This window comes from Hemibagrus wyckioides, linkage group LG20, assembly GCF_019097595.1.
Source record: "Hemibagrus wyckioides isolate EC202008001 linkage group LG20, SWU_Hwy_1.0, whole genome shotgun sequence".
Taxonomy (NCBI): Eukaryota; Metazoa; Chordata; class Actinopteri; order Siluriformes; family Bagridae; genus Hemibagrus; species Hemibagrus wyckioides.
The window spans coordinates 16,102,023-16,158,933 of NC_080729.1; the positions used below are offsets into that span (position 1 = coordinate 16,102,023).

General features: G+C 40.0%; 3 protein-coding genes and 1 long non-coding RNA gene across 13 annotated transcripts in view; 3 read left to right on the top strand and 1 right to left on the bottom strand.

The window, feature by feature from the left end:
• Positions 1–482: 482 nt before the first annotated feature.
• Positions 483–6,584, top strand: LOC131370796 (BTB/POZ domain-containing protein 2; the record flags this gene model as incomplete). The annotated part of the gene is made up of 9 exons (XM_058418308.1): positions 483–1,078; positions 1,916–2,035; positions 2,121–2,277; positions 2,521–2,626; positions 4,212–4,409; positions 4,542–4,734; positions 5,162–5,249; positions 5,336–5,482; positions 5,645–6,584. Coding segments are annotated over 9 exons (1,767 nt in total), but the record flags the coding sequence as incomplete, so codon positions are not given.
• Positions 6,585–9,061: 2,477 nt separating this feature from the next.
• Positions 9,062–14,983, top strand: armc6 (armadillo repeat containing 6). Of its 3 annotated transcripts, none has more exons than XM_058372733.1 (8): positions 9,062–9,167; positions 9,466–9,606; positions 9,694–9,779; positions 10,507–11,074; positions 11,849–11,994; positions 12,204–12,335; positions 12,507–12,644; positions 12,781–14,983. In XM_058372733.1, exons 2-8 carry the CDS (start codon positions 9,486–9,488, stop codon positions 12,991–12,993), a joined length of 1,404 nt encoding a protein of 467 aa, XP_058228716.1. In that variant the 5' UTR covers positions 9,062–9,167; positions 9,466–9,485; the 3' UTR covers positions 12,994–14,983. The 3 variants fall into 3 exon arrangements, with proteins under 3 accessions (XP_058228716.1, XP_058228719.1, XP_058228718.1); XM_058372736.1 differs by having other exon boundaries at positions 9,066–9,174; XM_058372735.1 differs by having other exon boundaries at positions 9,141–9,277.
• Positions 14,984–15,792: 809 nt separating this feature from the next.
• Positions 15,793–29,267, top strand: slc25a42 (solute carrier family 25 member 42). 2 transcript variants are annotated; one of them, XM_058418682.1, is made up of 8 exons: positions 15,793–15,949; positions 19,986–20,143; positions 21,999–22,110; positions 22,736–22,761; positions 23,093–23,259; positions 23,941–24,057; positions 24,174–24,325; positions 24,762–29,267. In XM_058418682.1, exons 2-8 carry the CDS (start codon positions 20,063–20,065, stop codon positions 25,070–25,072), a joined length of 966 nt encoding a protein of 321 aa, XP_058274665.1. In that variant the 5' UTR covers positions 15,793–15,949; positions 19,986–20,062; the 3' UTR covers positions 25,073–29,267. The 2 variants fall into 2 exon arrangements, with proteins under 2 accessions (XP_058274665.1, XP_058274664.1); XM_058418681.1 differs by having other exon boundaries at positions 15,874–16,242.
• A 5,439-nt stretch (positions 29,268–34,706) lies between these two features.
• Positions 34,707–56,911, bottom strand: part of LOC131370588 (uncharacterized) — a 34,965-nt gene continuing 12,760 nt past the window's right edge. For 6 of the 7 annotated variants that reach the window (XR_009207439.1, XR_009207435.1, XR_009207436.1 and 3 more), the window contains exons 2-4: positions 55,629–55,692; positions 46,415–47,313; positions 34,767–35,107 (exon numbers count right to left, since the gene is read on the bottom strand). This is a non-coding gene — a long non-coding RNA (uncharacterized LOC131370588). Of the gene's footprint in view, positions 35,108–46,414; positions 47,314–55,628; positions 55,693–56,911 lie in introns of all 7 variants that reach the window. The other variant, XR_009207440.1, reaches the window with a different exon arrangement.

The window sequence follows — 56,911 nt, forward strand, 5'->3', positions numbered from 1 at the left end:
CCTACAACATTTTGCAGTGATATCTCAGATGTTGGAATGAAAATTAGTTTGGGATGGGGATATTATAAGTTTTGGTATTGGGTGGCTTTTTGCACTTGATTGTGTTTGTTCATTGTGCTGCTGCTGATGGTGGTGATTATTGGTGGTGATGATAATGATGATTGTTGTTGATATTATAGGCGGCATTATAAAGAAATTACATTATCATAACAATTATTTTCTACATAAAAAAATTGATAAACTATATGTAAACTAGTGTTTCATTTTTAACTACATTAATAAAGGATGCTTTGTGTGACCTCACATAGTTTCCGCAACTGTATTCCGACTAGTCCCGCCTCATGCGCTAGGATTGGCTCACGACATCCCGCCTCCTGCTCTGCGATTGGTCGATAATATATTAGTCAACTGTCCATTCGGTGGCCCGCTTGTCAATATAAACATTAACCAATCGTCGCCTTGTCACAATGCGGGTGGTGTGAAAACAACTTGTTTACCTTATCGGACCTCGAAGGGAGAAGTTGAAGTCCAAGATGGCTGCTGGAGACAACGGCGGTCGGGCCCCGTGTTTAAATTTCCCCTCTCCCGGTCCGCTGGGTAACAGTCAACCGAGCAATAGTACCTACACTTTGGCAGCAAGTAACGGAGGATCTATCGGGGCGACCGGAAGCTCACAGAGCGCGACGAGACGCTCGAACCCTCAGCCAGGGCCTAACGCCTCCGAAAGCAGCGGTGTTGCGTCTGGGCTTCCGCCGAATATGCGCAACTCTCTCCCGCAGTCCATGGCTCAGGGCTCGGTGGTTGCTGGGGCGGTCGGGGGGTCAATGGCTGCCGGAGTGGCGTCGAACATGACTGGACCAGCGTCAAATTCAGGGCCGATCCCAGCGACCCATTCCTCACTTTCTGCCCCTCCGGCTGCTGCAGCGGTTCTAGTTTACCGAGAGCCCGTGTATAACTGGCAAGCGACAAAAAGTACTGTGAAGGAAAGGTTTGCGTTTCTCTTCAATAACGAGGTGCTCAGCGACGTCCACTTTCTGGTGGGTAAAGGAATGGGAGTCCAGCGCATACCTGCTCACAGGTAACTAGCTCATTACTACATTGTCTGTATGGTGACATTACCTAAAAGTTTTAAAGCGTTTGTTAACTAAACGTTTTAAAGCAGGTGGATATGTATCAGTAATTGGTTGTACGATATATCGCGATATTCAGCGCAAAAAATCATTGTCCAGGACACAAACATACTTGGAGGTACCTTCCTAGAATCATATACAGATCTTTAATATCAGTAACGCTAACAAATACACCATGTCTCTGTTCTGGTGCAATATCTGCTTAATAACAGCCCTTCCTAAAGTGTTTTTATTCCTCATCAACTCACTGTAAAGGACAGCACAGTTTTTATCCAGTTATCGTTACATCTCTTGTGGAATGTACATGAAATAAAGTTGTCACTAGTTCCTGTTACAGCTGGTATATAAACAGTAAAAAAATCACTTTTTTTGGTATCTCAAGTCATTAACATGTGAGTCCCAGTGAGTGTTATTATTCATCGAAACGTCTTATTTCTCCAATGTTATTAGAACAATTACAGTACATTCACACTTCACGTCCATTACAGCTGGTTCTGAATAGAATATTTATCAACACTTTTTAACCAGTCAGAATCAAGAATTCAGCAACAAAGATTAAAGACTAAATTAGCCTTGGTATTACTTTTCGAACCAATACAATAAACGAAACCCAAATGTTGTGTTGTATATCATGATGTCTTGTGCAACAGTGTCATTATCTTGTGAGTTCTCTCCCATTACACACCCAAGACTAGTCAGATGATCATATGAATGTGTACCAGAATCGTGTGTATATATTAGTGATCTAGTCATGTACTTGTTATATGTTGTCATTTTTTGTGCAGGTTTGTTTTGGCCGTGGGCAGTGCTGTATTCGATGCCATGTTTAACGGTGGCATGGCCACCACCTCCACAGAGATCGAGCTGCCAGACGTAGAGCCGGCTGCTTTTCTGGCTTTGCTCAAGTAAGATGCCTGATATTAGAAATGTTTCATATAGCTCACATCATGCTTGAATGTTCTCTAATCTATAAACTTTGTCCCGACCCAGGTTCCTGTACTCGGATGAGGTTCAAATCGGACCCGAGACGGTAATGACCACGCTGTACACGGCGAAGAAGTACGCTGTCCCGGCGCTGGAGGCTCACTGTGTGGAGTTCCTGAAGAAGAACCTGCGGGCTGACAACGCCTTCATGCTCCTCACGCAGGCACGGCTCGGCAAACCTTTACAGAAATCTCTAGATCCACTCAGTTGAATTTGATGCATATTTGAATATGTAAAAGGTATTTTTTCGTAGTATGCTTTTAAGGAGCAGATATAATTTTTAAGACTTTTAATTCTAGTTTTGTTTTGTTTTTTTTAAATAGAAAGTGGGGCAGAATAAATCATTTCACAAACGGTGTTGTGTGTATATAACATTATCTTGTTTTCTGTTGTTTTGTTTTTCTAGGCCAGGCTTTTTGATGAACCTCAGCTGGCCAGTCTGTGCCTGGAGAACATTGACAAGAACACAGGTGATGCTCTGGCTGCTGAGGGCTTCACAGATATAGACCTGGGTATGTATGTGAGAAGCGGCACCCGCTTTCAGTTGATGAGTGACTTTGTTTATGTTTAGTTACTTCGAAACTGTCAAAGAGACAAAGTACCTGATCCTCCATTATTGAGGCTGTGAAGAGACGAACCGCTCAGTGTTATGTGATAGGATTGATCCTGTAGATATGACAAATCAGAGTTGCGAGAGTAGCTATCAGTTCCTAGTTCAGCAAGCGTGAAGATGAAGATCTGCTGATTTACACTGTCAGAGGCTTGAGAAGAATGAGGACTAGCAGAAAAGTAGTATGAACAGTAGTATGGGGGGAAAAAAATGATGTTTATTGTAGTGTCTGAAACAGGAGCCTCATGTATTTTTACAGTTATTTATGTGAGCTGTTTATAATTAGGCGGCTACAAGTTCAGTAACACAGTGTGTCCTAGATTCTTGTTGGCTTGAGATTCGCAAGAACAACGATTGAACGTAGATTTATCATTGTAACCAGACGAACTGATCCAAACGGGGTCAAGGTCAAGTGAAATGGTTTTTTGCTTGTTCAGTAGTCTTTCCTGTCATACAAAGATTTGGCTTACATTTTCATGGTCAGGAACTCAAGTAACTAATTTTCATTGCTAGCTCAGATTTATTAAACCTTTTAACAAGAATCTTTGACACACGGATGGATGGATGGATGGATGGGTTGATGGACAGATGGATGTTGTTAGTATCTCAAGACTGAGAGTTTGATTGTTTATAGGATTTATATGGAATTATTATCATAAGCCTCATTTGAACTGATTTGATTTTGGAGTTGTTCCAAAATAGGCTCGAGGCCAGAGTACGGTCAAAAGGCTTTTCTTCAGTACTTTTCTTTCCACGTAAAGTGTGTTTCAGGTGTAGTTTTGGTGTCTACATTTATAACACAGGCTAGACTTTGTGGTGGTGGAGGAGGCATCTCTGTCGATGCTGTCACCTCTTCGGGTTTTACTTGTAAGCGGTTCAGTTTCTTTTTAAGGTTACCTTGTATCCGGATCGATTGCTGCTATCCATTATTATTATTTAGAAGGTGTATATAAACACCTTTGATTGGAAGCAGGTCAGCATCTCTAAAACTTCAGATCTTGTGGGGTGTTCCCGGTCTGCAGTGGTCAGTATCTTATCAAAAGTGGTCCAAGAAAGGAACAGTGGTGAACTGGCGACAGGGTCATGGGTGGCCAAGGCTCACTGATCCGTTCCAGCAGACAAGCGACTGTTGCTCAAATTGCTGAAGACGTTCTGATAGAAAGGTGTCAGTGCATGATGGGTCAGGGCTGTTTTGGCAGCAAAAGGGGGACGAATGCAATATTAGGCAGGTGGTCATAATGTTATGCCTGGTTGATGTAAGTATCTTTGTATCGTCCATTCCTAGTAGGAAACAGTACCTTGTCTTGTGAAAAGGGAGCATTCAGCAGTTCAAAGATTGTTAGGTCATGACTTTCTCAAGACATGATAAAGTCGGCAGAATTCTATAATATGGTGCAGTTCACATTTATGCCAAGGTATTGTTGTCATAATGTTTTGTACTATTCGTAGATATTTGATTTTCGGTTTGTCATGTTGTTGTTTTTCAGACACGCTTGTCGCTGTGCTGGAGCGGGACACGCTCGGGGTGCGGGAGGTTCGGTTGTTTGGAGCGGCGGTGCGTTGGGCCGAGGCAGAGGCTCACCGGCAGCAGCTGCAGCCCACACCTGAGAACAAGAGGCGCGTTCTGGGGAAAGCCCTCACCCTCATCCGCTTTCCTCTAATGACCATAGAGGAATTTGCTGCAGGTATGAGACAGCATCTCCTCTACATCCAGCTTATCCTGCTTTAGGCATGAATGGATTAGAGATGAGCTAAATAGGATTGAATTAAACCTGATGTTGTCCTGCAGTGGTGTTTGTTAATGTCACTGTTTTCAGGTCCTGCTCAGTCAGGAATTCTGACAGACAGGGAGGTGGTCAGTCTGTTCCTCCACTTCACAGTGAACCCCAAACCGCGAGTGGAGTTCATCGACCGGCCCCGCTGCTGTCTGCGCGGGAAAGAGTGCAGCATCACGAGATTCGCCCAGGTGGAGAGCCGCTGGGGATACAGCGGGACAAGCGACCGTATACGGTCAGAACAACCCCAATCACTCACTCAGTCAAATCACAACTTTTCAAGAAAGTTAATCTGTTAGATTTCGCTTATCGTACCATGATTTAGGGTAAGAGGGATCACTACAGGTTAAATAAACCCTCAGTAAACAGGATACATGATTTTATAACCAATCAGTTTAGGCCCAAAAACTGATGACTTCACCCAACCGTGAATGTACTGTTACACCTGCTATAGATTTACATTAAATTGATAACACAGAGTTTATAAATGTATACTGCAGTACTGTTTGGTCTGTGATGAGAGATCATGCACCACTCTGATGAGCTGATGGACAACCTTACCACAGCATCTGAGACCTGCACAGACATGCTGCTGAAACATCAACCCAGTATTTTTCTTATCTTATTTACAAATTCTGTCATTCCTCTCTCGTCTATGGCAGGTTCTGTGTAAACCGCAGGATATTTGTCGTCGGCTTTGGACTGTACGGGTCTATACACGGACCCACAGACTATCAGGTCAACATACAGGTAGATGAAGAATTTGCTCATTTCGAAGTGGGATTTTTTTTTATCGATAATGTGGATTTAAAGCAGTGTGTTTATTGTGTTGTCAGATCATTCACACAGACAGCAATACAGTCCTCGGTCAGAACGACACGGGTTTCAGTTGTGACGGCTCATCGAGTACCTTCAGGGTCATGTTCAAAGAGCCGGTGGAGGTGTTGCCCAATGTAAACTACACAGCCTGCACCACTCTCAAGGTACGATTCGCCGTGCACGACAACTTCTCCACATGCATAAAGCAGACCTCATGTATTTTAAAAGAAGTTCCATATTTTATCACTAGATCATGCCACCAAAAAAAAAGATGATTGACAGTTATTCAGGTGTTCTGATCTGTATCGCCTTCTTGGTTCTTCCAGGGTCCAGACTCGCACTATGGCACTAAAGGCATGCGGAAGGTCACTCACGAGTCCTCAGGATCCGGCACCAAAACCTGCTTCACCTTCTGCTACGCCGCCGGGAACAACAACGGCACTTCCGTCGAGGACGGACAGATCCCAGAGGTCATCTTCTACACATAATGACCATCTCGTTCTTCCATATTCCAGGAGTTTTTTGGGTTGGGTTACAAATAGCTCACCGACGTATTCCAGTCTTGTAAACTAGTCTATAACTGGAAGAGCCGAACTCGGTGAATAACGTAGTGGACGGCGGAGATGTTTAGAGCCCTACACCTTCACCTACACTTTCTGGGGAAAAAATAAATAAATAAAAGAAGAAGCTGCACAGTGTAAATCTGCGTGCTTACCGATTGAGAAGGAGCCTACTTTGTCCATGTCGATTATAATAGAACCCATAGGCTGTGAACTGTTCACCAGCAGACTGACCTTGAGGCTGTTTAACTGGATTTGGAGAACTGTTATCGCCTTTCGTGTCTTTAACAGCTCGCTCAGCATCTCATAAGTAGGGACAAAACGTTTTCTGTATGAGAACAGGATTAATCACAACTTCGTTTATGCCAGCAGGGGAAGTGAGATCGGGATCCGAAGCCTTTATAGGATGCAGGGGAATTCTGCATGCTCAGGTTCCCCTCTATTCTGTGCCAAAATCGTCGTGCTTAGAAATACCTCCTTCACAGCCATTTAACTAGTGCTCAGTGATGTTCAGCTGTAACACTTTAAGCCAAGCATCCAGCTCTGTAGATCACCGTAGGCTGTTGTGTAAATTAGCACAAGCAGGAGTACTTCAAGGGCGGAACATCGGCCCTCTGCTTTTGTCGGGTGTAACGTATAAATCCTCATCTCCGTGATCACTCACTTATGTAGTAATACAGTGAGTTCTCACAGGCCATGGTAAAAACAGACTGTCGCATAATCGGCTGGTAAACTGTCTGTGTGTGTGTGCGCGTGTGTGTTGCAGTTCACCTATGACAAGTGAAATATTACATACATAAAGGATACACACAAAAAAAACATTTGTCCGTCGGTGTCGGAAAAATCGATCACTCAATTTCTTTCCTACTTTATAATCTAAACAGCAGACTGTATTAATACTGCATCTGTGTAGTTTTGGTCATTCTTTATTCAGTCCAGGACAGATTTTAAACGGAACCACGAATGGTTCCCGCTTCAGTTCATTTCTGTTCACCGAATATAAAACGACCAAATGCCGGATTCTAGTCCACCACCCACTCTCACCACCCTCCTAGGCCAAGCCTCTCTCTCTCGATCATCTTTAGCGCATCTGTAAGATAACGCGTCTCTTCCATAGCCCACGTTAGCGTATTAAAAAGAAACAGACGGGTACCTGAGCACCACGCAGCACAGGCGGCGTGTAAGGGACTGTTCCAGCACTAATCGTTAATGTAGCTCGACAGGTTCTTTTCTTTTGCCTTGTTCATTTGAGATTTAAATCAGGGTTTTCATTTCTATATAACCAGCATCCAACTGTAAAGTACTGATATCGCCTCATATGTGTGTACAATGCTATTAAATAAAAAGGTTGTTAAATGCAAGTGTTCATCATTTTCTCTGACGGCTAACGTGTTCACGATGACCTGCTCGCGAATGTAGGGACACAGTGAACCTAAACTGCACAGAAAAAGGGGGTGCTTTTTTTTCTTTGTGTGAAATGTTTCATTTTCTGGGTGAAGATAAATGGAAGCTGGAATGAAGGCAGCATCATAAATAAAGCTGGTCTGTATTTCAAAAGACCTGTGTGTGTGTGTGTTGTTTGCATGCTTTATGTGTAACTCTCGACTGGAACGTCACCCAGAGGGACTTCTCTAAAAATCTCTAAAAATTTTATCGTTTGTTTATATTTTATTTAACCAAAAAGATGTAGTAGTGAGAAATTGCTTTATAACTTGCCACATCTCTGCAATTATGTGGAGATTTTAAGATTTGTGCCGCCTCCTCCTCCTCCTCTGTCTCTTCCTCATCTTCAACCTCCACCTCCTCCCCCTCAACAAATCATTGTTCATTCTTCTGCAGCGACTGTGCAACAACTGGCTGCAAATACCAAGCATAAGGCAACAAGTGTAGCTTTCTGCATTCATTGCAAGCTTCATCATCCTCCTCCTCTTCTGCACAGAACATTATTTGCGTACATTATTTGTTCTCTTCTGTCTGTATATTATGTTAACCACAGCAATGCAAGGTGTGAAGCTGAAATCCACCTTTGTAGCTATTCCTCAAGTAAGATTCAAAGCCTTTATCATCATGTGCACAGTGAAGAAATAAGCTTCCCTGTACAATGAAATTCTTTCTTTGCTGTCCACAGTGAATGCCAGAAACTATGTAGAAAAAAAGTAAAATAAAGATAAAATAAAACGCACATAAATACACACACAAACAGTGTGCAGCAGAATTAGAGATATAGACTAGGCCTAGTGAAATTTTATTTCATATTATAATAAAGAAGTGAATAAATCGAACCATTTTGTAGTGTCCATTGCAGTCCAAATGTAAAAGCAAAGTTTTTGTTTGGAAAACCATGCTGATTTTTTTTTAAACCAATTTACGTTGAGGAAATTCAGGTTAGGAAGAATTGAGTAAATAGCCTAATTACGTATTCAGTGCCCAGTTACTGTATATGCAAAATCTGCTTAGCTGAATATGAATAAATATTCTTTCTATTAATTTAAATTTTTTCCCAGTTTGGACATTAAAACGTGGCTTTGTTGGTCTCAGAGACTGTGGTAGGGTTATACATCAGCTCATCAGAGTGGTGCATGATTTCTCCTCATGGACCTGCCCACGTGACCAAGAAACTCAAGCGGGGTTTGAACCCATGTTGTTCCGGTCGTTTCAGTTCAAAAACCAGCGCATTAACGCAGTGAGCCATTTAAACAGCACGAACCAGCCTTTCCATAAACCTATATAGAGCTAATCATGCGGAACGATTTTGATGTAATCGCTTTCAGCTCTCTTTAAATCCAGAATATGAGACGATTAAAAACTTTCAAAATCACTCTCATATATTTTTTTTATATATATTTTGAGTTTTGAGACTGTTTTTAAGATCACTATCCGCGAGATGGCGCTGTATTGCACATGCTATTAGTTTGGGTTTCATACACAAATCTATTTTATACAAAAAAAAGTATAATTTATAAGGTTCACGTTAAATACTAGATAGGATTATAGTGTTGTATTATTCAAATTATTGATTACTTATTGATTCATTTGATGGCGAGAATATATATATATATTTTTTTAAAAAATATATATATATATATATTAATTGCACATCGGAACTATTTTTACACGTTCAACCCGAGTCTTATTAACGAACGGACCGTACGCTATTCACAGACGCGTGCGTAACTCTAAACCATCGTGTTAAACCTAGCAGTCTTTACGTTTCCAGCGTAGCGCTAGGCTCTTCCTAGTTGGGGTGGGATTTTATCGTAGCGTTGCAGGCTGGGTGGAGGTGGTGGTGGTGAGTGGTGAGATTATCAGTGATGTATTTAAATGATCTGTCGTGTAACCTTTGGAAATTCTTTGGCTTAAAGGAGGGATTGCTATTCGAATAGATAAAATCATAGAGAGGTAAAAAAAAATGTTTCAATTTTAACTGGAAGTAACTGACATGGCCATTCATTGTTGTCTTACCGAATGAGCCTGAGAGGTGGCTGTAACTAATAGCAACGTCGAGGTCCATATGGGATATGGGGGATGTAAATTAATTTGATTAATAGTATTATTAGTATTGATTAATATTCTTGTCCCTTGTTTAGTTATTGGTCACTCTGTAAACATGGCGAAACGCAGAATAACGCAGGAGACGTTTGACTCGGCGGTGAGAGAGAACATTGAGGAGTTCGACATGGAGGAGAGTGAAGCTCTGAAGGAAGCAATCGAGCAGTTTGAGTCTCAGGGTACATTTTTCTCAGCTTGTCTTTAAACCCTTACTAAATGATTTATATAGAGGTTTTGCTTTTCTAAACCCTCTTATTTCTGTAAAGGTGTGGACTTGAGTAATATTGTGAAGGCAGTACCGAAAGCATCATCTGAAGAGACCACAGATGATCAAACGCATGAAATCCTCCAGGTACAATGTTTCTTAATGTTGTGCTCGATCTGTGTTTTTTCTAGAGGCTATTTCATGAAACATTTCAGCAAAGCATCTCTGTAATGATTGATTAATGATCAGTAGGATTTATTGTCATCTCAAGAAATTGGTCCTGGTACCTTTTCACTTGTGTGCTCCCTGCTGTAACACACACCTCATTTAGCTCTCCAGCTTATTAACCACTCTCTCTGGGTGTGTTCTAGAAGGTATATCACTAAACAGCACCAGGGTTGGGAATCTGATTTAAGCGAAGGTGCTTTAAGCTCCGCCTCCTTTTCCTTCTAATGGCGTCCCATGCTTAACCCTTTGCTCTGATTGGCTGCTGGTAGGCAGTGAGAGACCGTCAAAGCAGCTGTATTTAACAACAATTCTTTATTCATTCACTGATTCATTTGTTCATCTTCAGTACGCACTTTATCCCGGTCAGGATCATGAATCTATCCCAGGGAAACTGGGTTTGATCTGGGAATACACTTCGGAGGCGATTACAGAGCAGCATACATGCACATTTAAACCTGTGGGCATGTTACTGTAGGGATTTCACACACAAATAGGTCTTTGGTCATGTGAAGAAACCAGAAAACATGCAGAACATTAAATTTAAATGAACCTGAATATGCCGAATTATATTCTGTTGTCAGTAACAATAAATCAGTTACTGTTCTGTCACATGCACATGAAATGATTCCCACTGATTTTCCCCCAGGCTCTGCAGTCTCTCCAAAGTGCGTTAGAGTCCTCGTCCACTTCTGTACTGGAGAGCTTAAAGCTCTTCACCGAGCAGTGCTCCCTCGGCTTTGCTCAGCGATACCTGGCGGCCCAGAAAGACGCCTATCCCTCACTCCTGTCCTGCTGCCGTTCTGCTGGTGAAGACAATGAAGTGCTCTCTGCTACTCTCGCTGCTCTTTCTGCTCTCACTGACGGACAGCCGGATCTTCTGGACGCTGAGGGTCAGTGCTTTTTGATAGATACCTTACGCAGCCACCAGGAGGATCCGGCGCTGACCTGCTTGTGTATTCGGACGGTGCGTCACTGCTGTCTGAAACACGAGCAGAACAGGCAGGACCTGGTGAAGGCCGGGGCGCTTAACTTACTCGCCAGCACCATAATACGGCATGTCAAACGGCCTGAGGTGGTCAAAGAGGCCTGCGCCGCTCTCAGAGTCATGACCTTTGACGATGACGTGCGGGTTCCTTTCGGCCACGCACACGAGCACGCCAAAATGATCGTATTGGAGCACAATGGACTGAAGGTCATTGTAGAAGCAGCTAAAGGTGAGATTTGTTCCTTGCATTGGATTCGTTGAATGTTAGTGACGTGGCAAAAGAATTATTACATTCATCTAGTGTAGAAGAGTTGGTTTATTTTACAGCACCGTTGAATTCTCAAATCTGATTGGTCAGAAGGTGTTGATTACTTTTGCATTTTTACAATATTGTGTTTCTACACCAGTCAGACATTACATTATGACCACCTGTCTAATATTGTGTTGGTCCCCCTTTTGCTGCCAAAACAGCCCTGACCTGTCGAGGCATGAACTCCACTAGATCCCTGAAGGTGTGCTGTAGTATCTGGCACCAAGATGTCAGCAGCAGATCCTTTACGTCATGTAAGTTGCCCACCTCGCAACTTGCAGGACTTGAAGGATACTTTTGATAGATACTGACCACTGCAGACCGGGAACACTCCACAAGAGCTGCAGTTTTGGACATGCTCTGATCCAGTCATCTAGCCATCACAGTTTGGCCCTTCGTCAAACTCGCTCAAATCCTTATGCTTGTCCATTTTTCCTGCTTCTAACACATCAGCTTTGAGGACAAAATGTTCACTTGCTGCCTAATATATCCCACCCACTAACAGGAGATCATCGGTGTCATTCACGGCACCTCTTAGTGGTCATAATGTTATGCTTTGTAAAAGGAATACAATACTTCAGGGTGTGCTGTTTTTGCTTCACACCACATCATCATGGATTGTTTTCTTACAACATCATGATCCGTCCTTACTTAAACGTGAAATTGAATTGAATGTTAATCTTCTTCCCAAAGCCCATCCTGATAACGTGCCAGTCCTCAGTGAGCTGTGTGCCACTCTGTCCCGCCTCGCCGTGAGGAACGAGTTCTGCCAAGACATTGTAGATTTGGGAGGACTGAAGTTTATGATGACGCTGCTAGCGGAGAGCTTGGACTGTCAGGTGAGAGGCTGGTTTGTTGCATCTGTCTGAGCTGGACATCTTTGGACTGTCTTCGGTTATGAGCTTATTTATAGGAATTCTTTCACTTGATTAAAGCGGCAATCAGTAATTTCCCTTGGGGAATTTCCTAATCAGGAGCCACATACTGTCATTATTATAATGCGATATTTGTGCTGATTTGATTTTCTTTTATTGTTTTGGTCGTCTAGGATCTCGTAAAGCAGGTGTTGAGTGCGTTACGGGCGATCGCCGGCAATGATGATGTCAAAGACGCCGTCGTGAATGCAGGAGGAACAGAGCTTATTGTCTTGGCGATAAACCGGCACCTGAGTAACGCACAGGTGATCCCTTTTCTCTTATCCTTTGAAAAACGCTGTCTTTGATTGGGGATAAAATTACAGCTGTGGCGATTGGGAGATAATACAAGCTATTGCATGTTAGTCAGAAAGCATCAGCAATTTGAATGATGACGATTGCATCACTTCTGTATATGGATGTCTCCGTTGTCTCAGGTGTGTGAACAGGGCTGTGCAGCTCTCTGCGTGCTCGCTCTGCGCAAACCCAATAACTGCAAAGTCATCATGGAGAGCGGAGGAGCTTTGGCCGCGCTGCAGGCCATGAAGGCGCATCCGGAGGAAGTGAACGTCCAGGTAAACACATCATCATGAAATGACATAAGCATAACATGGGTCACAGATTTTATAAAAGAGCACACTCCGGCACCTCGGAGTGTGCACCAGGTGAATAAAGTGTGTGTTAAGTGAAAGTGTGTGTACTCTGTTGCAGAAACAGTCATGCATGCTGCTCAGAAACTTGGTGTCACGATCACGCGATTTCAGCCAGCCCATTTTGGAGATGGGGGCCGAGGCCCTGATTGGTCAGGCCCTGGCCTCTCACAGGGACTGCAGCGACGTAGCGAGAGCCGCTCTCAGAGACCTGGGCTGTCAGGTGGAGCTGAGAGAACTATGGACTGGCAAAAAAAAGGGCTTGAGTAACTAAAAATGTCAGAAATTGTAGAAAAGCAGGACTGCTCCAGCTAAATATAAACATGTTCTTCTAGATGTATAGAATTCAGGCTCCACGGTTCCATTTTTCATATATCTGGATTAATGGAATTGATTGGATTGAATTGGATTGTTGGTGATTTGACATAATACTGGATTTTTCTAAGGCAAGACTAAAGCCGATGAAATTGTTCATGCACAAATTTGTTCAGAAATAAAGTCAATCGCGCACAATATCGTTTCATTTCATCCGGACACTCGATTGTCTTTGACGTGCCTGTCGTTGTTTCTCAAGACTTGACGTTGTTTCTCAGCATGAAGTTATCTCTGATATCTAAATCCAGCTAAGCTTATCCTGTTCCCATTTAAAATAATTACAAATAGCAAGTCCAATAACCAGACATTGTGTATTCATTATTAAATAACAGTCCTCAGTCCTTTGCTTATGTGCTGTTCATAGATTACTCTAAATGTTGTTAGGGTGTAAATATCTCAGTTTTAGTTTTGTGTTTTATTGGTTTTTTAGTACATTTCCGTTGATCAGTTTCATCGATCAGTATTTAACAGTAGATCTCCATCGACTGCATATGTAGTGTGTGTGTGACTGATTACCAAAAAAGGAAAAAGTTTAAACAGGGACTGGCTTTAGTCTTTGTTTCACTATATACACTATATTGACAGACGTTTTGGGACACCCCTCCAAATCATTGAATTCAGAGGTTGGGCTCGGCCCCTTAGTTCCAGTGAAAGGAACTCTTAATGCTTCAGCATACCAAGACATTTTGGACAATTTCATGCTTCCAGCTTTGTGGGAACAGTTTGGGGATGGCCCCTATCTGTTCCAACATGAAGGTCCATAAAGACATGGATGAGCAAGTTTGGTGTGGAGGAACTTGACTGGCCTGCACCACAACCTGATGGAACACCTTTAGGATGAATCCTCTCATCCATGTCTGTATGGGCCTTGCTTTGTGCACTGGTGCACAGTCATGTTGGAACAGGAAGGGGTTGGGAGCATTAAATTGTCCAAAATGTCTTGGTATGCTAAACTATTCAGAGTTCCTTTCACTGGAACTAAGGGGCCAAACCCAACCCCTGAAAAACAACACCTGAATTCAATGATTTGGAGGGGTGTCCCAAAACTTTTGGCAATATAGTGTATGTGATATTTATAAAACTCCAGTTTCAATCGTACGAGAGCTCCTGAATTTAACTCGAGTTCAATTCGCTTGTTATTGCATTAATTAATGACCATTTTGTGATACTGATTTGGTTTTTTTTTTTCTACTGGTGTGTTTCATCTTAGTAACTTATATTCTTTCTCTGTTTAGTTGTCGTTTTGTTGTTTTCAGCTCTTTGAGCCTTTTGCCTTTTATGTAGTGTTGTGGGTGTGATTTATACTAAAGTTGAGTCGGCTCTGTAAACGTGATTAGTCTTTTGCTGGTGATTGCATCCCTGAGTTAAACGGGGTTAATGGAAATTCATTCATAGCTAAGGCAATATAACAACAGAAACCTTTTTTTCATTTAAGATTTGGAAATTTTGGTTATTTGTGCACATACACAACATATGCAGTAGATACAGATTATAGTAAAAAAAGTAGTTCTACTTTTTAAATCTTTAAAGCACAGTGTTTTCTGTGTTTGAGCAGCATGTCTTCCTGGACAAATCTCTGATTTACTGGAATACTGGTCATAATTGTATGCGGCTAAGGAAAGGGCTGTGTCTTGTGTGTCAGTGTACAACAGTATCTGAAATTTGTCACATGATCTGAAACCTCATTTACGCACGCCTCATTAAAAAAAACGACTGTCATTTCCCACTGTTAACATGGTTACTGTGCATGAGAAGACGTACACTGTAATATTTCCTACGGTTGTCCATGTTTATGAGCTGGACCGTAGAACACACGACATAAAATGATGTACCAACATGTGTAACAACAGCCAAGCTCAGCTGACAATGTGAATAAATATACCTCTGAATCAACTGTCCTGCTTTTTTTATTGTCCTGCAATTAATATTTTATTGATTTCAACTTACTCCATATTTTTATTTTCTAATATAGATAGATAGATAGATAGATAGATAGATAGATAGATAGATAGATAGATAGATAGATAGATAATGAGTACAGAACTGAATAAAAAACTATCCTGTGTTCAAGTTTATTGGAATATATACACCACATCGCTGTTGATTTCTGGATTTCTCTAAATTCAATAACAGAAAGTAGAAAAAATAGTTCCTGTTTTAAAACCGGTTTATCACTTGGATCGTCCATGATGAGCTGTTACCATAGCAACAATAACGCATTAGAACTAGCGCATTAATACTAAATCCATTGTGTTTATTACAACTACTTGTACTGTTCTAGGAAAATAATGCGCACCTTCTGACCAATCAGATTCAAGCGTGGTATAAACCGAAGGAGATTATTGTGTGTTAAAGTTCCCAGAACCTTCTGGAAAGGTTTTTATTTGTTATGTGAACTACACAATTTAATATCGGATAAAACAAACAAGCAAATCCTAACTACATGGAAATGTTCTGTGTTTTTGCTGGACATTAACAGTGCCGCGGGTTATTTTTAATAACAGCACGCCCTGTTTTATTCCTTGCTTCATAGTTAGGCATGTCCTGACCTGTGGTTTGCTGTCACGCCCCTCAAACTAACCTATCAAGGCTTGCGTCTCTGTTCGCGGACTTCATTTCCCACAATTCACTCCGATTCGCCCTTGCGTGCCAGTAGGAACGAGGGGTTACGTTCAAAAGAATGTCGCACACTTACACTGTGCACTACATAGGGCACGAGCTGATAGCAATCTGCGCTCTTCTCAGTGCGCTATGTAATCTAAATGTTTGGAATTGAGACAGGAGCCTAGATAGCCGCAGACGAAAACAGCATGGACGGTGCACAGTAACGTAACTCAGTTACAGCCAGCCTCAAAGTAAGCGACCTTGTTTTTTGCGTGTTTTAGAAAGCGGCTGCTTTTGCGGTTTTGGTTCAACTCAAGATGCGTAGTTTGCGTGACCGGACGTTAGTTGCGTGAAGCGGCGCTCGTGACTCTGTAGCTAACCTGCTATAGTGTTTGTGTTGGGTTAACGTTAGCTGGCTAACCTCAAGGGGAGTGGTTGTCAAAGTGTCACCAGTTTGTTTTAAAAAAAAGGGAAGAAAAGTCCTCCTGCTTGAAAAAGAACAGGTGCAGAAACTGAGAAAAAGACTGTTTATTTAATCAGAAAGGTAAGTCCAGGTATTTTATAAGTAATAAAATGGCGCGAGAGCTAACGTTAAGTCAGAATATTGAGATTACTCATTAGCTACCTGGCTAATGTGAACTTTCCGTGGTATTCATTTAGTCATGTGTCACGTGTTTCAAAGGTTGTTCTTATTTCTCTGGGACTTTATCATCACTGAATCGTGATCCTATGACTATATGGTGTTTTAAAGCTGGTCATATTTATTTATTTATCTGCTCACAGAAACACTTGTCAGTGTTGACTCTTGCCCCAATACTTTTGACCCTCCCTTCAGTCAATCTCCCTCACAAAAACAACAAAACACAACCATAATGTACTTGCCCTGTACATTAAGTGTGTTTTGCTTCTATTATAGTCTATTACTATATGATTATGGTTATGACTTTGCTTTCTTTGCTTTGACGTGTTAATCAGTAGCCACGAGTTAGTTTGTGGGGATTTAATGTAAACATCTTGACCTTAAGTGTTGTCCCTTGGCCTCAGTGTATTCATTTGAGGTAACATTTTATTTAAAAATAACCACAAAGTCACCTTTAGTGCCTCCGTATTTAAGACCAGGGTTTTATCTGTACAATAAATTCTTGCAGTTGAGGTTGTGTAAGTTTTTTTTAATGAAATTTTGAAGAAAAGAAAGGAAGAAAACTGAAATAGTTTATTTATTTCGGATCGTTTTAATTAGTAATAATAACAATTACTATTGCGCTGTTATTGTTTACTTCCATCATGAATCCATCGCGGTTCTTAATACTGATTTGTTAAAGCGTGTCTAAACTAGCTAGTTCAGCCTGTTTAATTTCATTTAAGTTGGTGTACTCCACCCTTGTAGCTCCTTATACTGAAGGACAAACTCTGGATTCGGTTTAATCATCTGCTTGGTTTATTTAAAGCCTTAAACATGCTTCTTCTTTGATAATCTTGTGTATGGTGATCACATGCTTTCTTTAGAAACAGCAGTCTGTTTGTGTTGGAAAGTTTCTCGTAGAGATCTCACCTAATCCATTTTGTAACCAGACTCTTTTCAAAAAGCAGACTAAAGACTAAAAGCTTGGCAGTATTTGCTGTAAGTTGATCCACGGAGAGAGAAATGGGAGGGAAGAGAGAAGGACATGGAGTGAAAGATATGACTGACAGAGAGAGAGAGAGAGAGAGAGAGATAGGACAAAGGAGTGGAAAAGGGACAGAGAGAGAGAGAGGTGATATGTTTACACATGCTAACAGCATTTAAATGCCATCTGACACATGTTCTGTTGTATAAGCTGTTAATTACAGTTAATACTTAACAATTTTCCATGTTGTGTTCAGTTTCTTGTATGAACTACGAAAGCAAAGTGCACCAGATTGCTCTGAACAGATCTTAGACTTGCACTAGGACGTAAAGGGTGTGTGTTTTGGGTTCGGTCGTAAAGCCTTTGTTATCATGTTTTACAGTTAGATCTGCTCCAATTCCTATAGACAACCTTTCACCCAGAAAGCTGGATGCTCGCACTGATATCCGAACACTATGCAAGCCTTCGTGCTTGGTGACTGAGAATAGCGCGTAAATGCGGGCCAGCTGGGTGAAGTCAGGTTTCCCTCAGCAACACCGTGAACTCTGCATAAAGCCGTGTGACTCTTCCTGGCATGGCCTTCCACGACAGACTGTTTTGAAGAAGAAGGGGAAAAAATTCGGTTTGTATTGCAAAAAGGCATAGATAATGCATTCTGACTCAAACTGATTAAGTCATTCTGATGAATGAGTGCATGGGACCCAGTGACCATGTGTCTGTCCTCAGTGCCCTGATTATATCATCTGTGAGTGACGTTTTATGGTGACGTGCAAGTCTAAAGTCTGTTATTGTATATATTATATATAATATGTTCTTCCTACCTACGGTTTTATATGAGAACTGTAGCAGTGTTCACTCTCTGCTCTCTCAGAATTTAGTCAAAAATAATTTCACATACTGCCAGTTGATTATATCACACCATAATGTGTATCTCAAGACTGCCAAGATCAGCTTGCAAAGAAAAGAGAATTCCTGTGTGATTTTTCCTGTGTGTGTGCTTTTCTACAAAACTTTCCATACACCTTATTTTAGTCACATAATCAAATTGCTGTGCTCAGGGTCTTGCAAGAGGGTCAAAAGAAGACAAATAAGCCTTGAAACTGCACTGTGAAATTCTTTTCTTGTTAGGAAGCTGTGGTCAGAGTCCTGGATACGGTGCCTCTGGAGCAGGGTCTTTGTCAAGGGCCCAACAGGGCAGATTGGCAGTGCTGGGGCTTCACCCTCTGACCTTCTTACCTATTACCCAGAGCTTTAACGGTTGAGCCTCACTGCACTGCACAAGGTGTAATTTCTCTGTGGAGAAAGCAGAGTTAATTTTTTTCTTAGCTGACTTTGGAATTTGACAACATAATCTCTCCTGGACTAATCTGTCTGATGGAGATGCATTGTTCAAAGTCCAAATAACTTCTTCAGCATTTCTTTCATTTTCAGTGTATGAGATGTAATTAACCACAAACATTGTTCCTAAGCTATTTTTTTTGTGCCAAGGGAAATCAGCGAATGCCATGTGATTTTTGACGTCACTTGTCTGACATCAAATTAGCTATGTGACGTTGTAGCAGTGAACATTTCCAACAGACACTTATTGGTGTCATTCATTTTAAATGGGTGGATTTTAAATAGCATTTTATCAAGGCAGAAAGTGCATGATGGAGGTTTAATGTCATATCTATATTGTACCTGATGTACAATTCCTATATAGTGAATAAAAGGCGTTATGTTATGATTTGAGATCCAGGATGGCGGCGTGGCAGTAGCATGCAGTGGATCCACTCCGGTTCCAAAATAGTGCTTGCACTTGTAGGAAAACATATTTTGAGGTCAGACTAAAATCTATTGTAACATACAATGCTCTTTGAAAAATTATATACATATCCCAGCTCTCACCACCAAATGGTGATCAAATCAGACAGTGATCAGGAACTGTGAACTAACTGACTGTTGGGGTTGGGGGTCAACTCTGGAGATCTTTCGCCCTTTCAATGCTTTGTTTAAGAGTATCACCTTTAGGCTTTTGCAGTGTCATACCAGGGAGTTGGTCTACCTGCCCTTGGGGGTTTTTGTTTAAGAGTATCACTTCTAGGCTTTTGTATTGTCACACCTTCGAGGCCTGCCCACTCAGTGCCTTTTCACTGGACTCAATGACTGTAGTACCACTGCAGTGTGTTCTGCTCTCCAATTAAACATTCCTGCTGAACACTACTTCCGAGTCCCCTGGTCTGCTACAGTGAATTCACAACACACCGTTTGCACCTGGTTGCACTTTATGTAGCTAGGACAAACTTTCTCTCCCTAGCTCTGTTGTTGTTGTTTGTGTTCTGTAATTATATGTTTTATGTTGTCTATGTAGCACCAGGGTCCTGGAGAAACTCCATCAGCTATATGTGCTTGAAATGACAATAAAGCTTCTTGACTTGACTTGGTGTTAAGTGGTGAGGAGTTAATTAAACAAACAAAAAGCAGTGTGACGGAGTAGATTTATTATTTTTTTAAAAACATGGATTAACCCAAGGAATGCATCCACGTTCACTGGGTTATGTAATATAAATGTTTAATATAGCAGTGCTGCTAATTGTTATTCTATAATTAGGCATGCAAAATAGCTAGAAAACAGATGTTTCACAGCTCATGATGATCTTATAATGGCTAAAATTGTGCCACTTTGGTTCTCGTCCTCCAGGCAGCTGTTCAACAAGTGTATGTGTGCAGCCTGCAAACCCCCCTGAGAGCTGGCAGGTGTGTGTACAGTGAGCTGGCATGGGGAATGGAGTACAGGAACATCGGGGGGCGCTCACACAGGGTGAGGTGCTGCCACGGCCCTCCTCCAGCCAATCAGAGGTAATTAATGAACAGCTGATAGCTAAAGAGGTTATCAGAGGTTGATAAATGTCTGGAAAAAGCCACAAGGTCTTTGGGATAAGTGATTTTTTTTTTTTTTTTCTCACTTTCCAGCAAATCTATGGGGCCTTGGAGGTTAAACTGAATAGTCAGTGTTTGATATTATCTCTTGGTTAAAACAAAAAACTAGAAGCAACTCGAATAGAAATCTGCATGTTTTGAACAAAAGTGCTGAATGTGTGTTATAAAGCTTGAACAGCTGCTATCGTTTCTGTTCTTTGTTATTAACACCAGAGAATGGATGCCAACAAGTGACTACATTAGCAGTCATGACACACACCTTATAACAATCTTTAGAATCTCAATGTCAATCGTAAGCCTTCTGTATGAGTCACAGTACACTAGCCTTACCTGATTTTAATACAGTCTGTGAATTGTGTGTGTGTGTAAACAGGTAACAAGATGTGTGTACATCCATACACAGTGTGAAAATAGCCTGAGGTATCTGTGCAGGCAGGGACGGCTGGTGTAAATGTGCAGACACTGGACTTGTTTCTGTGTTTTGTTTAACCCAGCGCACATGTGGTGATAGGAAAATACACAGAAGTGAAGCTGGGGCTGATTTCTTTGTAGCCCAGACTATAGATTCATGCAAACTATGTTACAGTCCTATTAAGTCATTACACACAGCTTGGGCTGATATTTCTCAGACACATCCATAACACATCCTTAGCAGTGATTGAGAAGCTTAATATGAAATACAGTCTCAGGTGTAAAGAACGTAAATGAAGTGAATTAGATACCAAATCATGATTTTAGCCTCAAGATGTGTTTGAAGGAAACAGATTCAACTAAACACACGTACAGATGACCGAAATATAGTTTCATGTTATGATCTGTCTCCCATGATCCCCTGAATCTCTTTGTCTCTATAGTTCCAGTCACCTTGTCATTCTTAAGCATCATCTCTCAGCTGGACGCACAGTGTCCTAGTTCAGGATCTAAACATCAGGAGCAGGAACTATATTTAGTTACCTTACCAGATGATTCCCTTCCTAACAGTTTCCGTGCACAGACTTGTCTGCACTTTGTCACCCACACAAACATATCATCATTACCATGTTGCAACACTGGGTTCAAAACATTGCAGCCTAATGTATAATTCTCAACTGGGATTAATCCAAGGTCATCAGGGTGAGACACCTAAAATAGCTGCCAATTTAGTGCCAAGCTTTAAATAAAATCAAACTGTATTTTCTTTGGCCCCAGGCATATAAATATAGTAGTGTAAAGCTTCCTATTTCTATACATGATGATGATTATTATTATCATGTGGGTCTTATGATAACCTCTAGGATTAACCACCACCTTAACGGTTTAGTCTTTCACCTGGGATGTTTGTTTCTTGCACAAGTTTAGCTTAATAATCTACAGGATCTCAAGCACACAACTGCATGTTTTACAAACACACACACACACACAAGCTACTGGCCCGTACATGTCATAACATGATTACATGCTGGTACTGACACCACATTACAAGTGTTACAGAAAAAAATAAGAAAAGAAAAAGTCAGCCTTCCTTCTTACCACTGCGAGGTCTAAAGTGTTAGGGGTGTGTAATGGACAATTTTGGCATATCTGTCATATTTCTCCTGCTTTTCCCATTCTAAGGATAAAAAATGTTTACTTAACTAAACTTAGCAACACTTCCTGTATGTAAACAATCAGTTATCTACTTAAAATTACATTGGTTGAAGTAGCCTAGAGAATTTTCTACCCTGCAGATTTTGCAACATAATTGTTTTGGTCTGTCTGTGTGTGCGTCTGTGTGTGTGTGTGCGCGTGTGCACAGGGTTTTAAGCAGGGCCGATCTGTGTTGAACTCATTGCTCTCTGGAGCCTTCGCAGGAGCTGTGGCTAAAACAGCTGTAGCTCCACTGGACAGGACCAAGATCATTTTCCAAGGCAAGAAAAAAGTTTATACAAACACGCATGATCAGTATGAAATGTTCTTTCAAGCTGTGCACTGTAAGTGGATCAGCTTTGGCAGGTGAAAGCTGACTAATTGTTTGTAAAATAAAATCGGGCCTTAGAGAGGATATGAAAGTGAAGCTGTTACTGATTCAGCGTGATTCATTATTCGTCTTAAAATGTATATATTATAGTAATCATTTATTCCCTTCTCATACCCACTGTTTCAGACAAAACACACAGAATACACTGCTTACACATCGATTTTTTTTGTGCTTCGAATCATTGTAGGAGTGTCTCAGTGTAGTGTCCTGCTTGAAAAGGCAGAATTAATGACCAACGTGAATAAACAACAATACAAAAGGGCGTGTCGTCCCTGCAGTGAAACCGTTTCCCATCTGTCTCTCTTTTGTTGGTTTCTATGCATTTTACATGACTGTACACATAGTTCATTATCTTACTCTGTAAAATAATCTACTAAATTGTCTTTTACTAGCCATGTTAAGATTCTATTAAAAAAGAATATTGCCAAGTCCAGTAATCAGTCTATACAGGCATAACCATCTTAAGAAAAATATTATTCCTTCTAACATTTCTTTTTGTCCCCTTCTCTTTTTAGTGTCTTCAAACAGATTTTCTGCCAAGGTAAGCATTTCTGGTGTTGAGAATCAGTTCTAGGGTTGAGGTTAACTCTTTCAGGTGCAAATAGATGAATACTAAAAACACTGCACATCTAATACAGCAGTACTGTTATGAGTAATGCATTAGAGGTGTGCATTGATACGGAAAGTTTAAGAGGAAGGTAGAGACATAAAACATGTCCAATAAATGTCAGTGATACGACCTTAAGCATTCCTTCTTTGATTGTTATGGCGCAAAGCTTTTGAGGAGCAAGCACAGTGTTCAAAGTACTTTTCTCCTTCAACAGTAAAGCCAAATAAACCCATGCAGATGATTCTGTCTTTGTGGTGAACAGGAAGCGTACCGGTTGATTTATCGCACTTATCTGAAGGAAGGCTTCCTGAGCTTATGGAGGGGCAACTCAGCCACCATGGTGAGGGTCATCCCTTACGCAGCCATCCAGTTTTGCGCCCACGAACAATACAAGAGGCTTCTGGGAGGCTATTATGGCTTTCAGGGCAAGTAAGTACTTTTAAACAATCTAAGACATTTGTCTTGAGCTTGTGTAAGATCTGATCATTTTGACAAAAATTTTCAGTGTTAGGATTATAGATCTAGGCTTTTTAGAGCAGGCAGAAGTCTCTATGGGACTTTATACATCCAGACAGGTAAAGTGCACAGGTCAGGAGCTACATCTCTACACCGTGTCCTATTTCTGTCTATTTCAGGAGCTTTTAATGCTGGCTCATGTATAAAAAGATTTAGTGGGAAAATTAGTAACAGCATTAGGATGTACACAACGCTGGCAGGTTTATGGTTTGTGTGCATTAGAGAGGTAACTGAATACATTATTCATAACAAACAGCCAGATTGAGACATGGTATATTTGTAATTAAGCTTGCAAAGAGCACTTAGTGAAGACTATTGGTGCACACTGGGACTGGGATCCAGCAGGATGTGACAAAAGATGAGGTTTTTGCCTTCATGTGGGTGTGAGCGAGCTATCAGGTATGAAGCTCACAGGGAAAAAATGAAGACTATGTTCATTAACATAAACCCGGAATAGAGTGAGTGATGTTATAATAGGAGAGCAATGTATATTAAAGTAGAAACAGAAACCACAGCACTCCTGCTTGCTGCATAATGTGAATTTTATTAAATAAATAAAAAGTGTATTTTATATCCCTCTCCTCTCTGTTGCAGGGCTCTGCCTCCTGTCCCTAGACTCGTGGCTGGCTCACTGGCTGGCATCACAGCCGCCATGCTCACATACCCGCTCGACATGGTGCGCGCCCGCATGGCAGTCACGCCGAAAGAAATGTAAGAGAGTCTGCTCTTTAAAGGACGTCATCTCCCGAAGGAAATTTAGAGATTTTTGTAAACGCAATGGAGCAAATGTTTCACGTCTGTGTACGTCTTTGGTGTGCGTTTCCCAGGTACAGTAACATAATGCACGTGTTCGTGCGGATCTCTCGCGAGGAAGGACTGAAGACCCTCTACAGGGGATTCACTCCAACTATACTGGGAGTGGTTCCTTACGCAGGCCTCAGCTTCTTCACCTACGAGACGCTTAAGAAACTCCATGCAGGTGCTGTGTGAATGCGTGTGTATGTGGGAAAGAAAGAGAGGAAATGTTCGATATTTGTCAGCTACATTCGCAGTCCTAATTTTGTTTTGTTTGGTTCTTGAAATGGCTCCAATGCTTCTAAATTTGAAGAATCTCAAAACGTTTGAAATACCAATCATATCAGCGTCTGACTAGCTGACCTACTCCTACCCGCTTTTCTTGTTTTCCCCTTCTTGTGAAATTTCCTAGCAGCAATCATTAGGTTAAGTTTGCACCATTTTTGCAAAATCATTCCACACTCAGATGTTTTCAGCTTTGAAGTTTTGATTGTTGAAATGTTAAAAATCCTCCATGGTTTTCTGTAAATGTCTGTTATGTATTTGTGCTTGATTTTATATATACAAACTACAAAATGAAAGTGTTTATTCACCTAAAAATTTCTCCCTGTGTGTTTCAGAGAAGACAGGAAGACCTCATCCCTACTCATATGAACGGCTGGCGTTTGGCGCATGCGCCGGCCTCATCGGTCAGTCAGCATCTTACCCGCTAGACGTGGTGCGACGGCGCATGCAGACGGCAGGAGTGACCGGACACACGTACAGCACCATCACAGGTACCATGAGAGAGATCGTGTCAGAGGAGGGCGTCATCCGCGGCCTGTACAAAGGCCTGAGCATGAACTGGGTCAAAGGGCCTATTGCTGTTGGCATCAGCTTCATGACCTTTGACCTCACCCAGATCTTGCTGCGCAAGGTGGGTGCACGATAGCCCATCCTGTGTTGGGAAGACTTTTTAGAGGCAGCACCGTAACCCATATCCCTGTATCTGAGGCAGCCTGGAAAGGAATAAACAGGGTCTTCTTGCTGCTTGTGTCAGACCCAGGAAGGAGGAAGAGTAGAAACCAGCGCACATGCTGCCAGCGAAAACAGGAAGTTTATCAACTGATGCACAAGCACAGAGACAGGAATTCTGTGGAAGTACGAGTTTCCCCATTTTACAGGAATGTGAAATGACATTTTAGTGATTTTTGTTTTCTGAGTTCTGGAGAATCTCTTTGTACACACTGTGTGTGTGAGTTTGTGTGTGAAATTGAGAAACAGAGACAGATTGAATGTATTTCCTGTATGATCTCTCTCTCTATACTGCCATCTCACAAGTGTCCAAGTCCGGCAACTTCCAGAAAAGGTGTAGTAGTAAGCTAGAGCTGGGCGATATTCACATCAATGTTCTGTGTATGACATACGAACATACCTGTTTATGAAAAACAAATTCATATTCAGTATCATTCAATTAAACCGTCCTGGTTGCCAGCAGCCAATCAGGAGACAGACGTGACAGGGGGAAGATTGTGATTTGGTTTAGTTAATTATGGAGACCATTGTGACCAAGTGTGGCTTAGGGTTTAGGTTTTAAATAAAAAGAATTTAAATGAATTGAACAAGACTGAGAGTTGAAAATGCCTGAATCTGTGTGCATTTTTAAAAAAATTGACCTGTAAACACTTACAGGAGAAGAAAACTCCCCTATGTTCACATATCGCTCAGCTCTGCTTCATGCTTGAGCATGAAACACTTTATTCTATATACTTATAGATACTTCCTGTATCTATACGTTCTCTCTCCTGTATTTCTGCGTCTCTGTGTCTGTGTTTGTTTTCCTCCTGCCTTGTGATGTCTGATGAGTCCGAGCTGCCTTGATCTCTAATTAGCACATTTTATTTTATTTTTTATATAAATCCGAAATGATTTGATTTCCTTTCAGCCATATGAACTTGAGACGATCGCTTAGTAGAGAACCTATAAATGTTTCTAGAGAAACAGCAATAAGGATGTAATGGAGCAGAACGGAGAGGTGTAACAGGGAAGTGTGGAGTGTCTTGCTACTCTGGCTCACTGTTGATGAATGAATGGTGTCCACTGCTTCTATCTTTATCCTGTGTGGTATGTGGAGCCGGTCATACCACAGAGGGATGAAAGCAGGTGTGTGTGTGTGTGTTGGAGAGATCTGACCAGCCAGCTGTGGGCAGTAAAATACATTTTGGCCCTTATTGGGAGCTGTGTGTGTGTGGTGTTGGTTCTCTATTGTCCTACACATCTCTGAGCTTCTGTAGATATGCCCTGGTGTATATTGAGTCATGTGAGGTGATGTCAGTTGTGTAAATGATGATAAGCTGTGGGTGAGGATATACTAAGTGCCTACAGGGAGGGTAAAAAGATATAACTGAAACACTATCAGAAAAAATGGGACATGCATTTTGTACTTTTATTATGGATCTTTCACCTTGAGTTAAGGTACCCGGCTTGACTGAAGCGTTAAGTTGAAATAAACAGTACAAAGTGCGTATGCTTTAGGGTCCTACTCCAGGGTCCTACTCCAGAGCGGTACAGTCGAGTCCCCTTTCTTTCTCCTAAATCTTAATGCCATGCGATCATGTGGGATAAAAGTGCAATAGGTAAGCGCTCGTTCTGCGTGATTTTTTTTTTTTTAATATCGTCCACGTTTCAGCTCTTTGGTGTTCAGGTGAATCACCTTCCATGTATTCTGGTGTTTATGATCTCCTGAGGCGACTTAAAGGAATACCCCAGCGCTTTGCTGGGTCTCTGGTGGTCGTCTGATTTAACTATGAACTGCAATTTCATCTGACATCTGAAAACAGAACAAATATTATTTAGAGTCAAAAGGACAATTTATGCAAAACACTTTGAAGAATTCTTTAGTAACACACACACACACTTTTATATATATATATATATATATATATATATATGTATGTATGTATGTATGTATGTATGTATGTATATATATATATATATATATATATATATATATATATATATATATATATATATATATATATATATATGTATGTATGTATGTATGTATATATAAGTCAAGGCCTTAGTGTTACTCGGTATGATTAGCGCTTTCGGATGCGTCTGATGTATCGTTTGTCGTTCTGTAGCTGTGATGGTGCTGTAATAACTTCCATCCAGCTTTCATTTCAGTAACACGTTCTGTCACGTCTTCCTCGTCGTAACCAGTCACTGTTAGCGTCTAACAGTTGTGTTGAATTCACAGTGTACACTTTGTACTTTATAAGTGAATGTTGACTGACTAGTTTTTCTGTTCTTTCTGTTTTTGTAGAGGAAAATTTCCGTTCTGCGTTTGCCCGAGTGCCGATTTTTCCCGAGTGTATGCTGTTGATTAGTGGACGATGTACGGTGTCCGTTTTATGTTAGTTAAGGATGGGTCGCAAACCTCGAAATAATATCAGACTAGCTTTAATAGAGAGAGAGCGAGGGTGGCTGAGTTGAGCATGCACGACCGTATCGGCCAGTGAAAGGTGCAGTGTATTGCGTACGCACAAAGATATCGAAGAGGAACTGTAGTGTGTGTGTGTGAGAGCACCTCAGTTCAGCGAGCACTGAGCACTGCAACACTCGCGATTTGGGTGACCCTCGACAATACTGCCCTTCATACTCAGGTTATACTAAAGTTACTGTGTAAATTACATAACATCTTGAGCATAAAACTCAGCAGCAACCAACATAAACAGAGCTAAATGTAAAGGTTTCATAATGCCAGGAAGTAGGTTTCCGGGATTCAGTATCGGTATCGGTGTGTACTCGTCCTCAGTCTTGCCCTCAGTGGGTCCCTAGTCTGTGGTAACTGCACAAATGCAATGAATATAAAGTGGCTTTAAAAACAGTAAAGTATTCCCTCTAATATTCTCCTTTATCTCGTCAGCTCTCTGATGGAGTGACGTGGAAAGTGTTGATACCTGCATTTACTTGGATTTAAAGTCTGACAGTCAGACGTTTTGCACTGTTATTCAGTGGTGTTGTGTTTTAATGAAATCGTGTATTAGGACTGTGTGCTTGTTCGAGCCGTGACCTTTCTCTCATTCGCACAAATAATAACGTCAGACAAGGTCAAGATAAAACTGAACAAAATGACATCTGGTCCAAAATCTCGTCATGTTCTCATTTTGTCTCTCTCTCTCTCTCATTCTCTGTCTCTCTCTCTCTGTGTCTCTCTCTCTCTCTGTGTCTGTCTCTGTTTTTCTCTCTCTCTGTTTTTCTCTCTGTCTGTCTGTCTGTCTGTCTGTCTCTCTCTCTCTCTCTCTCTCATTCTCTGTCTCTCTCTCTCTGTGTGTCTGTCTCTGTTTTTCTCTCTCTGTTTTTCTCTCTGTCTGTCTGTCTGTCTCTCTCTCTCTCTGTTTTTCTCTCTGTCTGTCTGTTTTTCTCTCTGTTTGTCTCTGTCTCTCTCTCTGTTTTTCTCTCTGTCTGTCTGTCTGTCTCTCTCTCTCTGTTTTTCTCTGTCTGTCTGTCTCTCTCTCTCTCTGTTTTTCTCTCTGTCTGTCTCTGTCTGTCTCTCTCTCTCTCTGTTTTTCTCTCTCTCTGTCTGTCTGTCTGTCTGTCTCTCTCTCTCTATCTTTCTCTAATTCTCTCTCTCTCATTTTTTTTTTCCTCTTCTAAACCCTCTTTCCTACAGTGAAAGAGTTTACTAACAGACAATCGCGTGATGCCAAAGCACAGTTTGTGTGTGAATGTTTTATTTGGCAGATTTGTTTTTAACTTGCAGCTCAGTGAAGCCTAGTAACATTGCCACTGTTTGAACCTGATCATTATATTATCAAAACTAATGAACCACGTGGTTTCTTAACACACCGCAGGTACTCAAGACCAGAAAGTTAACTGTTGGACTAACGGCTAGAGAATATAACTTCTTTATATAGCTTCCAAGCTGTTATTGAAACATAACCTTGTCAGAGTGGAGAATAAAGTCACTCGATGTTCATCAGTCTGATGAAACGTTCTGGTGTCAGTGATTATTTCAATGCAAAATGGTTTAATCTTTTTAAAGAAATTTTCTCAACCTGTGGCATCTAACCTCATATTTTGTAAAAAAAAGAAATTGTATATTGTGCCAATGAATGTACATTAAACTAACAAGATCTGTGTGTGTGTGTTTGTTCCAGTTTATATGAGTGCAAAAGTTTTCACCCCCTTCGAACTAAATAATGAGTCCTTTAGCAACAGGATGTTGAGCGTGTTGGGATTCTCAGGGCTCCCTGTATTATTATTCTCTCTCTCTCATTCTGTCTCTCTCTCTTTCTCTCATTCTGTCTCTCTCTCTTTCTCTCATTCTGTCTCTCTCTCATTCTCTCTCTCATTCTCTCTTTCTCTCATTCTGTTTCCCTCTGTCACTCATTCTCTCTCTCTCATTCTCTCTTTCTCTCATTGTTTCCCTCTGTCACTCATTCTCTCTCTCTCATTCTCTCTTTCTCTCATTGTTTCCCTCTGTCACTCATTCTCTCTCTCTCATTCTCTCTTTCTCTCATTGTTTCCCTCTGTCACTTATTCTCTCTCTCTCTCATTCTGTCTCTCTCTCTCTCTCTTTCTCTCTCTCATTCTGTCTCTCTCTCTTTCTCATTCTGTCTCTCATTCTCTCTTTCTCTCATTCTGTTTCCCTCTGTCACTCATTCTCTCTCTCTCTCTCTCTCATTCTCTCTTTCTCTCTCTCTTTTTTTTCCCCCTCAAGTCTTCCTGTATTATTAGAAGCAACAAGAATTGACAAATGGTGTAAGTGGAACATATATTTCCCTTTCTGAATGGGATCTAAATCATTTCTAAACCTACATGAGTAATGACTTATAATGATTGCCTGTGAATTCTCAGTATACTCCAAACAAAGCAGCTTTCAGTTAGAACACAAAACTTAAACACACAGAAATAGGATCAGTTTCAAGCCTCAAAACTCGAAACCATAAACATAAAGAATCTTTGTTGTCGTTGTAGCGATACAACCAAATTTGTTTGGTAGCTCTCAGAGAGCATATCTACAATATAAACAAATATACAGAGAAGGTAAATAACTAGAATATGAAACATCACAGTCTATACAGGGTGATGTATGGAGTAGGACATGAATCAGAGTGCAAAAACAGTGGCAGTGTGAACAGGTATTAATGAGAGTGGGGAAGTATTGCATTGCACAGATTATAATAATAGCAAGTGTTACACATCTGGTCACTAGTTTAGAAACCACAGACCTAGAGCTGAAATTCACATTTCATATGATCACTGACTTCGAAACATTCACCTGACCTCAGATGAATCTTAAACGATTTGTAAATGCACTAGAAATGATTCTCGTTGTGATCGCAGCTGTCCACTAGATGGCGCCATTTGATAAAAGTCCATGTTTCTGCAGTTAATTCTATGTTATAGCTTATAGGATCAATAGAAAATGCAAATATCATCATTCATGGGCTTGATATAAATAATTATTAAAAATGATCATTGATTATTAGCATGATTATGATAAATCATCCGACAGCATTTGGACATTTGCGCCTGTTTTTGCTTTATAACTACTCAGACTACTTTTATTTATTTATTTATTTATAGAACTGGACGGATGAGAAGCAAATTGTCGGCTGTAAAAGTAAAAGTAAAAATTTCTTTACGCAATAAATAACACCATTTGGTTGAGCAGTACTTATTTTTATTGTAAAATGGTGTTACTTCCAGGAACTGCCGATAATCTCATATATATATAGAAAAGAAAAGAAAAACGGAACTATATATATATATATATATATAGTTCCGTTTTTCTTTTCTTTTCTATATAATACAATATATATATATATATATATATAGTTCCGTTTTTCTTTTCTTTTCTATATAATACAATATATATATATATATATATATATAGTTCCGTTTTTCTTTTCTTTTCTATATATATATATATATATAGTTCCGTTTTTCTTTTCTTTTCGACAGTTTATGCCTATCGATATTTTATAACCTTCAGCATCTTCTCTGCTATTCTATTCTGCAGTTCCGGAAAGCGCCACAAGATGGCGCCCAATAACAGGGATTAATAGCACGAACCTTATTTCTGCCTGTGACCTGAACTTGACCTTCACGTAGCGGCACTTAAACTATGTTTTGGAGCTTGTAGCTTATAGAAAATCCCCCAAAAGGTTTATGTAGTTGTTAATTTAATGAATACTTTGCTGTGTCAGCATATCTATCTATCTATCTATCTATCTATCTATCTATCTATCTATCTATCTATCTATCTATCTATCTATCTATCTATCTATCTATCGGTCTGTCTGTCTGTCTCTCTCTCTCTCTCTCTCTCTCTCTCTCTCTCTCTCTCTCTATCTATCTATCTATCTATTAATTACCAATACTCCTTGTTAAACATCACTTTATTATAGATGTGTCAGATGGACAGATAGGTGCTTTTATCTGCTTTTCTGGGCCTCATCTATTATAATATTGTGAAGAACACAGTGTACCGTGTATCTGCTTGGCCGGATTGCTTTCCTTACATTTGACATCACTTAGCCTGTTATACATCTAAAAAAAAAACCTTAAATAACAATGTACATAAATATTTAACATACATTTCTATTCCATTTCCTGCCAATCAGATCAGAATGTAGTTGTAATGCAAAACGGCCCGTGTTTTATTTTTGTGGACTTTAAATTCAGAGAATGAACAAAAGGCTGTAAACAGTAGAGGATGCAGTAGTAGCGCTGAGGGCGGGGCCACGTGGGCGTGGTCAGAGGAATGCGGTTTCCATAGGTTACGTGACGCGGTGCCTGATTTATTTGCATGTATTCAAATCGATCATGAATAATTCAGGACTGCATCGCGGCACTGCGGACAGAGGAGGCTATGTACACACACACACACACACACACACACACACCTACCTTCTCCATCTTGGCCACTCCCAAACGAACCATGCACGGAATCAAGCCAAAGGTATGTCATTATTATTATTATTATTATTATTATTATTATTATTATTGTTATTATTATTATTATTATTTATACAGATATGTAATTAGAATATGTATTATATACAGATATGTAGTTAGAATATGTATAATATATGCATTCATACAAATACATACATTTATTTCTAACGTTGCAATTACACTGACGTCATTACATTTATTATTTATATGATATAAAAATCAGTTTGAAAGCGCTCACATTATTAATGACCTCGTGACTATTTACAGGAAATTAAAGAAATTCTGAAAGCATTCTGAAAAAGGCTAGATGTCGGATTATACCATTGATAGGTCAAGGAGGAGTTCAGCATGTTCAGACCTGTGAGCTTCAGTCCTGTGAGCTGTCTATATGATATTTATCACTATTAGCTGTAAGGATCATCTGATTGTAATACAGTAAAATCTTGAGTAAAATCTGACTTTCTTGGTTTATTCCATTTGCACAGGAAGTGATGTCATCAATGAAACCAGCCGAATAATACTGCCCACTGTGTCGTCTTACAGTGAAGCTGATAGGTCTGGAAAAATGACTGTAAGAATTATTATTATTATTATTATTATTATTATTATTATTATTATTATTATTATTATTTAGAAAACAATTACCTAAAAACAGAGCATAAAGAGCAAATTTCAGAATAAAACAAATAATTTTCTAAATAAAATAAATATATTTAATGCGGAAGCCTAGTAAAACACTCACTCACACAAAATACTATTTTGTTTTGCCTATTTATTTTATTTGAATTAAAAAAATATAGGTATAGATTGTATTTCGTATAGATCGATTTTTTTAACGGTTTAAACATTTCTGAACGTAAGATATAAGGGATATGATTGGTTGTTCATGTTTTAGAGACTTATTTTAAAGCGATTTAGGAAATAAAATAAAAATAGAAATGAAAATAAATAAAACAAACCTCTAGGCTGATATCAGCACTGTAAAATGTAAGTGTAAGATGCTACACTTTATTATATTTGAGATATTTACTTCTATGAAAATGTTTTAATTTTGTGTGTTATTTCGTCAGATCGCGTATTTATTGGTATTAAACAAAACGTTTTATATTTTCCGATTAGCTTTTCTTTTTTGGTTGTTGTTATTTTCTTTGCAAATTACAGGCAACGTCTGAGGTAGTCTGTTTTAGTGTTTGCTACGAATCTGTTTCAATCTCATGACAAAAAAAGGGGTTAAGGTTAGGATAAAAACCGGTCAATATTTAAAATAAAATAAAATAAAATTAGTACAAGAGTATAAGCCAGCGATCTAAATAAATAAATAAATAAATTTCTAAAAATATATATTTAAATAAATAAATAAATAAAAATATTTTACTATTGTACATTAACTTAGTTTCCCGGTACTATGCACAAGTCTGAGCTGCTTCTGTGCGACATGACCGCTGCTGGATGGACAGTGGATTATTTGTAAAGGTACACTATTTTATTTACATAAATAGACTATTTACTGAAATTACCGTGAGTTTTTGAGATGCTTTTAACATAATGTTCAGTCTGGATTAGTTAAAGATTTTGCGTATAATTTGGTGATTTCAGACCGGGAAAGTGAACTGACAATATTGTGACTGTGTGTGTGTGTGTGTGTGTGTGTGAGAGAGAGAGAGAGAGAGAGAGAGATGTGGGGACTGAATTTCATATATTGGTACCTTAATTTCTGAATCAAACATTTTCCTTTTTATTATTAAAGTTAAGGTTCGAGTGGAGTTTTAGGTATTGTGTTATTAACGTTATTAATGCAAATTATGAAAGATTATGGAAGGTGTGTGTGTGTGTGTGTGCGTGCGTGTGTGTGTGTGTGTGTGTGTGTGTGTGTGTGTGTGTGTGCGTGCGTGTGTGTGTGTAAAATGCAGGATCTACAGACAAACATCAGCCCTTCATGCTTATTCAGCCTGTAAGAATAACGGAGGCACTCAGTGCATAACAAGATTAACCAGAGCAGAGCCAGTCTGCCAATTCAGCCTGTAGTGTTCATAGAGAGAGAGAGAGAGAGAGAGAGAGAGAGAGAGAGAGAGAGAGAGAGAGAGAGAGAGAGAGAGAGAGAGAATGAGAATGAGAATGAATGTTGATGTGTGTATGCGTATTTAAGTCCAGGTTCTCACCCCACTCCACCAGTTCAGTGCACTTTAAGCAGCCCACCCAAGAGGAGATCAGTGAGGCTGAACAAGTATTATTCCATGCATATGCATCTCTCTCTCTCTCTCTCTCTCTCTCTCTCTCTCTCTCACTCTCTCTCTCTCTCCACACACCCACACAAACACAATTAGTAATTTACATAACTGGTACAAGCTGATGTTTATTTATTTAATTCCAGTCTCATTCATACTCAGGTTGGAATAATCATAATCCTAAAGCAGTAACATTTATAATGTGCATCATTTTGTTAAGACTGCATTACGGTGAACTGAAGAGACAGACACCAGGGAAAAGTTCAAAAACTTTATTGAACATGGTGTAACATTAACATCAATTTAGAAGGAATCTTTTTTTTTATTCAGATGTAAATATGCAAAGATTAAAAACAACATATATGCATATGGATGTAGAAGAACATAAAGTAATAATTTATTAATGTGTATATATATATATATATATATATATATATATATATATATATATATATATATGTATATATCTTCTATGCATACTTACCACTTTTGATCTACTTACCTCCTGTATCCAGCCCAGTGTTCTGAAATAACCCAGAGAAATGAATGAAATGTCCGTGTTGTTAATCAAAAGCAACCTGAGAGTAAAGGTAAGTTCAGCAGAAACTCATTCTGTACTTCACAAAAATCTCTCGAGTCCCACGGTGAAATCCTGATTTCGAGCAGAATGAGAGCAGCTGAACATCACTGTCTTCACGCAGGTGCTGTCTGTCTCATCACACACTCCTGTTGGGACACACTTCCCTTGTCCTCTTGTCCTAGTCTATATCGCTGGCAAAACCGGCCTGTGTCTGAGGAGCAAAACAATCCAATGAGGAGACAATATCAGTATCATTTATATATAAAGACAATACATATAAAGACAATATACCTAAAGACTTTATATATAGGCTTTTGTTATATTTAATGATAATAGATGAATTAGTCTGTATTGAGCCTGGATGTAGTCAGTCTGATTCACACTATCTATCTATCTATCTATCTATCTATCTATCTATCTATCTATCTATCTATATATATATATATGTGTGTGTGTGTGTGTGTGTGTGTGAATGAATCAGACTGACCACATACAGGCTCAATACAGACTAATTCATCTATTATCATTAAATATAATAAAAGGCACATTTTTAAAATACCAAATGTAATAATACACCATAGTTTAGTAGTTCATTTAAAGTACAGTTTAAATGCATGCAAATATTATTAAAATATTAAAATCTCGCATATAAAAACGCTCAATAAGTACAACAATATAAAAAAAAAAAACCCTGCTGAAAATACTCAATGCTGAATGAGAGGAAGATTTCTGTAGTGTCCACTCTTTCTAAGTTGAAATATTCTGTATAATACATATGACCCGCACTTCTATTCCACTCCTAAACACTGACTTTCCTGCTCTTTGTTTTCTTTTTTTCGACAACGTATAAATGCACATCATGAAGAAGAAGAAAAAAAAGAACACAAACCTAAACTGGAAATAAACGAACTCTGACGCTCGGGTGAAAATAGACTGTTGTTAATACGCTCCAAAATATAACCTGAATACATTATCATTTCAGTATATTACATTTTGTGTGTGTGTTCTGATGAATAGTTACACTTAGGTTACATCATGTTAGAAGTCATCAAGGATTTAATTAGATAGCGCTTTATTGGATGTTGAACTGGAGGCATTATTCACGTTTATAAAAACGCTTCAAAGCATTGCGAGGAAATTACACTGAATTGTAAGCACCGTCATTAAATTTGTGAGTTTGAGTTTCAGAGAAAATGTTAGTGCTTTTACTGAGAGTGTAATACAAGCCTGAGCTAAATGAGTCTCTCTGGTGTCTGGAGGACTGTGAGGAGGGGGGAGCTGGAGGCTACGTCCTGAAAAAATGTAAAGTCTGAGTCTCCACACACACACACACGCACGCACACGCACACATGACCTCTGAACCTGTCTATAGACACAGGTCACCCCACACAGACTGTCTGATCCCACACACACACTCTGTCTGGATCCTCGATTTGACCTCTTGTTCTGGGAAGTGTGTGTGTGTATGTGTGTGTGTGTATGTGTGTGTGTATATGTGTGACGAAAGAAAGTCCTTTGGGAGGAAACATAACATGGCCTCTGGGACAACAATCGTAGACAGACAGACAGACGATGATCAAAGTGTGCGCTCACTCAGTAATATACGTAACGGATAAATATACACATATATAATATTTTGCAAAACGAGAAATAATACATCATTGAAAAGCTGTTTCCTGGTTTTGTTCAAATGTACATTAACCTCAAGGCTTCAGCTCTGGCCCTAATACACCCAGTGACACACACACACACACACACCGTACACTCTGTTGGCCGTAGCTAATGACACTAGTGAACTGTATAGTAGTCATGATTAATGCTTCATTTCTTTAATGTATCCAATATACATTTTTAATCCTTCAAACACATTTTTGCGCCGCTTGACTGCTAACGAATCGCTTCCTGACACTGACCTAAGAAAAATGGTGCTCTTCTTCTATTCGGTGAAATGAATGCAAATGACTTGAGTGCCTTCATTTGTCTTGGTGTGCAGTGTGTTAAGGTGGGTGTTAAATAATACTGCATTATTACCCACACACACACACACACACACACACACACACACGCACACGCATATAATTTGTTACATAAAGTTGCTTGTGGACTGCGTAATGCTGTTTGTGTAAAGTCGAGCCGTTTTTTTATAAAAAGTTTTAGAGACACTAAAGTAAGTGTCCGGATGTAAAAATAGCCTAGTATTTATACGTAGTGAAGGTATTTTAAAATTCGTCACATTACTGTAAGATCAGGAAAATAACATGGACTGGATCCACAACATGGCCAGACATGAGGGGTGGCATTATTATAATATATTTCTGATTAAGAGGTGTGTGTGTGTGTATGTTGGGGGGTGTAAGGGGTGTCTAGTCAGCAGTATGCAGCAAGATGGGAGACAGAAGGGTGTCTAGTCTAGTAGGAAAGTGTGTGTGTGTGTGTGTTTAGGGGGGACATTGGATTTAGCAGTGTATCAGGGTGTCTAGGTCCAAGTGGGGGAATAAAATTTGAATGAGTGATGGGGGAGGAAGGGTGTCTGGGTGTTTAATTATGTCTGTAAGGGAAAGGCAGACACATCGGTCAGTGGTGGCGGTGGTGTGTGTGTGTGTGTGTGTGGGAGAACGGTGTATTTAAGATGAAGATTTGGAAATGAATGGCTAGACTGAATTTAGTCTGTGTCTGCACTAAGCTCTGATCAGTGCTCTGTGTTTCACTCCACACGATGCTGATTGGTTTATAAATACACAAATTGTCAGCAGAAGAATTTCCTACATATTTTGTGTTCGTGTTCAAAGGCAACTGCACCGAGGCCCAGATTTCTGATGACATTATCATGCTAAGTGAGGGGAAGCACACAAGTGCAGAAAGTGGAGAGAATTTGACTGCGTGCTTTTTTTTTTTTTCTTCTTCTTTTTTCTATTCTGGGATTGTTCTGGAATGATTTTTTTTCTTTTTCTCGCTAGTTCTCCAGTCACAGCCAACTGATGAAGCCAAGAGAGAGAAAAGTGTTAGAAAAACGAGGACAAAGTGAGAAAGTTCAGTGTATGTAGGAGGGTGTTAGTCTGCGGTCCCGTTCCTTTCCTGAACCCCCTCCTCCGCCTGGATATTGTGTGTTTCCAACAAAGACGTAGCCTCTCATTAAAAATCCATGTCATTGGATCACGCCTCGGCTGAATCGGGAGATTGTGGGCAGCTTTAAGAGGCCGTGACTGAGCTGTGAATGGGTGCCAGAGGACAGAAATGGCGGCCAGGCCTATGGGAAGCAGGAACCCGTGGAGAGCCGGGGCTAAGGGTCACTGCCTGTCTGTTACACCCCAGAAATCTTTTCTTCCCAAAACTCTGCACAAAGAAAGTTAACACTCGCTGGAAAGGATTTGGGGACGCTGCTTGAAAAAGCCAGGCTGAGGCATGACGTCAGTGTGTAGTCCGACATGTTTGATTAATTTGCCGCAAGATGGTTTACGATTTCACAGTAAATACAAATCACTGCCGCTAATAGATAAATACATTTACAAGCAGGTGCTTAGCTACATAGAAATAGAAATTGTGTCCAGACGGAAAGGATTTTAATATATTTAATAATGATCATTTTTGTTGTTAATGACTGTTGACTTGTATTTGCTCATGCTGCTTAAATTTTAGGCTAAAATTGTTCCCCTTTGGCTAATAAGGGATATGGTGGCATCGCTCTAGCGCTAGCTCTAGCTACTCTACCTGTATTCTAACTAAAAATCTCCTGAAAGCATCGAAGAAAAAGTTAGCAGTGAAGCATGAAGTGACAAAAAGTCCTGATCAGCAAAACCACAACAAACTGAGCAGATGACTTCATGGTTCTTCATTTTGCTTTAGAAGGAATTTTGAAGGAAACACTGAACGCGGCCAATTTTGCTTCCTGTTGCACCATTTGGATGTCTGGACATTTTTTTTGGTACATTCGTAAAAAAAAAAAAAAAGGTGCCAAAAATGGTTCCTTAGAGTGATGCCAAAGAGGAACCATTTTTATTTTCCAAATGAGTTATTTCTGGTCCATGAATTTTTAGCCTATTTTTTTTTTTTTTTGTTGGTGTTGTTGCTTTTTATTGTGGCACCAATCAAACGGTTAAAGAGCCCTCAATCAGAAGGTTCTTCACTAAACCCAGGATTTAAAAAAATGTTTATTAACGTTTTTAACTTGTATTTGTGTATTTCTGAGCCTAATCTGATTCCATTCATTTCACTAAAATCTTTAAAATCTGTATATTTACTGCAACAATAAATTGGAAGAAATGGGTAACAAAACAGGAATAACGCTCTAAAATACAAAACAACACACCAGCAAATCCCTTTTCTCTTAATTCATTTATCTCTTGCCACAGAATCTAAAGCCTTGCAGTCTGTACTTGTCCACTGCAGCTGGGCGAGATCGTTTCTAAATTCAGAACTGGACCATACAGTAGATGTGAAGTGGGCCGGTGGGATTCTGCTGACGGTGGCCATCTTAGTGAGCTGGCTAGCCGAGCCCCAGCAGGACTGTGTAAAACCCCAGAGATGGAGGAAAGAGGCCACACTCTGAACTCTTTGCTCCGTCCTCTTTCCTGTACGCCTATAATAAGCACTCGCTCTGATCTGAAGCGCAGCTTTAATAGAGCGTTTTTCACACGTCTTTTCATTATCTTTTTTCTAAGCCATGAAATGAGACCCACAGGGCAAATATGAGAGATGGCACAATGGTGCACTGTGTACAGTGTGTGTGTGAGAGAGAGAGAGTAGTGGTGAGAAACACACACTTGCAGGTGATTCTGAACATCGTTTCTGTAAATCTTTCCTCATATGAGCAAAAAAAATCTGCTTGTACACGTGTGCTCATGTTCCTTATACTGATCTTTACTCAGTACAGGAACTCACACCGTCTCCTCCCACTCCTGAAATTAGGACCCCTGGGTCCCACTCCATAGCTGGCCAGTCTGCATGCCTAACAGAAAAGCCAGGTGGCACAGATGCTCTGCTCCTCACCTGGTTGCCCTCTGCTTCCTAAAATAAGTGGATGATGAGCGAGCAAACCTTTGGACGTATTATTCATCAGAACATAACCAAGCAGTGCTGTGCTGAAACTTTCCGGTTACGAATGAAAAGAGAAATTTGGGCTCAATTACAGCTTTTTATACTATATGATCTATAACCAACTGCCTTGAGTTGTGGCACAATGCTAATCATTTAACACTAGACAGTAAAGACTTTATTATCAGAATAAAATGGCTAGAATATACAATGACCTTTTCTTTAGAAATGAAAACGAAAATATTTCTTCAGGTATAGAAATTTGGTGACACAAACAGCAACAACATATCAGATTATTTTGTGCGTTCTTAATTCTCCCAGTTCTCTGAAAGAGAAACCCTTTAAAAAACCATAGTGTTTTACATAAAACCTCTAACTAGGGAGAACTAGGGTTCTCCTAGTGGGATAGACTGAAGAATACTGTGTAGAACAGTGCTATATAGAACAGTCCTACATATTTTTTTTTTTTATAAGAGTGAGACACATTGGTAGCGTTGTATGTGATGCTGCTATCTTTGCCCCTGAGGTCCAACTACATAACGTGAATGTAGCAGCAGTTCAGGAGTTCTGAATCCTGATGATGCCACAAATGGAAAGACATATCTGATGGGTAGGAAATGGTCAATTTCTTAATAAGCAGGAAAATAATGGCGAATTATGGTTCTTGTTAAAAGGGGTTTGGAGGAACTGCCATAGCTGAAAGCTTCCCTTTTTTTTAAAAAAAAGTTCCAAATAGACCTGCTTTAGGACCTTAAAAGCCTTGAGAAGTATACTTGACTGGTGACAGATGTAGTTTTCTGGTGTAGAACGTTCTGGCATTTTAAAATATTAAGACCGAGAAAGACAGAGATGGACAGAGCAAATGAGTGACAGGAGGTAGGAGGTTAAATCGTGCCTGCTTTTGTGGTGCCCCAGCTGAGCGGACATTTTGTTGACATGGGATAAGGTTTTAAGCAGTGGGTGGGAGAAAAAAGAGAGGCAGGGGGAGAAGTTTGAGGAGGGGGAGAAAGTGAGAGGCCCACAAAAGTGTCATTACTAAGCTTGATTTCACTGAGCGCTGAGATGATTAAACCTACAGCGAGAGGGAGAACTAACGGGTGTGTGGTGGTGGTGGTGGTGGTGGTGGTGGTGGAGGGGAGGGAAAGGAGAAAGGGAGTTTGATGCAAGGACAGGTCTATTGAAGCGGTGTTGGTGGAGGAGGGATCTTTTTTTCTGCTGAGTAAATGAAGCTTAAAGTGGTGGGTATAAAGGAATCTAAGCCAGCAAGTTCAAGCGGACCACTCGCCCCATTCATGCTCATCCTTCCTCAGCCAGCGTTCGGTGAGGTAATGGCCTCTCCTCTTAAAGGGGTAATGGCAGCCATGCTGTTTAATATCAAGTGCAGTTACAGTTAAGGGTCTTCTCATGTTTCAATAGCAGTGTGGATTATTTCTAGACAGCCATTAATTTGGTACCCCACTTGGGTTTGTATTTCTTTGTTGTAAGTGGACTAACCATGCCTTTGCCTTTTGTTTGAATTCAGTCCGGACGTAGAAATGACTACGGGGTATCCCTAAACCTTTTATAAGTAGGGGGAAATGAACTTTTCAGACTAATATCTTCCAAAAATGTTTCACACATTGTTTATATTATATATACATATTTTTTTCCAGGCTTTTAAGAACACATTTAACACAAGAAGAATGTACAGAAGTCATTCTCATGGCTAGACTGGGAAGCTGTCGTAAGGTTGTGATGGACAATGCAACTAAATGCACAACATCAGATGTGTTAACTCAAGTTCATCATGAGTTGGAGATACGACTCTGTAAGATGACTTACAAAGAAACGGCAATAATCTAGAGGATGCTTTGGAAGTAAAGATACATTTTGCTTTAACGTGTTAATTTCCCTATTCTTTAAGCATGCATTGTATTTACTGTTAATATCAATTTTTCTTTTATTTATTTTTTTGCTATTAGTTAATTGATTAACAGCTCAAAAAATCCCACTGATTGAGCGTTACCGATGCCGAATTTGATGTCGCGATCTCGAGGGTGGGTGAAATAGTCCTACGCCCTTTTGGAGTATCCTATCAAAACAATTGCTACTTTCATATCTGAGCCAAAAGGACTGCAGGGACAGTGGGCTGTCAAAAAGTTGCTGAGAGGAATAGTTCAATACAAAAAGAATAAGCGGTGGAGAACCTCAGCCTGCTGAAAATATCACACAATAAGTGACTCCATGGTGCAGTGAAGTCCCTGCTGCACATCCCATTGTTTCTGAATAAATACCTATTGTTTTTTTTTTGGTCCATGGAAAGTTCTACCTCAATCAGGAACAATGTCAGGGATTTTGATCCATGTTTGTGTCTTCATTCTCATCGTTATGACATCACTAGGTGCTTTGTATAAATAATGGTGGAACTAATGCCAGACACAAAAGAGAGCAAGGGTGTCAGTCAGGCTGCCATTGTGAGAAGGCAAAGACAGGAGGACCAGCCAACAAATTATGGCAGCCAGTAACCATGGGAAATGTTTGCACTATGAGCGGAGGTTGGATTAAATGTCTTGCTTTCACAATATTATACCTCTGTGATATTTCTAGTAGGGAATGTGAAATGAGGGGTCCCCCAACCATGTGCTCTGTCTGCCTGGGAGCAGCATCATAAAAGAAGCGAGAACTTAAGCAAATACAGCCTCAGACTGATTATTAAAGAGCCAGGCTCATTTACATTTGGTCCCAGACAGGCAGAGACTAGGCTAGTCTTGCACATGAGGAGACGAGCAGACAAGGACCCCCCTCTCCTTTGACCTTGACCTTTGGGGTCGTTCTTCACCTGCTGCAGAGGCATTCAGGCCACTATAGGCGGCCCATGCACTTTCCATGCGTTCCCACGGCCCCGAAAGTGTTCATGAAGAATGAGAATGTTCTTGAACTTAATATTTATGTTTGCTTTTTTTTTTTCTTTCTCCAGACTGCTATTGTCTGGTTCTGTTGGTGTATGGTCTACTAGCTCGTCTTCCACTTTAAGATTAATATTCTCAACTTAGGCAACATCAGTGAGCTTGTACGTGGCTGCTTTATGGACTGTTAATGTCTGCAATGAGGTATGGCAAGAGATCAGTGCCAGAAATAGTTTCTTAATTTTGAGACAACGAGTAGGAGAGGAAAAAAAAAAGAATGTTTTTTGTGTGTGTGTGCTTTGTACCATCCAGACTTGCTCCTTTCAGTTCAGTGAGCAAAGGGGGTCATTATAATACCGGGCGAAACCTGCTAGCTCTCTTACTCTGATGAAAAGGAGTACTGTGTGCTGATATAAACCACCATCAAAAAACAAAATACTAATATCTACTGCTAATATTCATGTACATGTATCTACAGTTTGATTCCTATACCTCTATATCATTTATTCCGTTTATTCTATTAGTTTTTGATTGTTTGAATATCACACACACACACACACACACACACGTTCTATGAATTTAATGGAATAGAGAAATGTCGTGCAAGTATTTCTGTGTATTTGCTGATAATTTGTTTTTATTCAAAACTGTACATACTGTACATACCTGCAGTTGGGCATTTGCTTTGTTTTACCTGTTTTTAACTAGTCCAGGTCTTTTTTTTTTATTTCTCACAATCACGCTTAGAACGAATGAGCTAAAATGTTATAATTCAGAAGCATGTTTTAGAAGGAGCACTATAATGCTCAGCCATGTGTGCCGCTATATGTTCTCCATATTTTCAACATTCAAATCACTCCTGGCACATAAAGGGTCAACACTGCTGCTGTACTCCTTGACTTCCTGTTCTTATTCGAAGGTGATTGGCTGTGGGCAGATCCTCGCTTCTCTTATTGTGCAGACCCAGTGGCTTTGTGTCACCTTATTCTACGACTGAGAACATCTGAGAATCTCGTCCATGTTTGTTTCTAAAAGGGAACCCCCAGAATTTAAAGGAAGCCCCGATATTGGCGTGATGGATCGGGTTTATTCAGTAGTGGTATTATTTGAGATGGGAGGGGGGCCGTGTCAACATGTCTTCGCATCTGTTTAGGCTGGATGACATATGTGCAGTCAGGCTAGGCTGCATATGCAAATGACTTTCTCACACAGACATATACGCTGAGCCAGACACTATTCACTCGTTTAACCCCGCCCTAAATGAACGCACACCCAGACTGGATTCAGGCACTACGCACAAAATAATGGGTTCCCTTCTGTCCGAGACAGACAGACCTCCCTGTGCACCCCCATCCCCCAAAGACGAACCCCAAAAACCCCCATGTTCAAGTGCAAACCCGCCACGCATTCACTGTAGATCCCACTGAATCCCCCCGCCCCGTGCTACTGCCACCAACACGCTCAGCCGAGAGCAGACGAGCAATGCGGGAGCTCCATTTTTATCGCTGTTGTGTGTCTCTACTTTGCCCCTCCAACCCAGGCAGACCCCGTCTAGTCTAGTCGTTGTCGTTGCCGCCATATCAAACCGAAACAAAGGTAGTTCTGTCTGTTCGAGTGTACCTAATGATGGTGCTCATTTAAATATGAGAAGCTAATGTGGTTATATCAACCGTCTTCAGTCTAAGCTGTCGGATTTCTGCTATGACAGACCACACGTAGAAAAGACAGCAGGCAGCTGGCTGACAACACTGAGGTTTAGAAGAAGTTTGCTTTAATCTTATGCTACGTTTGATATCCAGGGGAGGTGCCATCTCCATTTTTCAAATACAGAATTCAGAATTAATGCCGTATTTTAGGGTAGGCTAAAATGAGCAAGATGATGTCCCAGATTTCTGACAGCTCTTGATCTAAAAAAACAGGGCTTTCATTTCAGAATTAGACACAAAGTGGAGTGAAAGATTTCGCCACCTGGAATAACAGTCCTGACTATAGTGTTGGTAAAGGAACTCACAATGAATACATTTACACCTCGACGCAGGAAGTGCTTTGACACTATTTGTCATATTCACACTCTAGCATAGACAATGCAGACTACTACTCCCTCGTCAAAGCCGAGCACAGTTATGTGTCTCGTGAATTAAAAATCTATGTTCGCTGTGAAGCACTCAGTCATGCATGACAAATCTGATCTGACTGTGATCTGTCCAAAAGACCAAAGAGGCAGATGATCGCGTACTGTATATCGGCTTTACCAGTTACGGCAGATGCCAATGCTGGCATCAAAGGCATTATAAATTATTTATAGTACCCACATGATGGCACTGATCTGTCCTAACAATAGGAGGTCTGAAGCGAAACAAACCCTCTGCCGCATGGCACATGTTCCCCACAATGGGCACGCCACTCACACAGATGGGTCTGACGACACACTCGCTGAGCAAATCTAGTGAGCTGTGTGCATAGCGATGAGGTAATTATGGTCTGTCTGCCCTCCTCGACTCCCCTTGTCTTTACAGTGAGCGATTTGCATACTGGAAAGGGGGGCAATTGTCGGTTGACGGTGGAGACATCTAGCTCCCATATGGCAGCATTAGTGCAGCATCCTCCGAGCACTAGTGAGAGCTATAAAAAAATGGCTCATATAGGGCATAAGATTATAGGAAATAAGGCAGGAAACACGCAGAGTTAGACAGATAGACAGAGGGGGGAGGAAAGGTGTGGAAGACGGTGTTCTTTTCTCAACATGCTCCCGTCGAATGATTTTCATCTCAGCCTTCGTGCTTGCAAACGATTAGCGGCGTTCTCAAGCCCCGCCAACTAAATGAAGGATATGCAAATGCAATTAGGTTGGATTTGCATATGGCTAACGGTCACACAGATGGCGAACAGTAAAAAAAAAAAAAAGAAAAGAAAAAAGGCGCCGCCATCTTTTTGGAGAGAAACAGACAGTCGGCAGCGGTGGCGGCCATTTTGTCTGTGGCTGTGCCAGCCAGATGCTCCTGGTGCCAGCAGGATGACAAAAGTGGGGCAGATTGGCATCACCACCCCCATAACGCTCTCTTAAATGAACAAAGGCGCTCTCATAAGGTCCAGCAGACAGCAGTGCAAAATGCGCGGGACTGAATCATGCAAGTAATCAGATGCATTTGTAGGAGAGCGGGTTCGTTAACGAAATGCTTAATTGGCTTCCTAAGCAATAACAGCCAAAGTATATAGTGCATCGTACCAGGAGTTATACTGAAGCTTATTTCTCGGTTACTATTCTTCCTTTTCAAGAACCGATTTTAAAAATAAACACTATGCAATTTTATAACCATTGTGTACTATTACCTAGTGAGGCATCAATCCATAAATGATCGTTTTCAGTAATATTCTGATATTAGAACTGTGTGTATGGACTGATATTCACATTTACAAATTAAACATGTAACCACAACAAGGAAAATAAATACGTTAACCATATGTTTTTCTCTTCACTGTCCTGTAGCTAAATGAGAACAAGATGAACATTTGATGGATTTAAATATTGGTTTTAATAAAAAAAAAAAAAAAACTTTAGGTTTATTCCTAATGTAAAGGGTGAGGATACTGAACACACTCACCTTAGCAGAAGTTTGAATTCACTTTTTGAGCAGCCATCACTGTTCTTCTGGGCGATCTTCAGTCTTTTACACTTTGTCTCTTATTAAGTCCACATCATGTTCAGCAACCAGAAGGTCTCCCTTTTGCTGACTATGTTGTGAGCTGGTTGATTGTGAAAGAATTGGCAATTACAAAGTGAGTTTCTTGGTGCAGAGTTTCTGGAGCACAGCAACGTGATACAGCTGCTTTCCTCTTTCAAGTCTTGCCACTGAATAGGCAATGAGTTGCTCGGGGGAGGAAGTCCATCCTTGTAGATATTTGATATATCTGAATGATTTTTCTTGCCACACAGAGGTGGAAGGTGACATGTACGGACACAAATAGAGAAATGGTGCAAAAAGTGAGGGAAACACAAAGCGAGGACCTTTGCCATCTTCAGGAAAAAATAATTGAGGCTTGTTTGGATTGTAGAGGCTGCTCCAAAATAACATGGCCTCGAGGAAAACCAGACACACAAACACATGCGTGTGTAGGTGTGTGCTAGTCGTGAGTGTGTGTGATTTTGTGAAAGATAGCATAGCTGTATGTCAGTATGTATTTGTATGTGTGTCAGCGTGTATGACCATGTGTGTGTGGGAGGTCATCTGGCCTGAAGGCTCAGGGCTAGGTTGGGTGATCCAGCATCAGTCTCTCTTTCCCTGTATTGATTTCTCTCTGAGCTCTGAGCTCCAGAGGTGCTGTTGACCGAGCGGGGTTCAGGATGCTTCTCAAGCCCATGACGCCTCACCCTGGCTGGCCTTGGTGCACTCCCACCCTTCCCAGCGATGCAGAGACGGACTTGCAGAGGGGGAAGAGAGCCGGTGGCAATGTTGGACTTCATCTCTGCCTCCCACTCTCTTTTTTTTTCTTCTCATCCTCTCTACAGAAGAAAATGGAAAACAAAAAAAGAGAAGATTCAGAAATCAGCGTTTTGTCTCAAAGGGCTTCATGAAAATGATCATGTTTCATTTGTGCTTAAATCTACAATCACCTGTAATTTATACAGTGTGAACGCTTTTCACATGCTTGAGGCTCGCATGTTGTGTATAGTAGTGTGACCATCGTGGTCAGTTTGTGGGAGTATGCAGCAGTATGGTGGTGGAGGGGGTGGAGGGGTGTTGTCTTTCAGACACAGTAACTCCATTCATGGGGCACAGACATGGGTGTTAACTCACTGTCCGTTTGGGACAATGGAGCCTAGCTAACATTTACACTTTCCTCACCCCATTGTTAGCTCAGTCCTAGCCACAGTTATTGTATTTAGTGTGGATGGATGGAGAGATGGAGGCCCTGGAGGTAAAAGAAAGTGGGGGGACGTTTATGTGTTTGTCAGTCAAAAAGGTGGCAGTTCCTTGCTCTTAGATTTGGACTAGGGGTAAAGAAAAGATGAAGATATTATGGTATGTATTTTTCATTGCATGTTTAAAGACAAGTACTGTAGTTTATTTTTCACCAACAACTGGAACTGCCAAAGTAAACAGTGACCAAAAACCACCCAGCTGGAACCTGTAGTATTGAAGCAGTGGGAAAAAAGTACTTTTTAGTGTCAAAGGTAAAACTGGCACATGTACTAACAGTGTCTATTATAACCTGAGCTATGATAATAGTCCATGTGATATTGTTATAGCCTGCATAATCCACATACCTGCTTTAGCCACTACACAATGAGACAAGGGTGGAAGACTAAAGAAGTGAGAGAGAGAGAGAGAGAGAGAGAGAGAGAGAGAGAGAGAGAGAGAGAGCGAGCAGATACAAGGATGGGGTGTGAATCAGAGAACTCCTGCTGGGCCTTTGGCTTTCTGTTTCATCTGGAACTGAAATGAAATGAGTGACTAGTGCGAGACATATATCTGTGATAGCATCTAGAGGATACAGCAAGAGCTGATAGCATGAGAGAGAGAGAGACAAAGGTGGGGAGCAGAGTGAGTGAAAGGGGGATAGTAAAGGGAGATCACAGAATACATGATAACGAAAAAAAAAAAGCCCTATGGGTTCAAGAGTTTAAGTAAATCAAACGGAAAGCTTCATAGCACATAGTAGTGCTCCCGATGCTACAGTTCTGATGCATTTAGGAAGCTGTGAGTACATTAACATTTCAGCATCTTCTTTTCCTCAACTGAGATGAACAACATGAGTACCTCAGAGGAGGACGAGTCAGTCCCAGTGCACACATTCTCTCTCTCTCTCTCTCTCTCTCTCTCTCTCTGTGTGTGTGTCTGTGTCATTCTCTCTGTCTGTCTGTCTGTCTCTTACTCACACACAAACATGCACACACCGCTCTTCACTCTAACTGCTCTTTATTTGTTTCCCCTATGGTTAACTCTGACAATTTGTCACCATAGCAACCTCCCCTCCTTTTCTCTGCATCCCTCATACCAGGCCTGGGGTGAAGCTCACCTCAGGGGGCGAGTGAGGGAGAGACAGACGGAGATAAAGAGGAAGACGGAAATGAATGGACAAAGCAAAATATGGTGTGTGTGTGTGTGTGTGTGTTAAGTGGTTTATCTCAGCATATTTCATAGTGCTTGCTGATGTAGGCATGGAATACCAAAATAAAAAAGAAAAAAACTGGGGAATCAAGCACCTGTAAGCAAAAAGTATAACGGCACAATTTAATAAACATTTGAACATGCTCTCCCACTCTCCAAATCATAATAACACCATTTGTATAAACATATTTACAAGGATTAAGGTTCAGGTTAGGGCTGAGGTTAGTATTTGGACCTTCATTCATATGACATTGAAAGGAAAACCATTCATGACACTCTTGCTGTCTGATTTGTATGAAACTGAAAATTTTGATCATATCAGGATATTTTAGGAATTGATTCAGAATACAGATTAATCAATATAGCTATATGGATCAGATGATTTGGACTGATGCATCGACAATTGAAATGAATCAAATCAATTGATTATAAATCAAACACTACTCAAAAAGGAACGAATACTTGTGTGTAAATATAATGAATATTTTAAACAGATGTGAAATTATTTAATAGGCTTGCAACATCATTTGCCTGTAACTTTAAAAGTAGTCCTTTTCTACGTCGTCATTGTCTTCAAATGTATAATACGGCTACTCCAGATTTTCACATAGCAGATTCAGAAAATTATCAAATCCATGCCTTAAGAATGAAAGTGTATTGTATTCTATCATGTACAAGCCTGAAGTTTACACCTGTACATGATATTGTGATATCTACCAACACTGTGCTTGAACACACTTGGGCATGAAAAGAAACCTCACTCTAAATATTATTTTTTTAAATATTATTTTATTTATATTATTTTATTTTTTAAATATTATTTGGTTATTTTATACAAAACATGTATGTATATTTTATTTTGTTTGTATATATTGCATAATTTCTTTTAGAACCTTTTTAAATAAATGTTGCTATGTTGCCATGTTGTTAGAAAATCCTCAGAAAAACAAAATGTCTTGACAAATAATCTATCATGAAGCACAGTGCTATGATATTTTTTGCCATTTTGCCCATTGTTTCAAATCTCTGGTTTGTTAGGATTGTTTTAAAAACGATGAGGAAGCTAGATATTTGTGGAATCAGATGTAGTAATAAACTTGAGAGATAAACAGATTAATCAGAGCCAATCAATCCTGTGTCTCTCTGTTCTCTCCAGCACCGATCTGGCAGACTGAAATGCGGAGCTTCACCACACACGATATTGATCAGAAGAGCTCATCTACAGCTGAGCGTTGAGAGCCGGCAGCAGCAGCAGTGTTCTCTACTCACCCCAAAAATGGCCTAACGCCTCGCACTCGCAACATTACAACCTGATCAGAGACATGCAGCTCCTCTGAGAGAACAGGTAGCTCTACGCTTTAGTGAAGCCTAAAAGAACCTGTGCATCAGATCCTTTGTTCCAAAAACCTGATAATTATTATTGGCTGTGGGTTTGTGTGACAGTTTACTTTTATGTATGAAATGGATCTGTAAATATTTTTAAAATATTCCAAAAAACAAAGATTTTAGGTAGGTTTTTAACCAGTGATTATTTCTTTCACACAGAAAAATAAATCTGGTTTATTTCCTAATTTTTAAATGTTACATGTTTTTGGGCTGGAGTTGCTTATATATCTGGCCAGATTGTTACAGTAACAGTCGCAGCAGTGTGTATGCTGAATTATGTTATTTTATCATACCCCTGACATCCTGTAAGAAAGTAGAAAGCATAGCTGCTATAATTAGATGAGGTCTTGCCATGAAATGCCTTAATGTGTCACATTTCTTATCCATGTTCAAATTTCTAATGTCATGAGATACACAATGTGGATTAAACTACATTTTCATAACAGTGTGTTTTTTAGATTTTTAATAAAGGACCGTTCCCACAATAAATCTCAACACTGTATGCTTTATAAAGCTGCTATAACATGCAGTAGGTTACAGTGTTAGATGCCAGGTGGCCCTACAGTGTAGTTCTCAGTAGTTTTCCCAGCACTACCCACTTTCTGCGCTATCCTCAAAAACAAACACATTAATGTATGCCGTTGCTTTGTTTATCTAGCTCTGTATAGACAAAAGCTCCCAGAGCATGGGAATCACCTGCGTCTGTGAAATCGTTACCAGTATCCCCTCTTCGCCTCATTTTCTCTCAAAAGCCCAGAGAGAAGGGCTATTCAACCTGGAGGCTGTACGCTCGATCCGCTCGCCGTTTTAACATTCTATACATTCCCACACAAAGCATGCACTGATTCGCACTAAACATCCTCGCATTGAACTAATTAGAGGGAGTCCTCCTGTTCTTCATTTCCATTTGAATTTGGAGAGAGAAGCTAGAGAGGAGGTAGGGTAGAGGCAGACGCTACACGCTGGCTCGTATTAACTCAAAAGACGGGCTTGTGTCTTTGAGTTTTCCAGGAACATGAAGAAGGGTAAACAAGGCATGGGGGAGCTAATTGAGCGTGACACGGCTGCGAGTGTGTTCTACAGGGGGAAACTGTGGTGAAAAGCTCTGAGTGCGAACGCTGCCCGAGGCCTAGCTTTAACACTAATGACGACTGCATTATGCTAATACGGAAGCGTCAGTGAATCAAAAAGGACAGAGGAGCTTTTTAAGCTTTCAGCAGCACGTTTACGAGGCACCCTTGATAGAATGCAATGGTGGATGTACTTCTAATTCAGCAGGTTGACAGTACGAAGCAATAAAAGTGCCAGATAAAGACTGAGAGGAAGTTACTGATGTTTTATACAGATGCTGATATGTTCCCGGTGGATACAGAAGTGAGGATGATCTAGTTGTGTTGACTAAAAGACACATATTAGGATTCAGTACACTACTCCTTACAACCTCTTATGATATTGGGTGTGATAAAGTATACACTGTGCCAACAACAGACCAAGCTTCATTTTGTAGGATCCGAACAGGATGTTCTCCACACTCAGTGTTGTTCTAGATGAAAATGTTACTCAGGACAAAAATAATCTTACTAAATTCACTCCACACTTTAAACCATATTGTGCTTATTTCTTTGGAAAGAAAAATTCTTCAAATGAATGGAATTTATATTCTTATGTTATAGCCACACATTATGTCTTCATGACATGACTCGAAACACGCTCTGAACCTCTAAATATTGACAGTTTATGTCTAAATCGACTATTTATAGAAAATGATTCCAGCATCATAGCATGAAATAATGCATTACAGCAATCTTAATTGCTTTTAAAAAAATCTATTGCAGAAGCTAAATGCTTGGCATCACTATCGAGAAATGAGATATTCTTAGTTTAGCCAAAGACATAAAACAAAAGCAGCAATGGGTGAAATAGTTTTTTTTATGGATTGTAGAAATTATTTTGTACTTAATAATGTAGAAGGGTTTAATTTCCATACATCTCATTGCTTTATAAAGTTCTGTAACAATTATTACATACTATACATCTACTATATTCACTATGCATGAGCAGCACACATCTTTACACCCCACCTTAAAAATGATACTGGTTGTGCTTATGAGGGAGAAAAATGTCACAGCAATGATTTCTGATCGTCTTTCCCAACAACTAGCCTGTATTTTTTCCCATGTAGGATTGAATGAGCTCATTATTCTAAGCACATTGTCATGCTGTCAGTCCTGCATCTCTTCACATTTAACGATGGCTAAATAAAAATTCTGAGATTTGGAAACTACTCCCCAGCTGACCCCCATCTCTGTCTTTCACACATGCACACACCCTCTATTGGCCACCGATTATGGACATAGATCACAGATCTTATTCAGTGCTTCTCAGAAAGGCATTCCAGCTAAGTTGCTATGTGTTCCACTAACAGATCCAGCCCCCTTGTGTTAGTTTGGGTTTTCTGTCTCACTAGATCAGTCTGTCTCACCCCTCCATCCCCCAACAGACACACAGACCATGTACAAGGCCAAGTTTAGCTGCAGACTGGACTAGTGAGACAAGCTAAACACTCATTTATATATGCAAATATGTATTACTGTCAATCAAATATTTAAAATAGAATTATTAATAATTTCTTCATGCATGATCACTTTCATACTTAAGACCTTGTGTTAGGTGTCTGACAGAGGCAGGTGTCTGTCACTAACCGTGCTTTCTGTCTCACTCTCCGTCCCTCAGACAGCTCGTTAATTTGCACGGCTTCAATATTCTCTTTCGCTCCACGTATATATTAGAATTGTGATGTGACCCTTACAGGCTGTGCGACTGTTTCGCGTCTCGCTGGGCGTGGGAAAAAGGGCTCTACTCTTTTCACAGCTGCTTCTCCCTCTGCACCCCACCAGCAGAGGCCCAAATGCACCCTCGCCCCTCGTCTCCCGTCTCCCCCCCCATCCTTCACCCCCGTCTTTTCCATTCAGCCTCCAGTCTGCTCCCTTTCAATAATCCCCCCCTCCCTCCTTCGCTCATCGGCCTTCATAAATACATCTCATTATTCAAGCTCTAGTTTGCATAGAAATGTTAAAGAGGCCAGCCTCCTCCAGCTAAGCCTGCCACTGCTAAACAACACTGCACTTTAAATAGGCTACTTTACTTTTTCTCATTTTTTTCCCCCCTTTACTTACACACCAGACACTTTTATTTTGTTTTCAATTACAGCTTTGATTTCTATCTGGAATGTCACTTTCAGAACTTCATTTTTACTCTGCGCTTTTTCATATACTTGAAAAGAAGTGCGAAATTACAAAGGGATAAACAAAAAATAAATTGTAGCATCTTTCCCCAGAGGAGCAGTGGGTGTGAGGTGAAATTAGCCCTCTTCTGTTCCACAGTAGGCACCCTGCTGTACACCCTCCCACACCAGCACTTCCCCATTCACCAAATTCATTTAGAGAGATTTATTTCCTCTCACACCTCATAATGTAGAGGGCATAATTTAAATCAACTTATGAGAGCAGAGCTGCAGCACATCATATGCATACAAAGCTTGGGGTGGAGAACAACCTCTCGACCAGTCAGACATCTTTCTCTCCCCATTTCAATTTATATACTTCACAAGTGTAAAATATGACCATGCTTTAGAGGCAGATTTGGCGTTTATATTCAGCATATTCTGCTCTAAAATAGACCCACTGTATTTTTTATAAGCCATTAATTCAAAACCAGCTAAAACTTTATGGATATTGTGTGGCCTGTTGAATGCCTCTTTGTAAACTGAATTTATAGAGCGCCTCCAAGCTTGTTAAACTCTCTGTTTCACTACAAAATATTTTATTATTGCTAAACTCTGTGGATCATAAAGGGATGTAATCATGGGTATAGTTACAAGAAATGCACAGTTTGCTCCTAGACAGAATTAACAGCTACAGTGTGTTCAGATTTAGCATCAGATGACAATGTTGTGGTTTGATTTCATACTAAAATCATTTTATACAAACAAACAGTAACTGTATCCTTACACTTAACCTTTGTAGCCTATCTCTAGGTGATATTTCCATAGTAATGAGGCAACTTGAAGTTGAAAGTAAATACAGAAGGACTATAACTGCTTAGGGACTGAAATATGTTTATTTTACAGTCTGAAATCTAACACTAACACTAACAGCATTTTGTGTTAAAGAACATTTTACTCTCGATGACAATGTTTCCGTGGAGAAATCTTGTGTGCAAGATTAACCTGATATCTTGCAAAATTCATACACAGTGTTAAAATTATCTGGGACATCGCTTCCCCCCAAAAAAACCCACAGTACAGTCCAGAGCATGTAAATAGTAGAGAGAGTGTTCACTGCGAAGCTCGTTCCACCATATAATTTGTGCTGCGGTTCTGTTATATGAAAGGCTCCAACTGATAATGTCACACCTAGTCCTAAATATAACCACTGGACAAATCTGCAAATGTTGGAAATACAGTACAGAAGCTCAGGTCTAGGAAATGTCTAGACAGTGCAAATTCATACAGATTGAAATCGAATCACCAAGAAAACTTAAAAACATTCACGTAGAACTGTTTCATCTGTTGATGGTACAATTTGCTTGTATATTAGTCTAGAGAGAGAGAGAGAGAGAGAGAGAGAGAGAGAGAGAGAGAGAGGAAAGATAAACAACAAAGTACTTCTATCCCAAAGCAGGTGGCAGAACAAATATTTGTCTTATTTTTGAAGCAGTTTTGATTGTAACACTCTGAAACTGGGCTCATATAAACAACTGTAGCAATATGAACAATTTAACATCAATAATGGTAAAGAATAGAAACAAATAAATGGAGTATGAACCTGCTTATCTATTTTGATTGCGCAAACTGAAATTGTTGAAAACCATGTGATGGATATTGAAGCTTCTGACGTAAAAAATGCGTAGACAACTGAGAACATTGCAAATAGGTTAGAATTGCTTCTGGGAATAATTAAAGCAGCTAATCTACAACGTTAATTTTCCATCACTATTGAGATTTTTGGTGCTTGAACTTGTTTGAATAAAAAATCTAAGTAGAGGGACGTCACTGGACTTCCTCCTTTACTACTTTTTCGTCCAACTAGCTTTGTGCAGATTTTTTTTCTTTTACACTTCACAAGACCTCATACCAGCTTAAACAGTTTGTAACCCAAGACGTGAATATTGTTAATGAAATAATAAACACATGATACGGTAAATGGACTACTCTAAAATAGGCTCTGTGCCTTCATAAAGGTTTAACAGTTTAAGATGTAGATTCAATTCATACACAACACTCATATTATCCAATCATTACGATGTAGATTGTTTTTACCTGTAATATCGTGTTGAGCCCAGCCAAGCAGCTGAGGAATGATCTTCTTGACTTGGCAACAAAACTAAAATCACAGAAAGAACACGTGCGTTAATGAACTGTTTAAAAGCCTTTTCGATATATAAATTGTAGTTGTAAGTGATCTTAAATAATGATCCAGAATAACCCGTACTGATGCTGATACTGGACCTCATCCTATATATAATGGCAAAATATATATACTTATTTTATTTTGAGGAAAGCAAAAATATTTTTCAGTTCTGCATTGATTTTACACACCCACATGCTCTTCACATTATGTCATCCCCAAAACATGCACAAAAATACACATATAGAATAAGTGACCCTGAATAAAAAGTTTGCAGTTTTAAGGTGAACAAGTTGGTGTTTTTGCACTTCAGGAATATACAAAGGTTATATTAGGGCTTATATTAAGATATTAAACACTACAACTCACAAAACAATCTATATACTCCCCTACAGTATATTATTAGAGGTTTCAGTATGCAACTATCTCATACACTTTTCAGTACACTCTGAATGTTCTTCAAGAATAATGATCCTGCTATTATATCATGTAATAAGCCATATTATGTTTTGCAGCTAAATGTATAACATCCCCTTCAAACTGCACTGTTACAATGCTTTCAAGTAGCTTGGTTGGATTTACTGTTGAGATGCAGGCGAATGCAGGAAATGAGAGAGGACTACAAGAGGATGACCTCGCACTAATGTTTACACAGTCATGCATAAATGCATAGAATATAAACCGAGATTCTGTGCTAAATGAGGATGATGTCATTCAGGCACTATACAGAGCGAGTATAGTTGTGTTTGTGTAGCTGTATATAATAATGCAGTAGAGTACATCTTTAAATATAAAATATTTTAAGTTATTGCGGTTTGGAATTTTCACATTTTCATTTTTCTAATAGCAAATGAAGAGATTGGGCTGTGAATGAAGAAGGAATAGGAATATTGGACAGCAAGAATTTGACAGATGACAGCTGAGCTCTTTCACACAACAAGCACTATGTTTGTATTGGATTTTTCATATTTTCCAATTAGCTGAACAGCAAACACAGAAGGATTATAATGTTGGATAATAAAGAATATAATCTTAATGTTGTAAAATGGATACACACTGCTCCTTGTGTCTTGGTTTAAAGCACTCCTGAGTCAGAAATAATTACTAGCACCAATAACAATGAACCAAAATGAGTCCCATGGAAACATTAAAATTGGAATAATAACATAATAATAATAATAACTAATGTAGGTCG

Bases quoted from the DNA above. Each gene is read 5' to 3' on its own strand.
- armc6 (XM_058372733.1), top strand. From the start codon at position 9,486: ATGGCGAAACGCAGAATAACGCAGGAGACGTTTGACTCGGCGGTGAGA. The intron at 11,075-11,848 runs GTGAGATTTGTT...TTCTTCCCAAAG, and splicing joins CATTGTAGAAGCAGCTAAAG to CCCATCCTGATAACGTGCCA. The intron at 11,995-12,203 runs GTGAGAGGCTGG...TTGGTCGTCTAG, and splicing joins CGGAGAGCTTGGACTGTCAG to GATCTCGTAAAGCAGGTGTT.
- slc25a42 (XM_058418682.1), top strand. From the start codon at position 20,063: ATGGGGAATGGAGTACAGGAACATCGGGGGGCGCTCACACAGGGTGAG. The intron at 22,111-22,735 runs GCAAGAAAAAAG...TTCTCTTTTTAG, and splicing joins GACCAAGATCATTTTCCAAG to TGTCTTCAAACAGATTTTCT. The intron at 24,326-24,761 runs GTGCTGTGTGAA...TGTGTGTTTCAG, and splicing joins GCTTAAGAAACTCCATGCAG to AGAAGACAGGAAGACCTCAT.